We start from the raw sequence: 72,089 nt of genomic DNA, 5'->3' as shown, positions 1-72,089 counted from the left end.
TTAATTTTAGCGGAAAATTTGAAATTTTTGATTCTTTAATCATACTTGCTGAACATTCTTAACATTTCGTAATCGTTCATCATCAACCATCTAACATTTAAGAGATAAGCAACTGAAAGAAATAATTCATTAAGTATTAATTGTATATCGGCCAAAATAGCACCAATACAAAGTTTGAACCAAAACAGGAAAGAAACGCTAGTGGAACATGCCCCACTAGCTCAACTCTAAAACTACGCTAGAATGTAAAACAGTAGCATCCTCAAAAGCATGAGGACCTACCAAACTCCGGATGAATACTGATGTCCGGATAGCTGCGACAACGAACATGTAGCTCAAGCGTCCACCTGTGCCTGCACCTAAATGTAGATGTTCGTATGGAATTAGTACACACTTGTACTAAGTATGAGTATATGCAAGTACACACCAGGGACATGCATGAGAAAGAATAGCTCTTTCCTAACAACATGATTTTTGGAAGTCAAGTCAGTGGACTTGCCAAATTGAGATTGGGAAAGTGATGCCATGAGAGTGACGTGCATCATTATAATTATTGTATGGCACACAAAACATAACATATTCATATAACACATAACATATAACACATACTTTCTTTTATATTATTCATTCATATACCATGAGACCTTATTATCATAGACTTAACTTTAAGACTTTCCAAAATGAGGGCTCAACATATGGGACCTCAACTAGGGAGCCTTCTTTAGCAAACACAGAGTCTGCTTCACTCATTCATTCGTATTTCATTTCAATTCATTCATAGGCCAGTGCGAACACCAGCTATACCTATGTTGTAGTTTAAGACTTTCATCGGGTTTGCTGTGCAATGATCAGGAATGACCTAATGTCATTACCTGAATCTAGCTCACCTCTTGATTATCCTATCCTAACACTTTCGGTATCATTCATTTCTTTATATGATTCATTTAAGGCTGGCCTCATTCATTCATTGGGAACTTTAACTTTAACCGACATAGATCATGTGAGCATCATGAAATCCAGTGTCTTCTCCACACCGAAAAGAGGTGGAATCACCGGCCAAAGCGATTCAATAACATGCTAGCGTATATGAGAATTTAACCCCGCCAGATCCCTATAGTGGCAATATAGGTTCAAAGACTAGGAGATGTATGGAGACCCATACCCGGCAAGCCGGACAGTCTCATCTCATGAGAATTACGTGAACCTCCGCCCTTCCCGAAAGAAGGCATCACCACTCATAGCTAGCCTATCGGTGGTCGGTATAAAGTTCCATTACATTCAACTCATACATCATAGAAGTTTGCTTCTAGTATGAGGACATCATAGCTCAATAGATGATTTCTCATCTCATCATTAGTATTAAGTGTTTTAAACTCAATATTTTTATTAGAGTATTCATAGAGACTGGTCTCTTCATTATCTTACACTCTCATTGGTGAGTATGTATCGGTAACATTTACTTAGGCTCATTTGAGATTGCTCTCATCATATGCATTAACCTCACATCATGATTGTCACCACATTCTTCATTTCATTACTATATCTTAGGTTCACTTATTCTTGAACGTATGTTAAACTTATATATCTATACATACAAGCCATGAGGCTTCATTTATAGTTCGTTAAGTGAATTCTTGTTTTTCTAAGATTATGTATTACAAGACTTATGTATCTTGTATATATGCCAAGATCTTTGATTTTTGATCTAAGTAGATGATATTATTCTTGAATATTTCACTCACGTATGACTTATGTATCAATATGGAGGTTTGGACATGAGAACCCAAATCTTGAATTATTTGGATATCATTTATATTTTTCATTGACTTTAGTTCTAATATTCGTAAATTAGAACTCTAAATTAAATCTCAACATTTTCGTGACATAATGAATTTTCTATTTTAATTAGAATTCTAAATTAAATTTCAATCATTTACATGAAAGAATAATTTTATAATTTAATTAGAATTCTAATTTAAATCTCAATATTTACATAAAAGAATTAATATTTTATTTTTAATTAAAATTCTAAATTAAATCTCAATATTTACATGAGAGAATTAATTTCCAACTTTAATTAGAATTTTAATTTATTATTATTATTATCTTTAATTAAATCCGCTTGAATAGGGAGGTTGTGGGTTCGAACCCCCACATCCCCTTATTTTTCCTCTCTTTTTCGCTGAAGAGGAGGCTGTGAGGTGGTGGGTTCGAACCCCCACAGCCCCTCATATATATATATATATATATTTTTTTTTACGTTGCTACAGTCTTTGAGGTCGTGGGTTCGATTCCCACGCCTCACGCTTTATTTCTTCCCATTTTTCCCTCTCTCGCGCGCACTTGGAGGTCGTGGGTTCGAATCCCACGCCTCCCATTTAATTTACTGAATTAATTCCCTTCCCCTCTTTTCCCCAGGTCGCGTGTTCGATTCCCTTCAGTCCCATTTCTTTTCCTTTTTTCCCGAACTGGGGGTCGGGGGTTCGATTCCCGCCCCCAGCATCTCTTTTTTTTTCTTTTCTTCCTCTTCCTGTACCCGATTTCGAATCCCCCCAGCCCCCCGTTTTTTTTTTCTTTTTCTGCGAGCTACTGCAGCTTCACAGGTGAGGTCCCAGGTTCACTGGCGGCCTCATTCCTTTAAAATTTAATAAATTTCCAGGTTTCCTTCATTAAACTTTAGTCTAAATTAAAGTTGCATTGTTTCTGGAATTTTTGGTCATTTTTCAATTCGTTTTCATCAATATTTTCACTTGAATTCCTAAGAAAATTCGTAGACTATTATAACACATTTTAAGTGCATCTTTTATGGGTTTGTTTGGCTAAAAGATTGTTAATCAATTACTATATACTTCATCATAATGAACATCATCTTGTACATCCATTATACACATCAAATACACAATAAATACAATCATATTACATTAAACTTTTGGAGCATTACATAGAGAACCTCATTCACCGTAACATACTTAATTTCAAGAAAACATGATTGACATTCATACGATTCCAAGTACACAAACATAATCATATTCATCGCGAAAACACAATATACCTCTAAATCTACCAGCAATCATACCCAACCTAAAATTCATTGGGAGCTAGTGACAAGGACATACAAAAGGGAACAACCTTAGTTTTCGGAATGAATATCTTGAACCTTAAGGGGTCTCTTGGGAAAGGGACCGAGAGAGAAGAAAACTCATACCTTAATCGATGTTCAAACTTTGATGTTGTTGCCCGGAAAACTCCTCCAAAGCACTCCCAATTCACTTCAACGTACACCTCTCTCGACAAACCTCTCTTAGCCTTGACGTTTTGATTACTTTTTCTTTTGCTTAAAAAATTTTTGTTAGTTCTTCAAGCATGAAAACTGTTGATGTTTTGTCAGAAATAATGTGAGGAAGATGGAGGACGTGAGAGAGGGAGTTAAGAAGCGTGAGAGAGAGAGGACTATTTGGATTAGGAGACTAATTCAAGAATTAGTCAAATAACATTTAAAATAAATAAATACAAATCTATTTTATTTATTTACTTATTTATTTATTTATTCATTTAAAACGTGAAAGGACAATTATGCCCTTAAATACCTATTTATTCTTATTTATATAATTCTTTTTTTTTGAATCGTTACAGTGACCCTTTTATGCCTAGGGTAGGCCTATCGATTTGAAGGATGTATACGTCATTTGAATTATTTCGTTGCCCCAAAACTCAAATTTATACAGATTTTATGAATAAAACCTAATGTGAATACATAATAGGGAAAATGTATACAAAATAATCAGTCCCACGCAGGGGTACGACCCTAAACTATGCCTTCATGAAATATCCTTCTGCTTTCTTGATTTATCATCTTCGGGTGGCAATATCTTCAAGTAGGCTCGTAGCTGGTGAAGCTATTTCTTTAACCTAATCAAACTATAATCTAATTGTTACACTATGAGACAATAATTTTCCCAAACAACGTATACATCCTTCAAATTTAAACACATAAATATGAAAGTCCATTTAGGCCGTTGGCTGTTTTGGACTTAAGGTGGTCTTCTAATAGACCCAACACGCCTTGGGTATTGGTCATCTTAGTTCAAATGCGCTATTTTCGGGATTTGGCTTGGCTCTACACTAGTTGACTAAGAGTGCTTTTGAAAGACTGGAACCCAAGTGGACAACTTAGGCTGGAATTCACGACAACCATTAGACGCATGACGAACCAATAAATTGCCGATCATTCCAAAAAAGGATTGAGTATTTTAAAGTCCGATTGCGGTTCCGCAAACCATCCTTTAATATACTATGCATACATATTGGAAGATGCCATGAATGCAATGAAAAATATATACACAACAAGATAAATAATGAATAAATACAATAAACAAATAATCAGCAAAATATAAAATTACCAGATATAACATAATAATAAAACAAAAAATTTCCTCAATTTAAACAAAAAATTAAATTCATATTGGTTAAAACCTCTAAAACTCCCCAGTGGAGTCGTCATTCTGTTTACATCCCTACTCTTTCGAAATAGGGCGAAACGTCGCGGCAACTCAGAAAATAATTAATTGATTTAATTTTAACAAAGTTTTAAAAAATAATCGAGTTTTAAAAAAGAGTCGCCACCTAATTTTAGGAAAAAACAAGGATACCATTAAATGATTTACGAAACCAGTTCGATTCTAGGTAAGGGGTTCAAGTTATTCCAAAGGGAAGGGGTTAGACACCCTTCGGAATCCACAAATGTGATTCCCGACTGAATTCATTTTTTCTTTCAAATTGAGGAAGAATGTAAAAATAAACATATATAAAAAAACACACGATATACACAATAAAATAAAATAATAATTATCGGCCTAAAGTTTGCCTAACGTCAATATTCACAAAATAACGAATGAAATTATAATTCAAACTTTTTCGAATAATTTCAAGGAGAAGCACCTCCGGGTACCTGTAAAAACACTTAGTGAAAGATTTAGTACCAAATAAACATAAATCAAAATAAATAACTCAACTAATAACATAAAAATAAAAATCCGTCTTATTAACACGGGAGGCCTTGGAAATCGACGGTAATTTCTTCATCGGCCATTTCAACATATAAAATATATAAACTTGAATTAAAATTCCGTCTTTTTAAAATGGGAAGGCCTCCAAAACCGACGGAGAGTTTTCTCATTGGCCAATTTAACAATTTTAGAATATATAAGCTTGAATTAAAATTCCGTCTTTTAAAATGGGGAGGCCTCTAAACCCGACGGATAGATTTTTCATCGGCCCTTTAACACTTTATAATATAAACTTGATTAAATTTTCCGTCTTTCAAAATGGGAAGGCCTCCAAAACCGACGGAGAGTTTTCTCATTGGCCAGTTTCAACATATAAAATATATAAACTTAAATTGATTTCTTCTTATTATTGAGGTCATTTCAATGACCAAACAGAGAGCATTCAAGAATTAATTCACTTACAAGAAAAGTGAAACAGCTTTAACGCCTTACCTTTGCTCAAGCAGACGGAATCTGCTGTCCGTTTCTCATCAGCTGGGCTAGATTCGCTTCTCTGAGCTTCGATTCGCGATATGAGTGGTTGTCGGTGGTGTCTCCTCGCTGCTGTCCGTTGGAGCTGTTGTTTGTTGTTGCCGGATGGAGCTGCTGGAGCGGTGGTCGGAGCCTGTTGCCTGGTGGTTTCACTGCTCATCTTTGCCAGAGTCGTTGTCGCTAGTGGCTGCTGTCCGGAGTTGTTGGAAGCTGCTGGTTCTCGCTGGCATCGCTGCTGCCTGCAAAAAAAATATAGGTGAAAAGAAAGGGAGCGAGAGGGACGGAAGGGGGCTGTGATAAGGAGGAAGGGGTGAGAGAAGGGGAAAGGGCGACGGGAGGAAGAGGAAAGGGGGAAAGGGGTTGCTGGAAGGAGGGAAAAAAGAGAGGGAAGGAAGAGAAAAAGGGGAGAGGAAGAGGCGGCTGGAGGCGACGGGAGAGGGAAGAAGGGGAGGTGGCGGCTGTGAAGAGAGAGGAAGGGCTGTGAGGGAGAGGGGCTGACGGAAAAGAGGGAGGGGAAGGGTGAGAGGGGCTGACGGAAAGAGGGAGAGGAGGAAGGGGAAAGGGGAAGAAGGGAGGGGCTGGCGGCTAAGGGAGGAAGAGAGGAGAGGGGAAGGGAAGAGGATGAGAGGCGGCTGGCGGTTGTGGAGAAAAAGAGGGGAAGGGTTTGGGAGGAAGAGAGAAGAGGAGATGGATAGGGGGGAAGAAGGGTTCCCCCCCCCCCCCCCTTTTCTTTTCTTGAAAAATTACTTCCCCCTCTTTTTGACCTAAATAAAGACTCAAAATGGGCTCAAATGACGGACTTAGTATTGTGGCCCAAAATTACGAATTTTTTAAAAATGTTAAGCCAAAATTGGGTGTCAACAACGTTTTTAATGTAAACACATTTATCACATTCGTTAATCTTGAATCCATTTGTCAATATTATTTGATCAAATTTAGCATGACATTGTTTGGGTGTTTGCTTGAGTCCATAAAGTGACTTCACAAGTCTGCACACTTTCTTTTCTTTACCAGGAACTATAAACCCTTCAGGTTGTTCCATGTAAATTTCTTCCTCTAACTCTCCATTTAAGAAGGTTGACTTTACATCCATTTGGTGGATTTTAAGATCATGCACTGCTGCTAGTACTATTAACATCCTAATTGATGTTATCCTTGTTACTGGAGAGTATGTGTCAAAGTAGTCCAGACCTTCCTTTTGTCTGTACCCTTTGACTACCAGTCTAGCCTTATATTTGTCAATAGTCCCATCAGGTTTCATATTTCCTTTTAAAGATCCATTTTGATCCTAAAGGTTTATTTCCTGGAGGAAGATCAGTTAATTCCCAAGTGTGATTGCTTAAAATTGATTCAATCTCATTATTGACTGTTTCTTTCCAATAAGTTGACTCTGACGAAGACATGGCTGCTTTAAATGTTTGAGGCTCATTTTCAAGCAATAGTCCTACCAAATCTGGTCCGAAAGAAACAAATTTTCGTTGTCGAGTACTTCGCCTAGGTTCCTCACTAGTTAGAATATTTTCCATTGATTCTTCTCGTGGTCGTTTAGATCTTTCACTTGTTGACTCACTTTCAGTTTTATAAGGATAAATGTTTTCAAAAAACTCTGCATTATCTGATTCAATTATCGTATTAACATGAATCTCAGGATTATCAAATCTGTGAACCAAAAATTGACAGGCTTTACTATTCACAGCATACCCAATAAAGACACAATCTATTGTTTTGGGTCCAATTTTAACCCTCTTAGGTAAAGGAACCTCTACCTTGGCTAAACACCCCCACACTTTGAAATATTTCAAGTTGAGTTTTCTTCCTTTCCACAACTCATATGGAATTGATTGTGTTTTTCGATGGGGTACTCTATTGAGTATTTTATTAGCTGTAAGGATGGCTTCCCCCCAAAGATTTCGCGGTGAACCAGAATTGATCATTAAGGCATTCATCATTTCCTTTAATGTTCTGTTCTTCCGTTCTGCCAAACCATTTGACTGTGGTGTATAAGGTGCAGTAGTTTGATGAATAATACCATATTCCAAACATATCTCTGCAAAAGGAGATTCATATTCTCCACCCCTATCACTTCGAATCATTTTTATCTTTAGATTCAATTGGTTTTCCACTTCATTTTTTGTATTACTTAAATGCATCAATTGCTTCATCCTTACTATTAAGCAAATATACATAACAAAATCGAGTGCAGTCATCAATAAAAGTTATAAAATAATTTTTCCCACCACGAGATGGTGTTGACTTCATATCGCATATATCTGTGTGGATTAAGTCTAAAGTTTTAGAATTTCTTTCAACAGACTTGTAAGGATGTTTAACAAACTTACTTTCCACACAAATTTCACATTTCGACTTATCGCATTTAAAATCAGGCAATACTTCTAGATTAATCAATTTTCGCAAGGCTTTGTAATTTACATGTCCCAAACGGGCATGCCATAAATCACTTAACTCCAATAAGTAAACAGAAGCAGAATTTTTATTAATACTTTCAATAACCATTACATTTAGTTTGAAAAGACCCTCATTGAGGTAGCCCTTTCCTATGAACATTTCATTCTTACTTATTACAGCTTTATCACTAACTAGGACACACTTAAACCCGTTCTTAACGAGTAGTACAGCAGAAACTAAATTCTTCCTAATAGTAGGGACATGCAGAACATTGTTTAAAGTCAACACTTTGCTGCATGTCATTTTCAGCATTACTTTCCCAGTTCCGGCAATCCTTGCTGTTGCTGTGTTTCCCATGAATAAATCTTCATCGTACTCAGCAGGAGTGTACGTTGCAAAGGCTTCTTTTGCAGAGCAAATATGTCTAGTAGCACCTGAGTCGAGAAACCACTCCTTGGGATTTCCAACTAAGTTACACTCTGATATCATTGCACACAAGTCATCTGCATCTTCCATCTTTTCCACGAAGTTTGCTTGAATTTTTCCTTTCCCTTTGTTTTTGTCCTTTTTTGGAGCATGACAATCAGAAGATCTATGATCAGCCTTGCCACAATTATAAATGTTGCCTTTGAATTTCTTCTTGGCCTGTTCTGACTTTTGCCTGTTGGACTTCTTTCTCTTTTTGTCTTTGGTAGGAGCTTCTTCAACAATATTAACTCCAATGATTGTTGAACTCTTACGCGACTTCTTTTCGGCATTTCTGTTATCTTCCTCAATCTTGAGACGAATCACAAGATCTTCAAGCTTCATTTCTTTACGCTTGTGCTTTAGATAATTCTTGAAATCATTCCACGAAAGAGGCAACTTCTCGATCATTGCAGCCACTTGAAAAGCTTCATTTACTACCATATCTTCAGCAATCAGATCATGGAGAATATGTTGAAGTTCCTGCACTTGTGATCCAACAGTTACCATTTTATAGTCTAAAAACTTTGCGACCAAATTTTTTCAAGCATGCATCTTTTGTCTTATATTTCTTCTCAAGTGCATTCCACAACTCTTTTGAAGTTGTTATTGCACTATAGACATTATATAAGTCATCCTCTAAAGCACTCAAAATGTAACCTTTACATAGGAAGTCTGACTGTTTCCATGCTTCAACAATCATAAATTTTTTCCTGTCTGGCATATCATCAGCAGGTACTGGAGTATCTTCACTTGTAAATTTTTGCAGACCAAGAGTGGTAAGCCAGAAAATTACTCGTTGCTGCCATCCTTTGAAATTCACACCTGTGAATTTACCCGATTTCTCTGCTTGTGATACAAGAGTTCGGGTTGGTACAGCAACAGCCACTGTAACACCAATGTTTTCCATTTTTGATAAACAAAATTGATACAATATAAGTAAGCAATAAATTATAATTGCAGACTTAAAGGAGTATAAAATCACAAAGATTTTTGTCTCCGCCAGAAACACAGATTTAAATAATTTCCTTAAGATTGTTGCCAATATGTGTTAAGAAAATCAGAAATTACTGGTTGTAATAAATCATTCAAAAACACGAAGTAATTGAGATTTTTAGAACTAGTAAATAAGATGAACATAAATTTATTTGTAAAAAAAATAATTTAATCTGTAAAACTTACCAGAATCTTGAATACTCTTTTTGATAATTTAGGAAGAAAATCAAGTCCACTGAATTCACGGTGTCCCCTTAAGGAAATTATTGCCCTCTAGTATCCGAGGTTTGATTTGGAATATAACCTCCCAGGGTAAAATGATCTTAATCAGTAGAGTATAGATACCAAAAACTCTACTGTCAGCGAATCAATCCACAGCAGGAAAGTACACGAAGAAAAATATGTTTTTTTAAGAAGAAGGAAGATCAGAAAATTCGTTAGTAAATATTCTGAAGACTGAATGGTATTTATAGGCAAGAATAATATATTCTGAAAGGTTGCAACCCTTTCAAATGGTATTGACTGTTCCTGAAAGGTTGCAAACTTTCAGAACAGTGGCGGAAATTTTTAAATATAACAGAATTTAAAACGGGTCACGCGCGCGGATCCGAGTCGGGTCGGGTTAACCAAAAAGTTGAAAATATTTTGGTTAATTTCTGTTATCAACTGATTAATTGAAAATAATTTTTGGCCATTTAATTAAATAAATAAATAATTAAAATAAATATGTCCCCAAAGCTGAAGCCGAAGCGAGCGAGCGACGACGACGACGGCGCGAGGGGGGTCCCTCTTTCCAACCCTTTTAATAATTAATAGGAGTGCTTATTTATTTAAACTCTCCTATTTTCATTTCCATTACCGATGAGAGACTATTGTCTTTTTTATTAAAGCATTAGAGGACTTTTCAAGTTCCCAACCTTTCAAGTTCCTCTCCTTCCCTCTATTTCCCATCAATTCTTGCTACATACCCAACAATATTTACCTCAAATGAAGAATTATGACATTTTCTGGAGACTCACTTAAAAAATATAATACGTAAATTGAGACCAAAACAAATACCAAAGGCAATTTTAATATAATTTGTTGTGCATCTAATTTAATTAATAGGAGTGTAAGCAACTTGAAATAAACTAGTTTCTCCTTTGTTGCTTTATATATGTTTCTTGGTCGTTAAAAAGGGTTAGTCACTGAAGATGCATCATAGATATTTTATTTAATTGTAACAAATATATACAAAAGATAATTGAATATAATTTACATCAATTTTCTGCTCTCTTTCTTTGATGGAGAATCACTATTTTTCTTAATAATTAATCTTTTTCTGATTAATAGGCTTGAGTTGAATTGATTGACTGAAGTTACTATAAATATTGGGTAACAATTTGAAGAAAGTATAACTTATGTTGGAAAAGTTTGTATATTTGAACTTTATATAAATCAGGTGTCGTTTGGTAGAGTGTATAAAAATACTGTTAAATATTGTATTAGCAACACTTGCATTGGTAATCCTCGTATAAGTTATGCTTGTATTAGTTGTACATAATTATTTCTTATGCATTGTTTGATTTGGAGTATTAAAAACAACAAGAATTATACAAAAATATCCTTTACAATTATGATGAAAAAGATGTAAAAGTGCTTTTGAGAGGTATTTGTGTCTTTAGAATGTTAATGCATATGTTAAATCCCTTTGCACTACTAATGCCTAGAATTCCATGGCATTTGTAATGCACTTCAGAATATACAATAGAGTGTATAACTAATGCTTAGTTATACATAGCATAAAAAAAACTGTCAAACAAGATAATAATAATACACAAAACTAATACAAGTATTATTTATATTAATACACTCTACTCTACGAAATAACCTTTTAAGCTTAAAATGAAGACCCTTCAATGGGCTATACATGCACTTCACCCTTTTCAAGAGGCTGGAGCCCAATCATGGCCTTAGATCACAAAAGGGCTAGTAATGTAAGGGCCAACCCCAGAAGCCCAAACATAAATTAATGGGTGCCCCTTACACGACTATCTTTTTGGGGAAAATGATGCGGAATAGCAAATATTTAGCTATATTAGGTATTATAGTTATAGTTTAAGAAAATTATAATTCGATATTATAGCTTTTCTAATTCTTGTTATTTGCATCGTTTTTATTATTTATTTTTCTGGTATAAATTCAGAATTTGTATAATTCAGTTTTTGATTGTATAAATTCAAAATATTGTACATGCTCATTCTAGCTGTTTGTATACGATTCATGAAAAAATCATAAGAAACTACTCTGCTTGTATATTGGCAAGCAAAATATACAATGAAAATTCTGAAAAATTCCTATATGTATAAATACAAAATTTGAATATACTTACTTTATTTGTATATTTACAAGCAAAATTTACAAAAAGGCAAAAATATATAAAATTGTAGTCTCCATAACAAATAGAAATATGATTACCTATCTTATTTGAACAATATGTTAGCCAGAAGTTGAAAAATAAAAAACTATGTGACCTCAGTGGAAGTTAAAAGTTATGGTTTGTCAAGAATTACCTATAAAACGACTTTTGAGAAAGGAAAATTGTGAAAGCCAAATTTGCTGAAAAACTTCAATTGGCATATAATGCACAATTTAGGACTGCATGTTAATATTTCTATACAAATTTAAATAATATTTAATTTGAAATTCAAAATTAATGACCAAACTAGGGAAAAATATAAACTTTCTAGATGACAAGTATCCCAACAACTAAGGTTACTGAAATTTCATTTTAAACTGAATAAATGATAGTGTCCTCATCTATGTTTATCGGTAGCAATAATATTATTTTTATTCGATTATTTTTAATTTATTTATAATACAAGTTTAATTCATATTATAAAGAATAATTTTTTATTCACACATAATATAAATTATAATGATAAATAATTCATTTATCACACATTTTAATTCACTCATAATATAATATGTCAAATTTTTACCAAACAAACATGATATATTTTAAAAAATAATTATAATTCATATATATTATATCCATAATTCACTTTTAATACAAATGACAGATTTAATACAGTATTACTATAAATGGTAATAAACAAAAAATATTTCTAAAATCAGTAATTATTTATTCAAATGTATCAATTTATGTAATTTTTTCTGTTATATAATAAGAGTTAATCTTTCAAAAGGTGACTCAATTTTGAAAATTTATCTAGTAAAGTCATTAAATTTTATTTTGTATCAATAAAATCAGTCAACTTGAGCCTTTATATTAATAGAATCACTCACTGAAATTTATCACTAAAATAAATTGACATAACAAAATAAATTATTTTTATGTCATCTTCTTTATTAAACTTATAAATAAATAGCTCAAAATTACTTTTTTTATTAGAAAATAAAATGATAAAGACAGATGACAATTTTGAGATATTAAAATACAAATTTAACTTTCATATACTTGTTTTTTGTTTAACTTTGGATAAAAAATTTTAATAAAAGAAATTCTCTCCAATTACCTACTAATATTTCTCTGTAGGTATAAGAAATACTCGAACAAAAAACATTGTGTCACTATTATTATAAAAAAAATTCTCATTATCAAACGTCTCAACTTTTGTGTGTACTAATGGGAATGTGAATACACGAAAAAAAATTAAAATTGTTGTTTTCGTCTTATAGTGGGTGATTGACAATTAGTTTGGGGTTCTCTTAATCTCCACTTCAGAATTGACGATGATAATGAAGAAAAAATAAAAAATTATGAAAGAAAATATTATTATTTATTTTTATTATTTTATCCTATAACTAATTAGTAATTTTAAGATATTTATTTATTATTTTAATTATGATCATGATAATAATAATAATTTATTTTGTCATGTCAATTTTTTTACTTTTTTAATGAAAAAATCTAGTTAAATGATTTCATTGATACGAAAGTTTAAGTTGAGTGATTTTATTGATACAAAATAAAGTTTAATGACTAGATAAATTCACAGAATTGAATAACTTTTTGAGATATTTACTCTATATAATAATATTGTTTCAATTCAACATTATTGAGTTTGCATGTTAATCTTAATTAATGATTTATGTTGTGCACGGCACTTAAACGGACATAAATGATAATCATATTAATAAGACAACTTGCAAGTTGGTGCAATCAAGATATACATCAAGTATACCTGTTATACATCCTAGTAGATGCTAGCTAGGCTGGACTTGACACTGTCTTTTAATTTAATCAGCTAGCAAAAATTAAATATCACATATGAATATATACAACTACCCTATTTATGATTCGTCATATGGTAGACGTCATATATTATATGTCACTGCATGACTTCTCATCACCAACTAATCCTTAATATAATTTTAAATAGAGAAGTAATGATTCATATAAGTGATATTATTTTGACTAAAGATTGAGATACAGCTAGCATACAGCCTCGTTAAAAATGTTTATGGATTGGATTTAGATTGAAAAATTAGATCAAATTGAAAAAAAAAATTGATTTTAGTTGGGTTAAGATTTTACTTTAAATTTTTAAAAATTGATATCATTTGATTTTGATTTTGTTGAAAAACTCAAAGATATATATATATATATGCATGGTAATTTATATAATATTTTTAAATATTATATATGTTTTCATCATAATGTATTATACAAATTTTATAATATTACTCGTTCTAACTATTTTTTATTTTGAATAAATTGTTGTCTTCTTTCCCTTTTTTGAATGAATCACTGTTTTAATTTTTGTGTATGATTAACAAATGAATAATTGAATCAAATCGAATCGAAATTATAACTACCAAATCGATAAATTTATTATATTTGATTTGATTTTGATAATTAAAAATCAATTAAATTGATTTGACTCTAAATATTTTAATCAATAACCGATGCTAAATCAACCTTGAACACTCATACCTATAGCCTAAAGGCATTATACATTATACACGATATATTTTCATAGTAAATACCTATACCACTACATCCGTTTGTTTGAGGTATTTTCTTCTTAAAAAAAAGTATTTATCAAATAATAAGAAAATGTCTATTTTTCTTTTTTTTTTTGTATCCTTTTCTAGGAGCTCTCACCTCGATGACTTGAATTTACAATCTTAATACTAGAAATAAGTTGAGTTTATCATTCAAGCAACTCTCTTTTACGTTCAATTAGACACAATACTCACTTTAAGACAAATTAGAAGTCTAGTGACTAGTTGTATAATATTAATAAAAATTAATGTAAGGTAGTCTTCAATTGAAAATGAACCCCTTATAAGAATTAAGGTACAATAATTAGTTCCTAAATTCTAGTTCTAGTCTAAAAAAGACGATGTTGTTCAACTTTATGTAGTAGTTTTCATTGACAGAAATAATGTAGATTGATAAGTTATTGCTGCACTTAAAATTAAATTCCTCGTAAATCTAAATTAAATGTCTTTTTGTGGTAGGCTAATTAGTGACTATATATTGACTAATGACTAGCTAGAAAAATAAATTAACAAATGTGACCATCTTCCTCTTATGATGGCTCAAATATCCTTGAACTTCAACAAAATGCACCATTCAAAATTTGGGAGATATTTCTTTTCTTTTTACTTTTAATCTTCAATGATGAATCAAAACCTAAATACAAGACTATTTCAATATAGGCAGGCACAAGTTTGAAAATGAAGAAACCAACTTGTTTTTCGTGACAAACTATTCTTCTTCCTACCAAACACACACTAAATTATAATACTAATTTGGTTTAAAACTAAGTCGATCCTTAGCTTGTTATATCAAACTTAGATATATATAAGTAGATATTTAAACTTGTATAAAATTGAACAAATTGACACATTTATCCTACATAACAGCCTACACGGAAATTTTGTGTCCTACGTAACGTCCGACGTGTATCATGTCATGTGTATCTACTTGTTCAATTTTATACAAGTTTAAGTGTATACTTGTGCACATCCAAAATTAAGGATCATAGTTGTCGACTGACGCCAAGTTAAGAATTATATGTATGTATTATGCCTAAATAAAATTAAAAAATCACACTGATACGTTATGCATATACAATTAATTAATACATGTTTTTACCTTTTTTGTTTTGTTAAATAATGAAGTACTTTAGTATAATTTGATGTAAATGTCAAATACATTCAAAAATTTACTATGCGTGGGTATAAGAGTTAATGACTCGATAAGTTTTTAAGTAGGCGTTTGGCCATATGATATCTTGTCACTATGGTATCATAAGATGAAATCGGTGTTTGGACATGCGATTTTACGTTGATTCTATTTCATGATTATATACATGCGATGTGATATCATATTCAACAAAAACCATGATGTGGTATCATATGGAAATACCATGATTTGAGTTATTTTAATACAAAAATTGATACATAAGTTTATATTTTGTTAAAACAACCCCAAATTTATATCTACTAAACAATTTATTTCACATGTTAATAAAATTTATAATCATATCATTACTTTTTAAAATTTATTATTCTCAGCGACATAAAATTTATTATTTTCACCAACATATAATCACTTTAACTCACACTTCACAATTATTGAGTGATAAAATCTTGAATAACCCTTGAAAGGTGTTTCATTTTTACTCAAATATATTGATAAAACAATTGCTTAAGTGGAGAACAAATAACTTTCTAATAATTTATTATACGATTTTATAGTTTTTTAATTTATTTGATGATATTGAATAAACAATTGGGCTATTTTAATAATTTTAGAACTTATGAAATTTCTATGTTTATAATAAAATATACTAACATCAAAATTTTATATTCAAATAATTTTACCTCATGATCATATCGTAAATTCAAACGGGCCTAACTCTGTTTAGTCGAACTTTGTTTTAAAAAATTATTTCAATAGTTTCCAAAAGTAGCAATTTTATTTGACCAATTTAAGTTTTTTGTCAAAATTTGTTAACAAATTGTGTTTGACTACTTTTCTAAAAAAATACTCCATCTTAGAGTGATAATTCCAAAAAACAAAGCATCAAGTTTCATTCATAATAATATTGCCTCAATATGTATTATAAAAGAATTTAATTATCACTTTTTTACTTTTAGTTATATATATATAGTGTGGTTTCGTAGTTGTAAAAAGAAATAGAGTCCCCTCTTTCACTATCATAATTGGATCAATTAGATCAAATCATGAGTGAATAGAAAAAAAAATACATAACTAATATTAGTAATCAATATATATATCAAATATTAAATCAGTAAAAAAATGATTCAAATATTTAATCCTAAGACGAAAACAAATGTACTGTTTAACACGATAGCAACCATTGAACCAGGCATTCACAATTATTCCACCTCCCATATATCCATCAAGAGCGAAGAATGTGGCATGAAGTAATTTTTTTCGAAAATTATTTACAAAGGTTAGGTAAAAAATAAATAGAAATATTATTTACGGTTTGAATTGATTCGAGAGACATTCACACTATAATAAACAACTTAGGCATTTTATATAAAAATAAAAAAAGAGTTACTAAAACCAAAGTTATCAGAATTATATATAAATAATATCATGTGAGAAAAATATGAAAATTAACCAAGATCATAAAATAAAGAGCAACTTTGTATATAACAAATATAAAAATTATATTTATATGTTATAATCATACTTTACATAATTGTGTTCCATAACAAAAACAAATGTGTATTTGCTATATATATGCAAAAAAGAAATAGTTGTACAGTTCAGTATACATATACAAATAAATCACTTGTATAATTTGATATACAGATACAAAAGAAAGCAGTTGTATACAAAAGATCAATTATATAATTTGTTTATGTGTAAATCGAGAAAAGCGAGAAAGACAAAAGAAACTTGGGCAGAGGATTATTTATATTATATAATTATAAGTGTATATGCCGAATATATATATATGCATTTGCATGTAGAGTTGAAAAAAAAATATGTATTTGCATGTGTATATACAATTTTATCTCGTTTTATATAAACAGAAACACAATTTATACGTTCTCTTTTTGTTTGTATAAGCAAGAGAGGCGAGCAAAATCTGGGAGAAGAAAACGAAAATATATGTATACGTACAATTTTCTCTTGTTTATATTAAATATAAACACATTTTTTTTACATTTGTGTTTGTATAAAAGCGAGAAAGAGCGAGAGAGGGAAAATGGCGAGCGAAAATTTGAGAAAAAAAGCGACTGACAGACAATTTACTACATGACATAATTAAATCAAAATATAATTATAATATTTAATTTTAATTAAAAATTTATCACTATATACAATTTTCTCTAAAATAAATCAGTATAGGACATCATTTTCTTCAAAAATCATTACACAACCAAAGAATTAAAAGGTTATCTAACTCTTATTTCTCTATCACCATTAGATTCCATTTTGAGAGAGTTGAAAAAGCACTATCTCGTTGAAAGGTTCTATACGTCTGCACAAAGAATTAAAAGGTTATCTAACTCTTATTTCTCTATCACCATTTTGCTGTCGGACGGCGAAACCAAACAAAATAAAAATAGCATTTTTGAGCTTTTTGACTTCAATAAGAGGGAATTGGCTAATCATTACTATTACTCTATCCTTCTAATATATGAACCATATGTTTGGTGTGAAAAAAAAAAATTAAAAATATTCTTACTTTTTTAATAAAGGAAAAAAATATTAAATATATTTTAAATTATCGTAACTGATATGCAAATATATTTTTATAAAACTTTAATTATTTTAAAACTTAACTTTTTTTCTGAAAAGCATTTACATTCCTCACGTACACCCTATCTCAAAAAGTACATTATACATTTTTATTTAAAAGTTATTTTATTTTTGAATTTAAATTTTGTGCGTAATTAGTATATAAGATTTTTTACACTATCAAGTAATTTTTATAATAAACTTAATAAATAATTAATAAAAATATATTTTTAAATATAATTATAATTACAATAAAATATGGCAAAAGAAAGTTGAGTCATAGTCTTCTCTCGAACCAAAATTAGTTCATATTTATCTTTTTAACTAACAAGTTTATTTGATATATTGGTTCTATCTTTTTATTTTCTTGTTTTATTTTTTAGTATTTCTGTCTTCTTTTGTTGTACTAATTTTTCAATTATTTTCAATTAAATTATGTTTACAAGTTGTATGGAAATTTTCTAAGGTACAATAATTATATTTGTATTAGTGATTATATTATTATCAACCTTTTGTTCTTCAGAATATTTGAGATATTGTAATACTGCATATTAGAATAATAAATTACTACTTATTTTTTAAAAATCTTCTTCTTTGTGTTCACAGATCATGACTTTGCCAAAATTTTAAAAGAAAAAAACAACGAAAAACAAGAAAATATTTGTGATATTAAAGAATAACTTTCCTTGAAAACAAATCAGATATAGAAAAGCAAATAAACTTGGTTAATTAAGAATATAATTATAAAATTAATACTAGTCAGAGAAGAAAGAGGACTTACCTTTCCTTTTTTTTAACCATAATTATAATTATATTCAAAAGAATATTTAATTAATACTTAATTAAATTACCATATTTATCTTTAAAATTTATATAATGGTGTGAAAATTTTTGTTATATCAACATTGCACAAAACTTAAACTTTTTTATATTCTTTCATTTTATTAAAAAAAAAAATCTTAAATTTCGTACCTGATTAATTAAACACTGCTATATATAGCAATTGACAAAGTCAATATGACTTGGTCTCATTGTTTTCTTCTTCTTATATTTTCCAAAAAAGATGGCTCACTTAAATCCTTTTCTCTGCACTTCAATCCAAACAAGATGGCGGTGCACAGTGCCTTGTCCAAATCACTCTACTTTATTTCATCTCTCCAAATCTTTTAAGAAAATTCGAATCAAACAATATGGGAATTTCTTTTTCTTGGAATAATAATTTAATTATTATTATCTTATGTTTGATTCTAAGAAGAAAAATAATATTATTTTAAAAATATCTCAAGAAAATTAAAGTGCTACTTTCATCTATGGTAAATATTATTAAAATAATATTCGTATGTTATACCTATAGTTTGAATAATTATGTTTCATAGTAAAATTTGATTTGCTGTGGAGCTTTTGATTTTGTATAATTCGCTAGATACATTCAATTTTATATAAATTGTTTGATTTTGTATAAATTTATTTATACATTGTAATTCATAGCAAGCTGTTTGTCAGTCCTTCTCTTCCTCATATTCTCTCTCGCTCGCTTCCTGTCGCTCGTCTCTCTCTTATAAATTGTATAAATTATGTTTCTAATTGTATAAAGTGAGAGAAAATTGTATAAACACATGTAAATACATACATCTTCGTCCTATACACTTATAATTATACAATACAAATATTTTTCTGCCCAACTCTATTTTGTATTTCTCGTTTTATACAAATTCAAATTGTATATAATTTCTCTCTTTCTAATTTTATACTATTCGATTCAATTGTATATTCTCTGCACAAGTCTCTTTTTGTCTTTCTCTCTTTCTTGTTTTATACAGATTCAAATTCTATATAATTTCTCTCTTACTCGTTTTATATAATTCAATTCTTCCTTTCTCACTTTCTCGTTTTATACAATTCAAATTGTATATAATTTTTCTCTTTCTCGTTTTATACAATTCGCTTCAATTGTATATGTATGACGAATTGTACATATATAAATTTGTTATGGAGTGCAATTATGCAAACTTTGACATATCATACAAATTTAAAATTTATATTTATTATATAGGAAAGTTACCCTAAAAATATTATAAACAAAAATATTTTTCAAACACACCCTACCAAGATTGCTATAACTCGTCGACATCAAATAGTTAACACGCAAAACATGCAGTCCCCTCAAAAGTTGATTAGTTAAATTCTCAATCATATGATATAATGAAAGAGTCAAAACTGAGGTACATTGAATATGAAATTAATATATCCATATATCACAAAACATTTCAAATTATTTTAGATGTGAAAATTCATTGAAGTGCAAATTAGGCATATACTTATTGTCCTTTTAGAAAAAGCAAATGCATGCATTATTTCAATAGCGTGGCTAAAGGTTTAAAAAATTTCAAAATAATATCAAAAATAATTTTTCCACCTCATAATAGGCTATGATAACATTTTCTTTCTTTTTTCCTAGTAGTGGACATCAAGTGTTTGGATCCACAAAATAAGAGTAACATGTGATGCTGGTTGTCGACATCTCAATCTAATGGAACATCTTCAAAGGAGAAATAGAAATATTTGATAGGATTCGATTCATTTTAGTAATGAACAAAACTAATAGGATTGATTATGTATCAGAACTGAATTACTACACGAATCAGAACTGCTTGTGTTGTGGTTTTGAGTTCCTTGGCTTGTATTCTAATAGTAACCACAGGAAGAAAGCGGGGAGCATGGTCCCTAGTCTCGTTTTTGCCGAGCCTGAGAATTATTATATTGACTTGACATATTTTTTAAGAAATAATGTCACGTAAAATTAGATTTTGTATTTAATTTACACTCTAAAAATTAGCTCATAAAAAAAAAGATCTGTCAAAATTTAATAGAAAAAATCATCCATCTCATTAGACATTAATATAAAAGTTTTCCTTTTTAATACGCTGAAATTTTATGGAATTAAAAAAACCTTGAAAGTCAATTTCATGTTTAAATAATAAGTCACTTATCTATTGATCCCCAACATTAGTCACATGTCATGTTTGCACACTCTGCCTAATGAAAAAATGGGATTCCAGATTACAGTTACTTATAATTTGGATTCAATATTTAAAATTTTACTTTTTGAGATCTAATCATATTAATATTTTTTATTTAAAATTAAAATTATTAAATTCAATCAAATCCGTCCGCCAACTAATTAATAATAATAAGTTGTATTGTTTCTTGAAAATGACTCAATGGGACCATTCCTACTGCAATTTCTAAACCAATTTAGAAGTCCTGACTTTCCTTTTTGGGTACGACTGTTTCGTAAAACTCGAATAACATATTCTCATTTCAATTTATTTATCATATTTAAAAGCAAAATTTACTAAATAGGAATATAGTTTAAACTGGATGAGTCTAATGCATCTTGAATTTATTTATTTATTTATTTATTTATTTGAAGTGAACATGAAATTTATTGTGTCTTTGTATAACGTACTAACTGAACTAACTTGTCAAATATATTCACTAGTTGAAATAATTGTGCACATTTTGTTATTGTAGCAACAGTAAGATTTAAAATTATGGGGCCACGAGTAGCACTGATGTTGTGGTATATATTATCCATATAATGCTCACCAAAAAACACGTTTAATCCAATCTATACTTTTAGAAAAATAGGAGCCACATTTGTACCTTATTATTATCTTCTTTTTTTTTTTTTAATCAGAAATAAAGGATGGTAATTTCATCAGTCAGTTTCAGCATCTATGTTGTAATGATATATCTATAATCTATTGGAGTAAGCAATTAAAGGTCCTTGTTGTTTGTTTGTCTTTTTTCATCAATTAATTCGAATTCATATAAAAAATTTTTTAAAATAAACTATTATATATCAAATTTCTATTTTCAAGTCTGATTTAAATGTTGCACTCAGAGAGGTTGAGAGGTGAGATTCGAATTTCATTTATGTTTCTTTTGTCATTTTTATCTATGAAGCTGCTAGTTTCAAATACAACCTCATGATCATGCAAAGTAAAATTCAAAACTATCGCTTTACAAAGTAAATTTTACCTAGCAGAGTCATTTAAAAATTTATATTTATATGCTCATACATTAATTTCATATACTTATGTTTTATAAAATTATATTGATATTTGATTACATATATTTTAATTAATATGTGTTAAGCTATTGCGTCAGTTATAATGCATTCATCGTCTTTAAATTTTGAATCTGTGCTGATGTTGAAAGAGATGATATCATCCTAATACCTACCACAAATTTTGGTGGTTGGCTTTTGAGACATCACTTACACGCGGTGAGTTGAAAGAAAGGGCTGTAATTAAAGTCGAATTGTTCAACCACAGCCTAGAGTATTTACTTGGCTGTTAATGTTCAAGCTGCCTCATATTCACATAAAAAAATAGCATTGACTAATACTATATAACAATAATACATACATGTGTATAACTTCTCTAATTAATGAAAAACCAGAAACCAATTATAATTATAATACATGTGATTTTGTTATAACTTAGTTATTAATACAGGAAATAGAAGAAATATTCTTATTTATATTTTAAGTGATGCACCCTTTGGCCTTTGGGAATAGTTGACGTTGTGTCTAATCTTTTTTGTTTTATTTTATTTTGAATTAAAACGCACAGTTTTAGTGATAATTAATAAATAATTGTCGCTAAATATATATTTTTAACAGTAATTATTATTCTTTGTATTTGTCCCTGAAGACTTAAGCGATATTGAATCTAATGACACTTAATTAATACCGGTATAAAGACTTCAGTACTCTTTATTAATATATCTGTTTATTGCCGCTAAAAATTATTTTTATTGTAGTCACGCCAATGTTAGAATATTTACATCTCTAAATATTAATATTTGAATATTGATATCTACACTAATTCGAATATATAAGTTTGAATACACAAATTAATATCAAAACATTATATTATAAGATGCGAATACACAATAATTAGTAACTAAGACCCTTTTTTTCAACGTTTGAAGATATAAAATTTATCTTTTAGAAGAAATTTTTTTTAAAAAATTATATGGAATAATAAAATATTGTTTTTAAAAAAACATGTGGATTGATGATAACAATGACTAGTGATGGTGGTTTTGATGTAAATTGTGAATGATGTTAACTTATAATAGTGGTATTGTGAGTAATAACTAGTGGCGGTGATATACAATTATTAATAATGATTGATAGTGATAATTTTAAATGATGACTTGCGATAGCCAATCGACAACAACGCAACAACATGTTGTTGTGGCTGGTGAGATAAATATATATTCCAAAGTGGAAATTACATTCTATGAAGAAAAGTTTTATTCCCTTCATCCCTCACTAGGAGAGCATATCTTAATTTTCTCCATACATCTGGAATCACATTTTACTTTAATAATTGCCTTTTATATTATTTGTATTCCATTCACTTTTACTTTTTCTAAAAATGCTTCCACAAAAATTGCAGATTTTCTCAATTTTAGCATTATCAACTAGTCAAGACTCTTGAGTTTTGACCGTTATACACCACGTAACTCTGAATATATATTTATATATATCAGATTTTTTTGTCGAAGTATATATCTTATGCATCAAATATATTCGTTTACTATTTAGATCATCCCTACTTGTGGAAAAATCGTAAAGATGACAACGAAGTTAAATTTATATAAAGAGGATCAATAAGCATATGATGTTCGCTATGTGAGAAAGCTTGCTGACTTGTAGGACAAAAATTTAAGTCTACTTTATGGTATGAAAAAAAAAAAACAATTAAAGGGTTACTCTATGAACAATATATTGACTAGTTAAATGTAATCTTTGTAATTATCACTATAATAGTATATAGATTCTGACATTTTTTTTTTATCAAACTAAATATTGAGGTCTTATTTGTTTTCATTAAGATTAAAAGTTTTGATTTTGAATATATATCTGAATATTAATATTTGGGATGATTGTATATAATAACGAACTAATTACCTAAAATAAATGGAGTAGCTAGGGTTTGATTTAATTGTGCTCCATAGCAAACGTTTGTCAAAATTTGCCAGTCACCTCTCTCTCAAAAATCTCGCTCGCCACTCTTCCATTCTCGCTCCAATCTCTCGCTCGCTTCCTCACTTTTTATACGAACACAAGTGTATAAAAACTGTTTCTATTTGTATAAAGTAGAGAAAATTGTATAGATACATATATTTTTGTTCCCCTTTCTCTCCTCTTCCAGATCTCGCTCGCAACCCTCGCCTTTCTCACTTATACAAACAGAAGCGAAATGTATAAATTGCGTTTCTGTTTGTATAAAGCGTAAGAAAATAGTTTATACACATGCAAGTACATATATTTTCGTCCTACACACTTATAATTATACAATAAAAATACTCCCCTGCCCAGTTTCTTTTACCTTTCTCTCTTTCTCGTTTTATACAAATTCAAATTGTATCTAATTTATCTCTTTCTCATTTTATACAATTTGATTCAATTGTATATTCCCAGTCCAAGTCTCTTTTATCTTTCTCTTTCTCATTTTATACAAATTCAAATTGTATATAATCGTTCTATAAACTTATAACCATACAATTCGTTTTATACACTTCGTTTATACAATTCTCTGCCCAAGTGTCTTTCTCTTTCTCGTTTTATACAATCGCTTCAACTGTATATGTATAGCGAATTATACAATTTCTATGTTTGCGAGCGCAATTATGCATACTTTGCTATAGCATACAAATATGAATTTTTTATTTGGTATATGTGAAAGTTGCCCTTAAGATTTCCATTAAGATCTGGGTGTTTTGATCTGAATACATATCTGAATATTAAGATATGGTCTCTAAATATGAACACTAAATAATTTTTTTTCAATATCTGAATGTGCAAGTGAAATTTAACATTATATTAATAAAATATTATAAAATTTTTATTTCAACAAAATATATCACTTTTGATAAATAAAAATTAAAAAGTTTTAACAATCATGATTTGGAGTACTATTTTTCATTCAAAAATCTTGATAAACACCAAAAATGTTATTGCAATCGGTGTTCTTCACACACGTCAATAAAGAAAATTATTAATATCAAAACTAATTTTTTCATTCAAAAACCTTGATAAACAACGATAAACCAAAAATATTGTTGCAGCCAGTATTCTTTACACACGTCAATACAAGAAAATTATTAATATAAAAAAATACTTGAAAGGATTTATGAAAACTTACCAGTTCAAGAGGGAAAAAATGATGTTTGATTGAGAAAGAGAAAGAAAGTTTTTAGCCCAAAGCAGAGAAGTGATTATTTATTGTTTGATGCCAAAATTCTTTCTATTGACTCCCCCCCCCCCCCTCCCGGCTTTAGTTCGAAAATTCTTCATGGACAAAGAAATATATTCACCTCTTTCACATACAATACAGTGGTGGAACCCCGAATCAAATAGAACTTTGACTTTTATATTATGTAAAGAAATGAATAATGGATCTAACTCAACTCAAAAGTTAGTTTACAAATAAACTTTTGACTAAAATCTATATAAGAAGACTACACATCTTATTTTTATATAATGTATAATTCTCCAACCCTCAACCTCACGTCTAATATTAAACATACAATACATGAATAATTTAATTTAATCTAGATGCATCAACATCCATAAATAACTAATTGAAATGAGTCTTGGTCTGCAACCATATAAAGGAAATGAATATGATTCTGATTTCACAACAAAAGAAATCTCAATTACCAAAAAAAAAATATTCATTGGTAAATTAACCAAATTGGTTGGCAAATTGAGCTACCAATGCCAATTTATATTAATTCGTTGTTTACAAGTTCGTCGGTTAATATTACCAACCGATTTTAATTTATTGGTAAACTTATCAATCAAAAATTAGTCGATAAACACCCAACGACGTTGTTATAACATTTTGAAACATGACCCTGAAATTTTCGTTGGTAAATTCACCAACTAATACTTTGTTAGTACATCGTTAGTACCTTTACTATTACTAATTTAGTATTACTAATGAATTGAAAAGGAGATAGTAAATTATTTTCTTCATTATTCGATTCATACATTGATAATTGGACAATTTTAATTACAAAAAAATTTATGTTGGTAATTTACCAACAAATTTTAAATACTTTTTTATTTTTTTATTTTTATTTTTCACCCGACTAAATTCGAATTTACATCGAAAAATTTCACATTGGAGGTAAAGCGCCCTCTAACAATGGAGGCTCTTTAATCAAGGAAAATCGAACCTGAGACCTCTTGGTTAAGGATGAAGGAGTACTTACACTACACCACAACACTTGTTGGTAATAAATTTTAAATACGTTAGTATTGTTAGGATCGGAAATAAGCAGGTGTATATGCGGAAGTTAGCAAAACGAATCTCAAAAGACTACAAGTAAGAAGACAACGAGAAATATACCAAAAGACACAGAGATTTAACGTATCAAGCTTGTGACCTATAAATTCTCCCTCTAACCAAAACTCTCAAAGCCCTTATGACTACATTGTGAATGCTAATTAAGTTAGAAGGAATATGCCTCTATTTATAGAATCCTAAACCTTTCCCTACAAGAAAAGGATTAGTCAATCCAAAACTTTTTCCTACAAGGAAAACCTATTTATGGTAAGAAATTTAGGGCAAATAAAACCCAACAAATCTCCCCCTTGGCCTGAATTTCTGACAAAATAAATTTGTCCACCTTCTTGACTTAATCTTCAACAACTTTCTTCTCCTCTCCATAATCTCCTTTGCAAAATTTATGTCTCAACACAGAAAACCTCTCTGAAACAATTTCTCCAACAAAATCTTCATTACTGTTAAAAAAGTTGCGACTACAGCTACACCCGTCAAGATGAACACCTCTTTCTAACCTGGTTCAATCATCGATTATCGAACCACTGAACCTGACTCCATCATTGAATCTGGCTCTGATACCACTTGTTAGAACCAAAAATAAGCAGGTGTAAACGCGGAAGCTAGCAAAGCAAACCTCAAAAGACCACGAGTAAGAAGACAACGAGAAATATACCAAAAGACACAAAGATTTAATGTGGTTCGGTCAATCGACCTACGTCCATAAAGGAGATGAGCAATCCATTATAAATATGAGAGTACAAAATACAGAGAGAAATAACCTCAACCAATTCACTCGGAATACATGGGAAGCTCACACAAGTGATAACGTATCAAGCTTATAACCCACAAATTCTCCCTCTAATCAAAACTCTCAAAGCCCTTAAGACTACATTGTGAATGCTAATTAAGTTAGAAGGAATATGCCTGTATTTATAGAATCCTAAACCTTTCCCTACAAGAAAAGGATTAGTCAATCCAAAACTTTTTCCTACAAGGAAAACCTATTTATGGTAAGAAATTTAGGGCAAATAAAACCCAACAAGTATGACTATTTGTTTTTCTCATAAAATTACTAATTGATTGTTAGTTTGTTGGTAATATATCATTCAAGTTTAATGTTAGGTTAATATTGATTGACAATATGTTTAATATATTATTAACTGAATGATTATTCAATAGTAAAATATTTATTAATTTATTACATTAAAAAATCTAAGAGCATGAATATAAATTCAAAAATATTAATATCAATTTATAAATCATATTTGAATAAAACAATGTAATCTATGATAACATGTTAAATTAATCTCAATATGACACATATCGTTATGTCAAAAAATTTAATTTCAGAGTTTAGAAAAATTATTGACCAACTCTAAATTTTGGCCAAAAATTAAAAATTAAAACGTCTAACAGAACAAACTACAATAGAAGCCTCAAAACCTAAACCGGCCGTCCTATTAGATATAAAAATGACCTTTCGAAACTAATCGCCCTGGCATAATTCTCATCAGAGCACGTTTGCAAAAAATGTTAAGCGAAATCAAATTTTGGCCAAAAATTAAAAGTTAAAAGGCCTAACAATATAAACTGAATATGAAAACCTAAAAATGCAAACCAACCATCCTATAAGACGAAAAATGACATTCAAAAGATTACCGCGTTGTTGAAAGTCAAATTTGAGCATGTTTCCCAAAAGAATTGACTTGATACAATTTTTTGTCAAAAGTTAAAACGCTTAACGACACGAACTGAAAATAAAAGTCTTAAAATCTGAATCAACCATCCTATGAAACCAAAACTGAATTCATATGGCTAATTGTGGTGATAAAATTTCAATTCGAGCACGATTACCAAAACTATTGATTAAAGTAAAATTTAGGACAAAAGTTAAAATTCCTAACGGCACAGCAAAAAACGGAAGCCTCGTAACTCGAACTCTATCTTATTGCATAAAAATTAAACCTTCTACATCTAACAACACTAACAAAATTCTCATATGAGCACATTTATCAAATATAATGACCAAAGTTAAGTTTTGATCAAACTTTATCAGATAAAACACCTAACGACACACACTAAAACGAAAGTCTTAAAACCTGAATTAACCATCCTACTAGATAAAAATGAAAGCTTCAAAACTTGAACCAACCTTCCCATTAGATCAGAAATGACCTTTCGAAACTAATGACACTCTCAAAGTTTCAATTTGAGAACGTGTACCAAAAATATCGAATAAAGTCAAATTTTGGTTAAAATTTTAAAGTTAAAACGCTTAATGACACAAACTAAATATGAAAGCCTTAACACTAGACAGGAATTTACCCAAAAATATAACTTCATTGGTGAATTTACCAACTATTCAAAAATAAGTTAGTTATCAACAATTTACCAATATATTTTAGAGAGAATGCACAAGTGACCCCCTAGACTATTACTGAAATTTAAAAGACATACATTAACTAAACTAAGGTCCTATTACCCCCTAAAATATTATTTTTTGTAATTATATACATCTTTTGTCTAACGAGGCACACTCCAAGACCCCACGCAATTGAGGTGCGTGGGAGATATTTGAATGTCACGTAAGCCAAAAAGGTACACAAAATTATATAAAAAATAAATTCAGCGGGATAATAGGACCTTATTTTAATTAGTTAAGGTGTGTTTCTAGGATTTCGGACATTGTGTAGGAGAGTACTTGTGCATTTTCTCTAAATTTTATCATAGTTGGTAATAGTTACTATTCGACTAAACATGGATATGTAATATTACCAACTAATAATTAATATGTTGATAAATTTTAACGATGGATAAATGGTCGATTGGTATATTACCAACTAATTCAATGATGTTGATAATTACTAACTACAATATTTATTCGTCGATAAAATTTCCAACTAATTAAATATTAATTGACAAGTGAACCAATAAATTACATTTCGTTACTGTATAATTTACCAACACTTTTATATTTATTGGTAAATTTAGCACACAATCGTATTGTTAGTAAATGTTTGAAAAGGTAATATTTCAATAAATTGTATAAATATTTTTTTTGTCATATTACCAATCAATATATACTTCATTAGTAATAATATCAACAAAAGGTGTGCATTAGTAATATTTCATTTGGTAAAAATCCATTGATAGTAGATTTGGCTTCATTTTTCCTGTCGTATTTACCAACTAAAATACTTAGTCAACAAGAATTTAATTGATAATCTGTTAGAATTTCGTTGTTAAATTTTAAAATATAATTCAGTTCAAAATATATCGATAATTTGTTATTAAAATACTAACCAACTTAATTTGTTAGTGATATCTGTTGGCTATCTTGTTTTTTTTTTTTTTTTTTAGTGTTCGAAGTAAATATCCTCACATACTGACCATATATCGTATAGACAACTCCTCTTTTTTACGTGGAGAGTATATCTATCTCAAAGTCTTACCAAAATCTTGTAAAAAGTATTAACTATAATCATAAATTACATTATTTAACTTTTTATTATTTATTTATCATTTTTGTCCAAACATTTATTTTCTGAAAAGAAATAACTTTTGCTTTTCTCATTGACGTCGGCACATCGTATGAATCTGACCAGTCTAAAAAGACATGATCAAATCCATATCAGGCAGGTCGGTTATCATACTAGAAAAATATACGAGTATTCTCTCGATCTATGTCCAAAATTCAGAGACAAACTTATATTATATTAAGGTCTTATTATTCTTTTAAACTTATTTTTTAAATGACTTTTTACCTATTTTCAACCTATATGGCACTAGTTTGAAAAAAAATTAATCAGCATTCGATCTCAAGATAGTGCCACGAAAGTAAAAAAAATAAAAAATTATTAATAAAATAAATTTAGAATGATAATAGGACCTTAATATAGTATAAGTGTGTCTCTAAAATTCCGGACATATGTTTGAGGGGGATATTTGACATTATCCATAATATATTAACTATAAAGGAGATTAAAGTAGTTCGTAATTGGTTATCTACTGAATTATAAATTAATTGATTTAGTAAAGTATGTAGCTCTTATTTTAAATGTATTTTCATTTTAATATTTATTTTTTAAGTGAAAAAATATAATAATCTGATTTACTCTATTGGTTAAAAGTACAAAGAATCTGATGAACATGGTCAGATTTACGAATTAATATATAGTACTCTACTCACTTTAATTAACTGTGTTTTTTTATCTATTACAAGTTTCAAAAAATAAAGCAGAATCTTAAATTTTGTGATATGAATTAAGAGATATATAAAATGTATTAAAATATTTATAATTTTGTGATATTAAATATATCATGTATAAAAGATATTTTTGTGAAAATAGATTATATTGGAAAATAAACAAAAACTTTAAGTGGTGGGAGTAGAAAATAGTATTCTAGGACAACTATAATAGACTAATTACACTCAATATCTATAGTTTTATTTGCTATGAAGATAACGATTTTATTTATGAATTTACAAAAAGGTAAATATATACGCATTCTCTATTTATATATTTAGAATTTTTTCAAAACTTCATTTATCTATTTCGCTAACCAATATACAAATTTGATATTTTATTATAGCTTTTTTATAAATCATATAAAATTAATAAGGATAAGCATATATAAAATTCTAAATTTATATAATGAAGAATTGAATTACACAATTCATGACTATATACAAATAAGACAAATAGCTAATTTAGGCGAAACTATAGTTGCCAATTAGAATTTCACTAAACAATAATTATAACATTTAGGCCCTGTTTCGTCATAGATTTCTCAAGTAATATTTGGGGGGAAATTTGACAACTATTGTTTGTCCATACAATTTGTCATAATTTGGCAAATATTTTTGACAAATATCCCAATTTTCAAATACTAATATTTCATAGTATATGAATCAAATCTCATTATTTGGGATCTTTTAAAAATTAAAAATTTACACTAAACTTTTATCTTTTACAAAAATACCCCCTGTAGTAATTGTTTGTGTTGTATTACATAATTTTTTACGTAAACACCAAAATAGTGATGAAATATTTAGTGAATATGAAAGTGATGAAATGGGGTTATTGATAAAAATAATGAACAATTGGCTCAGGGTAATAAAGTTGTGTGTTTTGTCTACTTCACTGTGTATGGAATGATACTTGTTTGACTCACTCCAAAACTATCACAATTCTCATGGATACTACTTGTTATTTGTTGCAACGAAGATTCAATTAACTTAATACAAACTTATGGTTAGTTGTTATAGTTTTTTAAATTTATGTTATATTTTTATAAAAAAATAAAATATATTTTCCAAATACTATGGCTAAACACAAAGAGAAATTTCACACAAATTTTCAGTCATATCTAATTATTTTCTATCCGTGTTAAATCTCATTTACTTAATAAAAAATCATTAAAAAATATATTATTCTATTTAAAAATTTGTTTTATCTAAGAATAATTTTAGAAGAAGCCGTATACTAGTTATATACATTCATCTTAATTTCTTGTTTAGCTAAATAAGAGAAAATTCAAATGATATTTTTCTAATAATATTAAATAGGTGCGGTGATATGACACATGGGGATAACTAGCCCTGTGTACCTCTCTATATAATATGAACTTTCTCAGAAGGATGAATAAGAATATTGTGAGCAAATCTTCTTTCATTTGTAATTCAAAAATTATTACTCCTTCTTTACTTTTCCAATTTAATTATATTTATATGCAACTCCATATATATTATAAGCCATAGATTCCATGGAAACCAAAGTTATTTCTAGCGGAATCAACCACTCTACTCTTCCTCAAAGTTACATCCGACCCGAATCCGATAGACCACGTCTATCGGAAGTGGTCGATTGTGAAAATGTTCCAATAATTGACTTAAGTTGCGGAGATCAAGCTCAAATAATTCGTCAAATTGGAGAAGCTTGTCAAACTTATGGTTTCTTTCAGGTTCTTATCGTTGGATTCATGAATTAATAAATATTTTTCGATTATTAACGATAAAAATAATAATCGACTTTATGACTACTTTTTAGGTAATTAATCATGGTGTACCAAAGGAAGTTGCAGAGAAAATGCTAGGGGTAGCTGGGGAATTTTTCAATTTACCAGTAGAAGAGAAACTAAAATTATATTCAGATGATCCTTCAAAGACCATGAGATTATCAACAAGTTTTAATGTTAAAAAGGAGACAGTTCATAATTGGAGAGATTATCTCAGACTTCATTGTTATCCTCTAGAGAAGTATGCTCCTGAATGGCCTTCTAATCCATCATCTTTCAGGTAAACACCATTAATTAACTGTTTAATTACTTTCTTTATGTTAATATACATTGCTATCTGAGTCATACTTCAATTATTATTATCATTATATACGTCAACCACTTTGTCTGTATAGTAATGCATGGATTGGAAGTAACCTCAAATAATATGTCGTATGAGATGTTGTCAAGTATCTAAGTTGTTTACGCGTATAAGAGAAATACGAGGCTCAAACTGAGAAGTGTTGCATCCTTTAAAATAAGTGCATGTACATCACATATATTAAAAAATAGAACATGTGTCAGATGCGTGTCAGATGTTTGTCAATGTTATAGAATGTAAATATCCTCAATAAAATTTCGTTATAAAATTAAAGAACTACCTAATATATATATATAAAAAAAAAATAGTTCTTAATTAGGTAATAATTTATTTCTTTCTAAGAAGAGTCAACTCATTCAAAATATATATTTATAAAAACATAAAAATAAAAAAAGAAGAAGATGATTCTCTAATAATTAGAACTACCTAATCTACCTAGCTAACCTTTCAATTGATTTTTCTAGAATGCATGTTCCCTTTTAATGTCCCAACCATTTTTAATTTCTTGACCTTTTCTTTTCCTCCTTCTTTCATATTTCAACTTTGTGTTTAAGAAGTATTCCCTCAATTTTGTATTAATTAAACTTGTAAAATATTATATATTTATTAATAAAAATATTTAATCTAGATTTTTTTTAAAAATTCAATTTATACTATAAGAAAACTTAAAATTTAATTAAAATAAAATAGAGTTTAATATTAAATTTGATTTTGGTCACCTATATTTCCCACAAGTATGTTCAAATATTGGATGACGATTTTTTTTCATAGATGTGGCCTTGACCTAGTCAATAATTTTGTTGCGATTCCTCAACTTCCGATAACAAAAAATATAATAGCCACATAAATTAGAGTAACCATAAGGAAGAAAAATGTAGAATTTTGATTTTTGGAAAGAAAAAAAATAAAGTTTAATGTCAGAGATTGACAGAAATAAGCATGTGAAGCCATATTTGACTATTTCAAGATGTCATAGTAATCCTATTTTTCTTTTTCAAAAATAAAATATTGTCTCAAGATGTAGTACCATATAGAATATATTAATTAACTTATTATATATTACGTCATGGCTGACAAATTTGATGACGCCATCATAGTGCCTATATTTGTCCATTAATCGACACATAAGCAATGAGTGCGTCATCCTAGTGATGACGTCAATACAGTTACGTAAGCCGACAAAAGTGATAGGTGATGGGTGGCCTTAACTCATGATTCGGGTCGACTCAAAATCGGATTTCTTTATTAGAATAATTTTTATTTATTAATTACATCAATATTTAATATTTATTTTATATCACAAATTTAAAAAATTATTATACCTTACTAATATATTATGTTTAAGTAAAAAATGTTGCATAAATATGAAGAAATAGTATTAATTGCCTTTCTTTTTTTGGCAAGCTCTACTGTTTCTTTTTTTCCTTCCTATTTTTTTTTTTGGTTTAAAGCAAGTACTGTTTCTATTTGCTACACAAAAAGTACTTTTAACCTCTTTAAATATTCACTCGCTCGCTTTTTATCGATCCAATTATATGTTAATTATTATATTTTGATACGAATTTTTCTTTTATTATAAAAAGAGATACATAATAACCTTAAATCAAATAATTTATTAATAACTTTAAACGATAATAAATAAATATATTAATAAAAAATGCTTAAATATTTATCGACATTAGTTAAATATCGTTAAGTTTAATATTGTAAAGCCTTTAAATACATATTTGTCCTCTGAAATTTTTTGATATAGCAAATACATAATTTCCTTTAAAATTAAATTCATTTTAATCCATCCCAGCCCATAAATGACTTATACTGCTTTTGACAATTTCAGACCCATCATTTTCGTTCTTGTCGTACAATTTCCCCAGTTCTTTTCATTCCCAAGTGTCAATATCCAAAATTTTATGATTGGACTAATATATAGTTATATTGCATAAATTTATCAAATTTCCATATTATAAGGCTTGAATCTAGACTTTTGAATGTGGGCATAGATATTTTATACCTTCTATCTACCTCTTGCTCAAAAAGTAAATAAAAGAGTGCTCAATAAAGAAATTATATAAGTTTTTTTAATTGAAATTTGTAGATCTTTTCTTTAAAGTGAAGAATAGTCGAGAAACGAATTAATTTTCTAGTGTAACATGTTGCGCTATAATTAAGCCGAACAAGGACAAACAACATTAAATAAACAAGATAAATATAATATTATTAGTTTTATGTACCCCCATAACAAAGTGTCTCGACCCTTGAATTTTCCAATTTGTGTACCCAAAAAGTAACAGTGCCCTTTGACAATCTCGAATGTTGAAAAATACAATTAACACAGCAAATGACCATATTACCCTTGGTTACGAAGCAAACATGTCGGGGAAAACCTGCTTCTAGACTTCTCTATATAGGTTATTCGTCTAACAATTATTGTCCAATAAACAAGTAGTTTATGCTCTCTCCGTTTCATTTTAGATATCATCTTTTGAATTTGAAGAGTCAAATTAGTTTACGTTTGATCATAAAATTTTCATAGATCTTTTAAACATGTTAAATTATCAATTATTATGACTCATAGTACTTTTTACGTAGTTTACAAATATATAAATTTCATTCCAAAAAATTAAAGATTTTATGCGCAAATTTTTAATTAAAATTAAACTCAAAACGTATAGATGTCATAAATATTGGAACAAATTGTTTATTTTTACTCATTATAGACTCGGAGCGATATTTTACATAAGTATTTAATTTTTCTGTTTGTATACTAATGAGTAATGATGACAATTAAGTTATATTTTAAACAAAAAAAATGAAGGTGGGTAAGCAATGAGGATCTGTAACGTGAAAGATAAGAATATGCTGATTTTGTTGAGTTTCATGGCTAAAAAAACGCGTTTTTTCAGGATTAATTTAGCAAATGAAAGTGACTTGCAACATAAATTCAAATGGCATAACGTAAGCCAAGCCAATGAATAATGGGGCTTTTAGTTCAATTATAGAGCATTTGATAAAATAATAAAAAGTGAGTGGAGATGTTGAATTAGAAAGCCAGTAGTGCCTTTTTTGGATCCCAACTGATTACGCCCAAAACACTCGTACATAATAAAATGCATTAATATTCGAAGAATTAATGTAAATAGTCGTTGTTACAGGGAAATCGTGAGCAGATATTGCAGGGAAATTCGTCAACTCGGATTTAGATTAGAAGAAGCCATAGCAGAAAGCCTGGGGTTAGATAAAGAGTGTATAAAAGATGTATTGGGTGAACAAGGACAACATATGGCTATCAATTATTATCCTCCTTGTCCACAACCAGAACTTACTTATGGGCTTCCGGCCCATACTGATCCAAATTCACTTACAATTCTTCTTCAAGACTTGCAAGTTGCGGGTCTTCAAGTTCTTAAAGATGGCAAATGGTTAGCTGTAAAACCTCAACCTGACGCCTTTGTCATTAATCTTGGGGATCAATTGCAGGTAAACCACAACTCCTTCAAATCGTTATAAGTTAATAATAATAATCTTTATGCAACTCATTGGAGATATTAGGTAGTCGTTGGATTATTGTATGAAATTCGAATCTAATAGAAAATTGTGATTGTGCAGGCAGTAAGTAACGGTAAGTACAGAAGTGTATGGCATCGAGCTATTGTGAATTCAGATCAAGCTAGGATGTCAGTGGCTTCGTTTCTATGTCCGTGTGATAGCGCGAAAATCAGTGCACCAAAGCTGCTGACAGAAGATGGATCTCCAGTGATTTATCAAGACTTTACGTATGCTGAGTATTACAACAAGTTCTGGAGCAGGAATTTGGACCAGCAACATTGTTTGGAACTTTTCAAGAACTAAGTCGTTTGGTTCATAGGGATGTCCCGGAAGTAAGTTTAGAATTAAATTTATACTTTGTTTGGTTGAGGGTGAGATAAATCTAGACGTTCAATCAAACAGAATATAAATTTAATCTCAAACTTAATCCTGAATATCCCATCCAATGCCAATATAATTTAGTCAGCAAACCAAATGACGCGAAATCATAAGTAGTACCACTTTCAGTACTTTTTTTTTTTTTTTAGATTCGAGTTATAGTTCTGGGGTGGGAATTAAACTAGGTTGAAATAAGAAAAATGGAGACACCAATTACCTTGTTGATTTACCCAAATTACATGACTGCTCCAATGTTTTGTTACTGTCAAGTAGTGTTAGCAATTGGGCTGGAGAAATGGACTACGTTGGAATAATAATAATTTGTAGCAGTAATTTCATTGTTTACTGTATTTACTTCACTGTATGAGTTATTGAAGGCTATGATAATATATTAAAACATCGATGTTCGTGTGGGGTCATGTTTACTCATCTTAGTTTTGTGAGGCCATCTTCACAATTTTGGTGTTAAATTCCCTCTACTTTTCTATATCCTGCTTCTTCATTCTATTTGTTAAACAAATTAAGAAGATCCTGGAAAGTACCATATTAATAAAACTTGCCACTAGAGAGATTTATATATTTTAAATGGTGCATGTGATTTCGTGATTTCTATGCAAAATTAGATTTTTATGTATATGTTATCTATATTGACACGCTTCTTGTTAATAGTACATTTGGTTATGTGTTACGATTATTTACCTTGATAACTAGGAATCATAATCCACTCAATATATTTTTTTCTGTTTTTTAGTGGTGCACTTATGTTCAAGAAATTGTTGATCCATTTAGGCGCCTCTCTGGGGGTGAGCATTCGTTAATTCGATTTCGGTTTTTTTTTCTTTATTTTTTCGATTTTTGATTCTTGTACAATGTGTACCGAATACCAAATCAAAAATATTTCTGTTCGATTTGATTTTTATTATTTCGGTTCGGTTTTGTTATTTTGATTTTTTTAATAGGCCTGTTTAGTGGGCTTTTTAAAATTTATAAATTTTTTATAGTAAAAATTTAAGGAATCTCATAGTATAATTCAATAATTACACTCTGTCCCGATAAATTTAGTATTTACTAAAATTTCCTTAAAATTGTTGTGCCGTGATACTTTAGACTGTAGTGATACATGGTAAATGATACATGGTAACTTAAAAAGTGTTAAGAATAAAACGGGGAAAAAACGAAACAATTAAACTTGTTAACAAAAACATCTTAATTTACGGTAACAGATCATTAATCAGCATTAATTCAGCACGTAATTGGTGTGATACATATCTAATACATGTATCAGTGCATCGACTAAACACTATACACACTGATTCTATATGTATCATCAAGCACAGTTGATGGCGCAGTTATTAAACTTATTGAATGATACATTATAACAATTTTCAAAACCTCATGATACATAGAAAATATTATGATACACAACAAATTCATGTATCAATGCATCGTCTTAAACACTATACACACTAATTCAAAATGTATCAGCAAGCACACTTGATGGCGCAGTTATTGAAATTAATCACTGATACATGATAAAAAATTTCAAAAACCCTTGATACATAGGAAATCATATGATACACATCTAATTTCATGTATCAAAGCATAGACTAAACATTATAATCCACTTAGTACTTATGTATTAAATCTATTATATGATACATGATAATAATTTTCATAATTTTTTGATACATATTGGATTCCTTAAAATTTTTACTAATTTCAACAACAATTTTAAAATAAGTATAAAAAATACAAACCCGAAACAATGTAGGCCTGACAATAATGGTTGCTGCTTCTTTTTACTTTTTTTTTTGTTGTATTTTGACAACCTTTGATTTTGATGTTTCGCCAGAATCTTTGTTTGAATCCTTCTGAAGATTCATAGGATCATGCAAATTTTTTTTTCTATTTTCTTTCCAATTTTCATCGTCGGAATCATATATCTTTCTATTAATTAACGGATCCATTACTATGATGTAAGAACAATTAACCAAAACAAAAAAAAGGAAGAAAAGAACAACTGATGATGGAGTAATAAGAAAAGGAAAAAACCAATAACAGATGCTGAGTTAAGAAGAACAAAGACGATGATGGAGTAAGAAGAACTGAAGACGTCATGGAGTAAGAAGAACAATAAAAACGGGAGAGCAATTATCCAGTTTTTTGAAATTTCAAATTTTCTGAATTTTGAAATTCAATATTTCAAAATTGGGTGTTTTAATTAAAATTAATAATTAAAAATCCAAAAACTGATTTAGAAGATTGAGTGTTTTAGTAGAAAAAATAGGCATTATATTGGGGAATTGTGTATTATAGGAGAGAGAATGTTATGTATCTATATACTTTTACTAAAATTAAAAAAAAGGAAATTATGTAATATTTAAAAAAAGAAGGGAAAATTAGAGAATACAAAACTTATTGTTGTGTATTTAAGTTATTTTTCCTTTTTTGTATTTGATTTTTCAGCTTAATGGGCTAAAAATAGTTATATCAAAGAAGTGTCTTTACTTTTTATTTTTTTATATTAAATTATAATATTTATTATTTAACATTAAAAATTAATATAATATATTTTAGTGAACCAAAATATTGAATAACACAAAATTATATACCGAAAATCAAATCGAAATATCAAAAAATACAAAAACGTATATCGAATATCAAATCAATAACCAAAAAATCAAAAATAAAAAAAATTTAGTTTAAAACAACAAACATTTTTTTGTGAGAAACTCACTTGAAACAACAAAGCCATAAACAATACTACTATTTTACTAAGAAATTATTTAAAATATTAATATTTTAGCATATGATAGAATTCCTTAGCCATATTTTTAATATTTATAAAAAATGTCAAACATTTGAATTTGTTATAAATCTATTTTTTTTAATTTGAAAGAATACAATTATTCAATATTAGCTATTAAAGGTCCATTCTTTCAAACTTTGGAATAATGTAGTGCTACTGTTTTATGCTTAATTTATTGTTTTGGGTAAATAATTGAGGTGTGATTGGGGACAACAAGCGTGCTGTTTTCTAAAATTTATTCTCACACGGAAAATAAATTGTATATAAAATTAGTGGTGACACATGTGAGAGTATATTTTTGAAATTGAATTTAGATACAAATTTATTGATGTGATATTGTACGTTGAATAATCAAAATATAAATTAGTTTGGAATACAAACTCGATGATATTATATATTGAATGATTTAAAATATAATTTTGATGATGAGATTTTAATTTTATATTAAATTGTGATTTTATATATTAAATCATTGGAATACAAATTTGTTCAACAGTAGAAAATAACTTTTAGAATACAGTTTTTGAAATACACAAAAATTTGGAATATTAATCAGTTTAAAATATAACTATAGTTTAAATTAGAAGTTAAAAATAAAAGTGAATAATGAATTTGCCGAACAATTATATTAGGGAACGACTTTTAGAGTACATTTTTGAAATGCAACTTTCGAAATACAAAATTCAGTTTAGAACATAATTTTTTAACTTTGTTTAATCAAAAGTTCAATATAAAATTACACGAGTACAAATAAATGATATACAACATACAAAATACATTTATTTTAAAATACAAATATAATTGATAATTGAATTAAAACATACAAAATAAATTATTTGAATACACATAGATATGCTCTAATAAATTCTTGATGAATACAATTAAAGTATAAAAACTAAACATACATAGTAGTATGGATACAAATTTAAATAAGAATATATATAATTTAATTTGCTTATATTTTCTTTTAAATAAATACAATGTTCTGAAATTATAATTGACATGAAAATATAAAATTGGATTAAATAGTACTGAGATTAATAATAATATAAATTCAAAAAAAAATGACTTTAAAAATAAAACACAAAAATACATAAAAGACCTAATTAAATACAAATCAAAACTAAAAAATGATGATGAATAGAGAGAGAAAGTGGATTAGAGGGAGTGAAAATAGGATATATTTTATAAACACTTGACACCTCTGCCTGGTTCAATATTTGTTATTTTTTGTTCTATTTTTTGTGATATAAATAAAATTTAAAGTTATTAATTTTTGTAATTTATAGTATTTTTACTTAATTTTAAATAATATGTGTTATTTTCTTTGTCCCAATATATGTGGCACAAATAAAATTTCAAAAGTCAATATGTTGTTAATTATAGCGTGAAACCATACATGTGAAGCAAACATGTTTGCTGTCTCGTGTGTTGTTGAATTGAATAACTAAAATATGAATAAGAAATATATTTACGTATATGAAATGTCAAAAGTCTTGAATCAATAAGTAAGTTGAAATGAACTAAAGACCTCCACTAATTAAAACACAAATTTTCAAGAAGAAAATCTCGTAAATCAATTAGTAGATGTAGAGGTCTTTAATTATCAAAAATAATACTCTCTCTGTCCACTATTAATTGTTATACTTTTCATTTTTAAAGTCAAGTTATAAAAACTTTGACTAACATTTTGCAATATAGTTTTTGAGTATCTAAATTTTTTGTTTAAAATATCAAATTAATATAATATAATTTAACTTTGAAAATTAATCAAATTGATTTTCGAAAAATGTAATATAACAAATAGAAAAGCTGAAATTAAAATAAAAAATAAAAAATGATGTTAACGAGGTTTTTGATAACCCTAGACCTTCGGGTTGAAATACCAAGCCTAATCCAGTAGGCCAAATAGCTGGTTATATATAACTAAGCACACAGTTGAACTACATATGTTGACCATTAGTTGTGTGCTTATTGCCTTTTATAAATAGATAGTAGATATGTTTTACAACAGATGAGAAAGATAACTGAATATGAGAAATAATGATAGAAAAACTTGAAATGTGGGTTTAATGTGAGATAAATTAGAAACTAGTCTAAGGTACATTACATTTGTTAAATAGTGAGACATTTTTAATAATTATTTTAAAATATATATAATTTTTTAATATTTATATTTGAAATTTTGATCAATTAGCTAATTTTTCCTATTTTATTGTTAAAAAGGCTAATGTTATGTAGAGTACCAAATTAACAAAACAAATATGTTCAGTAACATATTTGCAATTGGCACAGCCCACAATTACATGTGCCTAAGGCCTAGAAATGAGCAAGTTGGACCATCCGATGAAAGACTGCGAAGCCCCTGCATCTTCAAAGTACATGACCCATTGCCAATGATCATAATTTATAGGAAAAATAACTTAAATACACAACTATAAATTTTATATTCTCTAATTTTCTCCCTTTTTTAAAAAAAAATATTACATAATTCCCTTTTTTTTTTAATTTTAGTATAAGTTTATAGATATATAACATTCTCTCTCCTATAATACACAATTACCCATTTTAATGCCTATTTTTTCTCCATTAAAACACTCAACCTTTTAAATCAGTTTTTGAATTTTGAATTTTCTCCATTAAAACACTCAACCTTTTAAATCAGTTTTTGGATTTTGAATTATTAATTTTAATTAAAATACCCAATTTTGAAATTTTGAATTTCAAAATTCAAAATATTTGAAATTTCAAAAATTTGGACAATTTCTCTCCCATTCAGTTCTTACTCCATTACGTTCTTCTTTCTCCATAATCGTCTTTCTTCTTCTTAACCCAGCATATTTTATTAGTTTCTTCTTTTTCTTCTTAATCCATCATCGTTTTAACCCAACATCTTTTTCTTCTTAATCCATCATCAGTTCTTCTTTTCTTTCCTTTTTTGTTTTTGTTAATTGTTCTATTACATCATAGTAATGGATCCGTTAATTAATAGAAAGATATATGATTCCGACGATGAAAATTGAAAAGAAAATAGAAAAAAGTCTTTGCATGATCCTATGAATCTTCAGAAGGATTCAAACAAAGACTCTGGCGAAACATCAAAATCAAAGGTTGTCAAAATACAACAACAACAAAAAAAAGCAGCAAACATTGTTGTTAGGCCTACATTGTCTCGGGTTAGTATTTTGATACTTAAAACTGTTGTTGAAATTAGTAAAAATTTTAAGGAATCCAATATGTATCAAAAAATCATGAAAATTATTATCATGTATCATGAAGTTCTGAAAATTGTTATAATGTATCATTCAATAAGTTTAATAACTGCGTTATCAACTATGCTTGATGATACATATAGAATCGGTGTGTATAGTGTTTAGTCGATGTACTGATAGATGTATCAGATATGTACCACATGTTATAATGTTTAGTCAATGCACTGATACATGTAGTAGATATGTATCACATGTTTTTTCATGTAGTATGAATTTTCTGAAAACTGATATCATGTATCAGGGTATTAGTTGTTTAGTTGATGTACTGATACATGCTTGATGATACATGTATTAGATATGTATCACAATGTATCAATCAGTACATCAACTAAACAACTAATACCTTCTACAATTTATCGAATTTCAATTTCTTTCCTTGATACATCAATATCCAACTCGGCTGCAATTGCTGCTTTGAGATTAGAAAACGAAATTGAATCTCCAACAACGATTCTGTCGATTTTGTAACTTTCATAATGCAATTCGTTCACCCAAATTTCGGAATGTCTCATCAAAATTGAAGTATTCATCTTCAAAAATCCACAGTAACAACAATAAAATTACCGTAGTTCGAAATTTAACAGTTTGTTCATAAAAAATGTATTCAAAATAGATGATATAATCTTTGATTTTCAAAATTTGAGATTAATATCCAATTACGTGCTGAATTTATGCTGATTAATGATCTGTTACCGTAAATTAAGCTGTTTTAGTAACAACATTAAATGTAACATTTTTTTCCCATTTTTTTCTCAACAGTTTAAACTTACCATGTATCATTTACCATGTATCACTAGAGTCTAAAGTATCACGGCACAACAAATTTAAGGGATTTTTTGTAAATACTAAATTTATCGGGATAGAGTATAATTATTGAATTACACTATGGGATTCCTTAAATTTTTACTAATTTATAAGGAAAATTATATATAATGACAAATTAATAAATTAAATTAATTATTATAATTATTTTTTAATTTAATTGTGCCCTGTAGCTAAACTGTTTGTCAGTCATCTCTCTCTTAAGCTCTAGCTTGCCACTCTCCTCTCACTCCATCTCTCGCTCGCTTCCTCTCATTTTTATACAAATACAAGTGTATAAAATCTGTTTCTATTTAAATAAAGCGAGAGGAAATTGTATAAATATATATATTTTTGTTCCCCTCTCTCCCCTTTCCCAGATCACGCTCGCCACTCTCCCTAGTCTAGCTCGTCACCCGCGCCTCTCTCGTTTATACAAACAAAAATGAAATGTATAAATTGTGTTTCTGTTTGTATAAAGCGAGAGAAAATTATATATACACATGCAAATATCTATATATATTCGTCCTATACACTTATAATTATACAATAAAAATATTTCCTTGCGTAGTTTCTTTTGTTTTCTTTCTTTCTCGTTTTATACAAATTCAAATTGTATATAATTTATCTCTTTCTCGTGATTCAATTGTATATTTCTTTTCCAAGTCTCTTTTGCCTCTCTCTTTCTCATTTTATACAAATTCAAATTGTATATAATCGTTCTATACACTTATTATTATACAATTCGTTTTATATAATCTCTGCCCAAGTCTCTTTCTCTTTCTCGTTTTATACACTTCATTTTATACAATTCGCTTCAATTGTATATATATAGCGAATTATACATATATATGTTTCTATGAAGTGCAATTATGCAAACTTTGCTATAACATACATATATTTATTTTATATTTGTTATATATGTGAAAGTTTCCCTAATTTCTACTATACTCTTGTTCGCTTCAATTTGTTTCTTTGGAACAATTCTTTAGTTTTGACTTTTCACACTACATATATATAAATTACAACATTAAAATATATTTTTATTTATTCTATGTATCTTTAAAATATTTATGATAGTTCAAGAAACTATATGATTGAAATTAGCATTCCTTGAATACATATGCATTACAGAAAATAGTACATGTTAAAAAACCAGCCAAAAGGCTTCATATTAAACACATCCCTTTCCCTCCCTGAGAACAATTATTTAATCTTCCTTTATAACATCAATCTCTTCCATGTAAAACCTAGTTCTCTTTTATTTCACAGTGATTACTAAATCATATGCCAATCCACTCAGACAAAGTAGAATCCCAATTACAAAATGACCATTATATATATATATATATAGGGGTAAACAGTTTCACTTTTTTGGTCCTTAGGAGTTGAATAAATCACTTGGTGAATTCCATAATCCAAGTGTTGTAAGCACAAGAAGCCTTGGTGAATCCATTAAATCCAGCCCCTTTAGCCAAAGCCTCAAATTCTTTCTCAGTCCTTTCTTTGCCTCCTGGATTATGTGCTAACATTATTACATCAACATGTACTGTATTCTTTGTGGAACTTGATGTATCTGGCACCTCTGGAAGTAAGCATTCTGCAATTATCACTTTCCCATTTGCAGGAACCGCTTCGTAGCAATTCTTCAAAAACTTTAAACAATGCTCATCGCTCCAATCATGACATATCCACTGCATCGCATGCATATATTCAATATTTTACTATCTTACAAGTTTTTCAAAAGCACAAACTCAAATCTGTATCCATTACCTTCATGAAAATAGCATCCGCTTTCGGCACACTAACAAACATGTCACCACCAATGTGTTCAACGCCTAAATAAAATTTAGGAAAAGTTAATTTCTCTGTGTATTTATAATCAACGATAAATGTGGAAACAAACAACTAATTAAATCATAATTAAGTTACCAGGGTAAGCTGGGGCATCTTCAATAACATGTGGTAAATCAAAGTTAATGCCCTTAATAGAGGGATACTTAGAGACAATCATGCTTACAGTAGCCCCTGTTCCACCACCAACATCAACAATGGAGTTGAGTCCTTCAAATCCTTTATAGTCTTCCAGAATCTTCTTGATGGATAAGGTGGTGTGATCGGACATTCCACGGTTGAAAACTTTGTTGAATCTTGGATCTGTTCCATGGTACTCGAATGCTGTCATTCCATATGCCTTGTTGAATGGGATTCCACCATCAAGTACTGCATCTTTTAAGTGGTACCTGTAATAGAAAAAAAATTATACTACTCCATTCAAGTAATAACTGATTAATCCAATTAACTCTAATATCTAGGGCTCCAACTGTTGAAGAAAAACGAAGCTAACTATTGAAAATGTAAAAGGAATAGGTCAAACTGACGTATCTGTAGCAATTGCTGATAAAGAAGAAAACTGATGATTGAAACAGTTCAAAGAAACAAGTCCAATGAAGCTGACCGACGAGTTCACATCACTGCTGCTAATGCGACTCTAATTCTATAGCGGTGATGTAAATTCGTCTGCTTCGTTGGACCTGTTCCTTTGACATGTTTCAATCATCAGCTTCCTTCCTCATCAACACTTGCTACAGACACGTCAGTCAACTGCGTTGGACATGTTCTTTTAACATGCTGTAATTGTCAGTTTTCTTTTTCTTCTAACACAAACAATCGTAGCACAACTATATAATAATAAAATTTAGTGACCATACCTGAAATTCAAACTCAGAAGACTAATGGTTGTAGTTAGAGGAGTAGGTGACTTAACTTCTGTTGTTTCCATTACATCAACAAATTGTAGAAAAATAAGTAATTTAAAACGTTTTTTTTAGTTTATTATTAAAAAAATGAAAATTTTCTTTTTTTGGAATAACTTTTCAAATGTCAGACCACAAAATTAAAGAGCAATTTTATACATTTGACATAACTTTAATTTAGGATCACATGATTAAAAATATTTTTTACTTTTTTAAATTTCGTGCCAAACAATCATTACTGGACTACTTTTAAAGCAGAGATATAGGTGGTTCCATATGATTTCTTTTACTTTTTATGTTTGGTGGCCTATCTTATCTCAAAGAGACACCAAAATTCACAATACCTTCTTTTTCCAATTTCCACACATACAATAAAAAAAGAAAAAATTTACACATAATACACTATTTCTCATCAATTGTTTGTTGTTATGTCAATGGGTAGAATAGAATCAATCTGTTGAATTACACGATAAAGTTCCAATAAGGGGTTGGTCATACGTGTCAACATGATAAAGACTCAAAACCTACTTTAATTCACATCTAAAAAAGGTTTAGCTATGGGACAAACCACAGTTATTGTTTCAATGTTTGAATTTTTTTCATTTAACTTTATATGAAGCATCAAAAGTAGACTTATTACTGAATTTTTTAAATTTCAAACTAACGAATGTATCTAAATATATTTTAATTTTATCATTTTAAAATAGTTATAAAAAACTACAATTAAAAAAAGACTAGAAAGATGAGAAACAAAAAAAAATAGGTGTGTGTGGAAATTAAGTTCACAATATTGAAAACACTCCTAATGACGATAAATTATAAATTTAATCATCTAATTATTAACAGTCTCGAATAAACCCCTATACTTAGTTGAGTAATTTAAAAACACGCCTCTCATGCTACCATGTCATCCACTATACGCATATGTGAAATTTTATGCTAATATAATATTCACATAGATATATATAGTAAAAAGAAGATACAAATAAATTAAATGCGTAAAGAAGACTGTTTTTAAAAAAATTCAATTTTTTCCCTTACCTCACCCAATCCCCAACCCCACCCACGCACCCCTCATCCACCAAATTTTTAAAAATCTTTTGTTAAATTTTTTTTTATCCAACGTCATTATGTTTGGATTATTATTATCCATTATATTATATTTTATCATTATTATGTTTATTATGACTATTACTTAAAGTGTATATTGTTGTATTTTTAAATTTTATTGTTACGTAATAATGAAACTCCTATTTAATAGAATAATCAATTTGATGTGTTTCTATTGTTACTTAATTTCTATTTTCAATTATATATTATATAATATTTCAAAATATTATTTTACCCTTTTACATTAATTATTTAAATTTAGTAAACCTTCTACACTAAAACAATTAAGGATAAATTTATAAATTAAAATATAATATGATATAATTTACCATACAATACAGTAAAATATATTATAAAATAATAGATAACAATGATAAAAATAAAATATATTTTCTTTCCCTATCCTACCCCCTATCTCCTCCACTAGCGGCAAAGAGTTTATTTTTTTTAGTTTGTGAGGTGTGAGGTTGAGGTATTGGGTCAAGAAAAATAAATGTAAAAAATAAGTTAGTTGATAAGAATATATTAAGCTTTTAAGAAATGAATGATAAAAAGGGAATTTACCAGCTCTGCATGAGTACTTTATCTTGATTCATAAGCAAAAGTGGGGCAACGGAAACACCATCGGCATTCTTAGTCAAGAACTTACAAACCGGAGCAAGACTATAAAGCCGCTCTACACGTCCATCAGGGAGTGTCCTGAGTGTACAATTCAGAACAGAGTAAGTAGCAAGAAGCCTAAGCATTCGATCCAGCATTACCGGTGCATCTGGGTTCTTACAAGGGAGTTGAGACGCTAGCTCAGCAGGCGAAATGGATGCACCTGGACCAGCCTTAGCCATAAGTTCCAGAAGCTCAAGTTCTACAGCTGATTTTAAGACCATGGGTAGTACAGAGGCACTCGCCAGTTGCATAGCGAACAAGAAAGCTTCATCCTCTGTTTGAGTTAGGCTTGTTGAACCCATCTTTTTGAAATTGAATTGAACAAATACAAGAAAAATGATGTGCAGAATAAGAGGAATCTGTGTTGCATTTTATATCGTTATATTTTGTTCACCAAACCCCAAATTTGGTGGAGGTGTTGGCCTACAATTTGACCCCACACCGCACCACTAAGAATTAGTCATCCGTTGTGAGTTGAGATACCAATTTGACGTAGAAATGAAGTGAGCAACCACTCACTCAATTCACCTTACACGTTCACGATTCCATCGCCAATTTAAATTTTATGATTTTTTATTAAGTTTTTTTTTAAAAAAAATAAAGTTCATATTTAATATTACATAAGAAAATGAAATATTTATTTTTTTTAAGGCAACTTTCACGTATAGCAAACAAAAAATTTATGTTTGTATGTTATAGCAAAGTTTGCATAATTGTGCTCCATAACAAACATAAAACTGTATAATTCGCTATACATATACAATTGTATAATTCGCTTGCCTAAATTGTATATTTCGCTGCAATTGTATAATTCGCTATCCTATTTCACTGCGATTGTATAATGCACAATTCTATAATTCGCTGCAATATTTTTATAAAAATTGCTTTGCATACAGTTGAATCGAATTAAAATGTATGTATATTGCATAATTATAAGTGTATAGCAAGAAGATATATGTTTTTCTCTCGCTTTATACAAAAACAGAAACACAATATATACACTTCTGTTGTATAAAGCTAGAGAAAATTATATTTCACTGCAATTATATAATTCACAATTGTATAATTCGTTGGCCTTTTTCTCTGCAATATTTGAAGTAAAATGTTTGTAAATTGTATAATTAAGTGTATAACACGTAGATATATATTTTTACATGTGTATATACAATTTTCTCTCGCTTTATACAAAACAGAAACAGAATTTATACACTTCTGTGTATAAAGCGAGAGAGGCGAGCGAGAATGAAGAGTGGCGAGCGAGATTTTTGGGAGAGAGACGCCTGACAAACTTTAGCTAACGTTTGCTATGGAGCACAATTAAATCAAACCCTAGCTACTCCATTTATTTTAGATTATTAGTTTGCTATTATATACAATTTTCCCTTCTTTTAACAAAACTCTATATGGGCTATAAAAGTTAAAATCGTCATTTTAACGGTTACGCGTTCAATATTGAAAAGGCTTTTTAGACTTTAGTAACATGTGGTCCTTCCTAATTTACTCCTTTTTTTTTTCTTAAGTTTTTTTCTAGATAATTATTTTAGATAAATTATAATTTTTTAAGCACGAGTGCATGTATCTAAAAATATTTTAATAAAAAATACGGACTATGATAATTTACCTGCCTATTAAATCAAAATTGCTTTCAAGATAGTATTTTATCAGTAAAGGGGCATTGCAGACGTAATTATTAATTTAATAAAAGTGTATTCTGTTTAACATATGAAACAGTTTGATAATTTTTAATATTATTTTAAACGAAGGTATAGGATAAGGGAAAAAAAAGTTATTAAACATGAACATTAGAATTTTCTACTTTTGTGTTTTTGCTATTAGGATGAAATTGTTAGATTTCTATAGTTGAAGTCTTCCTGAGTTCTCAAACCAAGGAAGAAGCAGAATGTAGGAAGAAAAAGAAAACTGAAATGTTATTCTCTTATCTGTGATGCTCACAAGATACATGATATGAGAAATATATATACACGTTTTTTACATCACACTTTCTAGAAGATTCTCTAACAATATATGTAACTGCATAACTAACTTTTAACTACTTTTTAACAAACTTAGTTAAGCCTAACTCAACTACAATTACATCAGCTTGCTCCTTTAGTTCAACAGAAATTATTAGCTACATATTTAAATTATATAAAAGTTTTATTATATTTTTGGACTTAATCTGTTTGTATATTTGAGAGTTTGATTACCATCCTAAAAATTCATAAATTATATTACATAAAAATCAATAAATTTTAATTTTTTCTACTTTATAATTCGTTTGAACTTAGATATGCATCCATTTGGTCATCGAGGCCATACTCAAACCTCCTAGTTCGTGATATATTCCTATACCAATCCCATTTTAAATTAAAAAATTGGGGACAGGGAGCTGTCTCACCTCTTCACCTCTCAATAAGAGAGCTTTATAAAATAAATTAAATGGAATCAAAACTGAACAACAGAAGTGTCAAAGGCTAGAAACAGAAAAATTGCTTTCTCCGTCTAAGAATAATCATTTACTGCGTAAGAAATAATTATTCAATAATATTTGTTCAATTCAAATTTTTTTATTATCTTTTATATTTATTTTATTTTGTTATTAAATACTATTTATCATCTTAACACATTTCTCAAAATATTAAACTGAATAAATTTTAAGAAAATATAATAATATTATTCTTAGTATCTATTATTTTTTAAAAGACGTCCTCAATAACGACAAAATAAAAAAAGGAGGTGATCTATTGTTTCATTATTATTACTTTAGAATAAAGAATAGAGATAGCAATATAATGAGTCGAGGCTGATGCGGGACGGGTGGATATAAGGCTATGTGGGGCGAGCATGATGCGAGGCGGGTTGAAGGGAGTTTTTTTTAAAAATTTAATGCAAGGCAGGATGGATTGCAGGTCTATGCAATTTTATGTGGGTTCAAACTTAATTTTAAATTTTTACATGTGTTATAAAAGTGATAGAACATTATTTATTAAGATAAATTTCTATAAAACTACTAAAATACTCTAGATAGCAAATGAAAACGAATCAATAAAAATTAATATAATTTCTTACGTGTTTTCCAATTGACCTCTAAAAAATAAAATTGCAAGTCATTATCATACTAAATTAATACAATTTAATGAAAAAAATATTTTATTAGTATCAAATTTAACTAGAAGAAAAAAATATTTATAAAATTATGCGGGCGAGTTCAAAATGAAAAAAATTATTATACACAACAAGACAAATTAAATTTTTTACCTTTCTTCGTTTATAGTAAAATATGATAATTGCGTGAGGATTTTAAAGATCATATTTTATCAAAAAAGTCGAGAATTAAGCAAACCCAAGTCAAGATAGTTAATGGAAAATGGAGAATTTTCAATTGGTCCACAATGACTAATTATCCAACTAAACATATAATCGTGTTACCTACTTTGATTTAACTTGTACATAGAAAATGATCTTGATTTATTTTTTAGAGTTATAGTCAAAATATTATCATGCATAAGTCATAGCATAACAATAAAATTGATTCCCCAAAAAATAAAAAATCAATTGTTATAATAAAATATCCTTATAAAAAATTATTGATAAAGAGAAATCTAATGATACTAGTCCAATTTTCAAGTTTCCCTCACCCTTTCATCCTAAAAGATCGATTAAAATTTTTTTGTAATCTATCTTTCTCCGAATCTTAAATAGAACAATAAAGCCTATTGAGACTTCATTCAAGATTCAAGATTTAACATTATTTATATTAGTATTGACTAGTGATTACTTAATTAATCAAGATTAGCTCCCATAAGTAACACTCATATCCAATTATTCCTAAAAGTACGCTTAAGTTTTCAATTCCCACCCAATAACGTTGCTATTTTCTCAATTATAATAACATGACTTCCCGTGATAGTTATGGTATATTGCATATTTAAAGTTGCAATATTTAACATATATAATGGATAATATAATAACGGTATAAAATGGACTATAAGTCCAAATTATTTTTTTTAAAAAAATAATGATGGAATATACTATATACTACCGGTATAATGTAAATGTGTATGTGTTTATTAAAAAACAATTCCTGGGAGAATAAGTTTAAAAAATTATACATATGAAAATATCGGTGCTTAGCAACATATGTATGTGATCAAAATTTATCGTAATATATAGTTTACCCTCTGAGTTAGACGTGAAATCCCTTTGACATACTTCTCCAATGTAAACAACTTCTTACTCGCCAGACTCCTTTTTACAAGTAGATTTGAATGTATGTACTCAAATCAAATCGTGGTCGCTTTACTCTTATCTCGCTTCTGTATTTGATAATTCAGATACATGAATGCAGTGTGAATCTAGTGTGATTCACATATATCTGACTTGTTATTTTGTATGGAGTTATTAGATAGTGAGATAAAGTATAATCATTTTAAACTATAACGAGAATTAGTAAATACGATAGAAAAATTTGTGTAATCGAATAGTTTCGATTTTTTGAAAAAGGAAATTCCCCTATGTTGAAACGAGGCCCAAATGCACCCCTCGCCTAACGTTTAAGCCGATTTACTCCTCTAAGAAAGGCCTCTTTGGGGGAAGAAAAGCCTTTTACGGCCCATTGTGTGTGTGGGGAATTAAAAGGTTTACTACGGCTACTCCTCTTCTCCAAAAGAAATTCGAATTTTGGGAGAAACGATCGCTTCTCCGGCTACCATCGGAACCGAGAAAATGGTTAAGAAGCTTGAAAGGTCGGATTGTGTTACTCCATTGGTAGTAGATTTATCTGATTCATCCACCGATGAAGGAACTCCATTAAGACCTGTATTCTGCCTCAAAAAGAGAGAGCAATTGAAAGAATTTGAAGAGAAAGAGGAGTGCTTTATCCTCGATTTTGATCCTTATGAATCTGTAGATATCTCAAAATTATCTGTTTCCAACAGTCGTGATGCTTCTGACCTTTCTGTTCTCGCCGAAAAAGGAGAGGTACATTTAATCTCTACGGGTTCTTTTGTTTTATTGTTTTAACCATTATTTGCCTTCAATTTCGACTTAAATTGACGGAATTGGGATTTCCCCATTAGGGCTTGGGAGAATGCTGGTTGTATTTTCTTGAATTGATCAGAATGTTTTTATTTGAATCTCTATTATATACAATTGTAGACTAGTGACTTTCTGCTAGTTTAATTTTGTCTTATCTCATATATGCAATGTAGCTGCACTTACATTTAAATGTGATTTGACGACAAGATGAACTATTTACCTCTAAATTGAACACAACATTCCCTTAGCATGAAATGAGATTGATAATCTCCTGTCAGAATTAGGGGTGAAGTGGTACAAAAGCGAACTTAATTAGTTCTTAAATGTCACAACTTGAACAGCATTATCATTAGTCTCATTTCAATAGTCTGTCCAGTGGAGTTTTTTCTTGCTACTTATTTGGGGCACAACTACCGAGTATTGTATTGATCGTGGATGATGTTCCTTAATTTTTCATCCCATGGAACAATTAAAAGGATGGATTATTATATTTTGATCTTCCTCCGTGGGCGATTCCTTATCTCTGTGTACTTATTATTTTACGTATGTATCCTTGATTCTGCTTGTAGTTGCTGAAAAGTGCTGGGAAGTTAATTTACTAGTTTTTTCCGAGAAAGGCTCCTCATTTTTCTTATATCAACCATCATTTGGCCACCAGTTTTTATTATGTGCCACTGTATAGAATTTCTTGGCCTTCAATAATCCTTTTATTCTTAATGGATTCTATGGCTGAATGATTATTGATCTTGATGGTGAAAAGGTGGCATGTCGGGACTTTCCACATCCAAGGCATGACTGCGCGAAACATCCTTTTTGGAAGACACCTCACCAGGATTACTGTGACATGGTAATATTTGTTACGTTTATTAATTATGTGAATTTTTAAATCATTAGATTAATCATTTTGGGATTCATTAGATTGGGATTGACAGATAGTTGTTGTAGTATTAAATTTTATCATCTTGTGTGCCTCTTGGATAAGAACAATTTTGTGCATCCAATTCTAGTATAATGTTCTTGCTTCAGGTATTTTAGTAGTAAGCTTCTGTTATTACTTAATCCTTTTAGCTTCTTCTATTTTAAAAGAATTGGGTAAGAGACATCTGCTGGTATATAGAAGATACTCCTGAATAACCGAATAGGGAAAACTGTTTCTTTCTAGTAATTTAAGTTGTGAGACGAGCGCTGCCAGTTATTCATTGGAACACTGTATTGGCAGAACATACAATGCTTTTTGCAAGACAAGTTTGTGGTACTAATTTCTCTGGGTTGTCTCTACCTTTATATATTTAGTATTGCCATGAAAACTTTCTGGTTTAGTTGAGAGCTAACCTGTGTTCGGTTGATGTCTGACTATTTATATGTTCAATAATTGGACTTGTTTGAAAAGAAAAAAATGTTTATCCAATCCATTTTTATATCCAAAAATGGGACAGCTGTGAATTGAAACTTCGATGAGTGTCTCTACAAACACGAAACACTCTACTGTTGTAATACAATCCTTTTTATTGTTACTCTAGTTTTACGCATGTAATACATTCTAATTCTTTATAGCTTTGTCTTAAATAGTTGTTGTAGTCTTAAATCAATCATCTTGTGTGCCTTTGGATTTGGTGCAGTGTTATTGCTATGTCTGTGATGTGGCTGCTCCTTGCAAATCCTGGATTGGGAATTCAGCCCATTGCCATGCCATGAATAATGAGGCTTGGAAAGCTCTGAGGAATGCCCCTAAAAAGTAATTGAAGAAAAAGTATTCACAACATTGCAACTTTGCTAGACTTGTAAATTTTGTGTAGTGATGGCTCGGTCGCTGCAGTATGGTTACGTACCTAGTTATGATTTGGGATATTAAGTTGGATATGATATCTGCATCTCAAAATTAAGCTAGATTTTTGTTGATATTTTGCTCAAGGTTTCTTTTGTTGCTAAAGTTCTTTTTAGCTGTAGTTATATATTGATATAGTATTTGTAGGAATTGATATAGGAGTTGTAGGAAATACTACTACATTTCTTGGGTTTCTATGAGTCCCCTTCTTTCTCAAGAACAATTTTTTTTTTTAAATCTTGAATCAATATTTTCAGGTTTAGTTAAATGAAATCAGACCAAGTAGGGCTACTTCAACCCATTTTGATACGTCCAACTCCAATCCTTACATTGCAAGCTTTATACCATCATAGGGTAATCCCAGACTACTTTGAAAAAAGAGTTTTCAATTTTCTACCTATATTTTATTTTATTCAGAAGTGATGCTAGTCTAATTCATTAGTTCATACTTGATCATTATTCATACGAAAATGCTTAGATTTATTATTTTGTCTACCTCTTAAAGATTTTATTTACATCCAAGTCGAAACGGACCAATTCACAGAACAGAATAAATAAAATCGTATTGAATTTAGTTAGGTATGATACTAGTATATCATATTATGAAACATAATATTGAAAATATAGAATCGAAATATCTAAAAAGAAACAAATAGCTGTATCAAAGAACGAGTGATTTATATTTGTCAGGCGAAATCGATTAAAGACTAACACACACATGAAATTGATGAATAAAATATAACAAATCTTTGCAATATTATTATTTGTATTCATATTATAATGGTCATGGTAGAATTTCAGAAAGCTTAAAAAAACTGACTTTAACATCGTTACTACAAAAATAAAAAGAAAATTAATTTAATTCACAGTCCTTGAAACATTGGAATTATGATTTTTTTAATCCTAAAGATGAAGAGGAGGGATTTGAATTTCATAATACTCATTTTCTTATGCAATATATTATTGAAAGATATGAAAGACAAGGTATAAATGGGCTGATGATGATATTGGGCTTTAATTACGGAAGCCCATAGGAGAGGAACCCTAGGATAAAACCTCACCATTTGTTACACTACTTCCTGCTTACGAATTTTATCCTCATCCCTCCCCTTCCATCACACACAAGTAGCCATGCCAGGTCCCGTCATCGAAGAACTCGAAGCCGAGAAGAAGATTCAGGAGGATGAGCCCATCGTGGAGGACGTCAAAGAGGAAGACGACCACGATGATGACGCCGACGATTCTGACGACGACGAAGATGATGACAAGGAGGATGGTGCCCAAGGTATTATTTTCCTGCTCCTAATCCCTTTTTTAATCAGTTGTTACCTTTCGTATAATTGTGCTTGCTGATTTATATATGGTTTGTTAGTACATTCTATTTCGACGGCATTCATTTTACCGAGTGTTTTGAAGGTTATTTGATTGGATGAGCTATTTTCCTTATGCATTGCTTTGCAATTTGTGGATAATATAACGCTTAGGGTTTGTTTGGTTAGTAGTAATAAGTTAAATGCTTAAAGCCACTGTTTTCAAAAGCTTGTTAGAAGGAGAAAATGATTCCGATATAGTATACTGACTTGTTCGAGTGTGCATTTCTAATTGTGGAATGATTAAATTGTATGATTGATTTTATTCATCCTTTTGTAGCTTGTAGTACTTCTTGCGTTGTAATTTGTTTATCTTAGAAGTTACCTGCAAGTTGAACTTTTCGTGGATAATTCAGTGCATTGAAACTATTTGGGGTTTGTTTTGGTAGTAGTAAGTTAAGTGCTTCATGCGACTGTTTTCAAAAGCTAGTTGTACAACATTTTTGTAATTCGTGATAAATGTTATGGGATTGCCAGTTTTTTGACATTGGATGATGTTATGCTAATCCATTTCTCTCTGAGTAGTCATTGGATCGCCATGATTTTGAGTATTGCATGACAGTATGTTATGTCTTTTGGTTTGGTGTATAGCTTATTAGCTATTTATGCAATACTATACTTTTCCCGGTGTGCAGTCTTGACCAGTATTGATGTTTCAAGACTCCCTGCTTATGATCCATTTTGTTTTGTTTTTCGCACAAAATTGTACATGATCTGTTTAACTTCCTTACATGGTAGTATGACATGTGAGATAACATGCCACACTGTATTATTCGTGGCAATGTAATTCTTAGAAGAATATGTGTGGAAAATGATGCAGGTGGCAATTCTAAGCAAAGCAGAAGTGAGAAGAAGAGTCGAAAAGCCATGTTGAAGCTTGGCATGAAACCTGTTACAGGGGTTAGCAGGGTCACTATTAAGAGGACCAAAAATGTAAATTACCTTGATCATTCCTTATTTCATCTTCATTGAACTTGATATATTTTTTAAAAGAATATGAATTTATGCGGATCATTTTGAATCACAATACTGCAGGTTTTATTCTTCATCTCAAAGCCAGATGTCTTCAAAAGCCCAAATTCTGAGACTTATGTCATATTTGGAGAAGCTAAGATTGAGGATTTGAGCTCTCAGTTGCAGACACAAGCAGCTCAGCAGTTTAGGATGCCAGACATGGGATCTGTCATGGCTAAGCCAGATGTGTCTGGCTCTAATGCTGCTGCGGAGGCAGATGAGGAAGAAGAGGTCGATGAGACTGGTGTTGAACCTCGGGACATTGATTTGGTCTTGACACAAGCAGGAGTGTCTAGGACCAAGGCAGTCAAGGCTCTGAAGGCCCACAATGGAGACATAGTCAGTGCCATCATGGAGCTGACCACTTAAGTATTTTTTTTAGAAAGTTTCACTTTTCAATTCGTGCTCTATGATGAATTTTGGAAGAAGTTGTGCTTTCATTCTATTTTTGTTGCCCTAGTTAATTGGTGAACCAGCTATTGAGTAGTAGTTGCATTGTAGAACCTCAATGACCAATATCAAGAAATGAAGGGCTTTCTTTATTATTTAGATTGTTTTTGAACTTTTATTTTGAACGACAATTCCATTTTGCCTGAACACAATAGCTTAAACATCACATGGTTGAAGGTATTTGCAATTACAATTTTCTGAAAGTGAAGGACATAATAATAGGGCAGCGGAGCAATACATAGTCTATTTCCCAGTACTAACTGGTTGAAAAAGATAGTGCAGAAAGTTCCAGCTTGATAGGAGCAATCCCTCTATCACCATATATATACATATATATTGTTCAGCTATTGATGACTCTACAGTTAGCTCGGATCTCTCCAGCTGTGCCTGTCAAGACACCTATTTGGCCCATCTTCGCCATTGCACTAGCAAATTTACTTTTCCAGAGGAATGGAAACCTAGCATTTTGTAGTACTTGGATAGCTGTAGTTGGATCTGTGAGAAGAGTTTGGTCGGATGTAAACAAGCCCCTGTTGGCCAGAATATCGGTGTAGTAATATTCATCAGTGGTACCGGGGCTTACAGGGTTCATTGGCACCACCAAACTTGCATCCGTGCTGCCTTCTGGACATTGCTGTTTCAACTGGGCTGCATAGGAAGGATCAAGACTGGGATCCTGGCTTCTTGTTGAGTTGAAGCTGTATAATCTGTTCCTGAAGGCCAGGCAATGAGATCGACCAATGGTGTGAGCTCCTAGACAGACATCAGAGATCAAAGACTCAGTAAAATGTCAGTGCATAAAACTTAAAACAAAGTGCTACACTGCTGCTTACCTGATAGAGTAACCATTTCTTCTTGGGTGAGTCCCATACTTCTGAAGTTTTGGGTGAGCTGGTCAACATCCAATGTAGGAGGGGGCAAACTTCTTGTCTCAGAAGCTAGTGAGATTCTGCCATCTCTTCTACCAGCTGGAACTTCATAGCCAAGTCCTCCAGTCTACAGTAATTTCAAGTGTGCAAGTAAGTAGTCCGTGAAATTCCATTAATGGGCTCTGGAGATGATAGAGTGTATGCAGGCCTTACCCTTATCCTCGTGAAGGTAAAGAGACTAGTACTTAAGATGGTAATAATACTTAATAAATCTTAATTACTAGTATACTTACTATCACTACACTATCCCTAGCTGCAAAAGCGACTATATCAGCACAAGAAACAACTCCTTCACAAACAGATTCCAACCTAGCCTTTGCACTGTCAATGACTTTGAAACCTCTAAGGCTCGGGTTATTTGCTGGTGAGTCCTTCTCAGCTGAGTTTGTTGCAGTCGAGTCAATCAGCACTGATCCATCACAACCCTATCCATAATACCAACAAGGTTATCCATTACAACAGATAAAATACATAGATTATGCAAAAATGATACGACTTACTCTAACGAAACAATCATGGAAATGCATGCGAACAAGGCCTGCAGCCACTCCCTTATTTCTAAGGAAAGCATTTGTAACCTCTTGCCTCACAATGAACTCAGCCATACTACATGAATTATCATAAAATCCCACTTGAAGTTGTGCTTCTAACATCATACACTCACATAAAACCAAGAATATTAATGCATTAATCAACATTCTTACACTCATTTTTCTTGGTAAGCTTGACTAGCTTGATCATTAATAATAGATGTCAATATATAGGCCAGCCTGTGGCTATAAACTATCAAGTGCATCCAAAGTTAACTTGTCTTGATACAATAGCTAATCTATAATATTTTAGTGCATGGTTGGAACGCAATAAGCTGTAAAATTATACTTCCACCCTCCACTTTTACTTACTCATATTTGACCTGAGGTTCTTCTTATGAAGTAATAAATATAATTAGAATGACAATTTTATTATATCGCCCTTTAAATTTAATAAATTCATTGCTTTGGAAAATGACTATAGTTAATTATAATGAGCATCTAAATTGTACAAAGTAATATTGAACATCTATTTTTAGTATCGTGGACTAAAGTTGAACGGAGATAGTAAATAATAAAATAGTATGTTTACTATATTATCCTTTGAATATAATAAATTCAATGGTTTGAAAGTGATAATTATTATAAAAAAATTCAAGTTTTTTTTTTAAAGAAATAAATAGTTAATTTTTTAATATATTGCACGAATAAAAATGGACTGAGGGAGGGAGTATATAGGTAAGCAAAGATTCCCCAATGTTTTGGAAGGTTAAGGACAACTGGAGTTGGTCAGTGATTGACTATAATTGTACGTAAAATACATTTTATTAGCTTTTTTTTCTTTTGGTTAATGTAGGAACATAATAAGCTTGACTCATCCAATCTATTTTGTTGACTTTTTTTGCATGAAAATACAAAGTGTAGTGGTTAGACATTGATTTAACCCTACATTTATGCTAATTATAGTGGATTATGCTTGCAAGTGGGTCTTTTTCTTTTACTTTACTTCTTAATTATATTTCTTTAATCAAATGTTTATTCATTGAGTTACGTTAACTACAAAAGACCTACTCCCAGTTTTAAAAAATGTACCAAAGGGTTTTTTACAAATAAGAGTATGATTTTTATGCATTAACTATGTAAAAAATATATTTACACGGTTTTATTTTATAAATATTAGTTGATAATTTGATAAAAATAATAATCTTACTTATTAGAGCTGTCAATATGTGCTATCCCTTATCCGGGCTAATTCATACAGACTTTAATATTTTACGGATCAGACCGGGCTAGCCCATTTTTGGTGTGGGCCAAAAAATGGTCGGCCACACCAAAAATGGGCTAGCCCAAGCCACAAGTACATGGGCTATTGACTTGTCGGGCCAATTCACTTTTTTTAAAATTATATTATTTTTAGAATTATTAAATTAAATTATATATTATAATTTTATAATATTGTCATAAATATCTACAAAGCAATATTACATGATGTTAACGTTACTACTTTTTAATCAAATCCACAAATAAAATTATTTTTATAATATTTATTAAGTTTTTTTTAAAGTAAAAGTATAAATATCTAAATAGAAATAATAATGTAATTGTTTTGAGTTTGGACTCTCTTTAATTTTAAATTTTAATATTATATTATATTTTTTAGTTAATTTTTATTGGCACACAGACCGGCTCTACCGATATTTCTCAAGCCTCACAAATCAGCAGACTTATTCAGGCTGGGCTAAAAAGCCCTTTTCTCAAATGGGTTAGATCAGGCCGGTCCTGCCTACTCCATATTGACAGGTCTATTACTTACCATCACAATTCACAAGTTAATATCATTGCTAATATAAAAGAAAATTCTTTACACCGTCTATGCATATATAACTTAAATCCAAGAATGAATATTATATCTTGGACCCGTGACTTGAGATTTTGCAGATATATTGGAGTTAAAACAGTATTCACTAATTAATGTTTAATGTCGGCATTTGATGGTTGAAATAAAATTTTAAACAAGGTAATATCACATGCAACCAGAAAATAAAGAATTAACGAAATTCATATTAATCTCATTTAAGTATAAATTAGCAATGGAACATAAAAAAGTTTCAAATCCGCTATGTAAATAATAAGATAGTAATTTAATTCAATTAGGATTCAGCTTGCACATTATGTGAGGTGTCCTTATCAAGTCATAAACAAAAATTATACATATTGCGTAGTAATTAACACATACAAGTAATCAGACACTTATATGGAACAAAATACATCCAGCTTATTATATGTATTATGTATATTATTAATCTTTTTATGACTCTCCCACTCCCTGTTATAGTTCCTTAAAAGAAAAACTAATGTATATATATTACTGTTCAATCACATATAACTTATAAATTGATAATCATGACAATGTTTTCTAGTGTTTATATAAGGTTGCAGGTAATCAAAACAGGTAAAATGTAATTTTCCTACATTAAAAAATATTTGCCCCCGTGTATAAAATATTTCATGCAAATTGTTTGAAATCAATTTCAGATACAAAAAAATGAATCATGCATACAGGATCCTGAACTTAAGTGAGTGTTTTCTGCATTAGCTGAAATATGTTCTCTACAAGTAGGAGCAGAATTTTAAGTACTATAGTAATGACTGCACAGGTAAGCTAGAAATAAAACGATGTGCACAACCGAGTAGCGATATAGCAGTATCAGCAAGCAGAGAATAGGAATACGTAGTGTTCTGTCTACTCTACAATATATACAGTGTATTCAGATATCGACTAGAAAGAGTAACATCAACATATCTTCGATGCGACATCTCATGAGATGTCAAACATACTCATCCTTGGCAACATGCTCCCAATCGGATGAAGAATTATCATACAAACCTGATGAGTGGTGATTTCCCAGTCTGGCCTTCCTATTTGAATGGACAATGGGATCATCCGCGACAGAGAGAAGAAACTGTTTCATGGAGTCATATCCAGAACCATCCGTGTAAGACCCAAAGGAGTTATATCCTTCACTGGAATTAATACTGTGATGATAAAAGTAAGGATCGATGACCACATTTGCTCTCTGATCGTTTGATACTTCTCCATTTATCATTCCGTGATTCTCCATATCTGCAGAACCAGCAGCAACCATGTTCAGATCTTTTTTAACCTCCATAAACGGTGAATTCAGGTTGTCCCCCCGGCGTGTTAATACATTGAATCTTGCCATAACAGAATCCTCGGCATCATTAGTGACCATATCTGGATCCTTTGTCTCCTCCATGAAAGATGAATTCAAGTTGTCTTCCCGCTGTCTTAAGATGTTGAGTCTCACCTTAACAGAATCCTCAGCATCATTGGCAATCACATCCTGATCCTTTTTCTCTCCCATGAAAGATGATTTCAAGTTCTCTTCCCGTCGTCTTAGGATGTTGAATCTTTCCATAACAGAATCCTCAGTGTCACTGGAAACTATATCAGAGGCTTTTTTCTCTTGCATGAATGATGAACTGAAGTTGTTTCCCTGTTTCCTTAGGATATTTAGTTTCATTGTAACAGAATCCTCAGAATCACTGCCAACCTTAACAGAATCATTTTCCTCTTTCATAAAAAATGATGAATTCAGCTTCTCTTCCCTTCTGTTTAAAATATTGAATCTCTCCATTAAAGAATAGTCAACGTGGACATTTTTGCTTGAAGTAGAGGGACTCTGAGAGGTAATCTTTGACGCTGAGTCATTTTTAGCTTCAGGTGCCACCGAGGAATTCAAGTTTAAGTCTGGAGAAAATTTGAAGTAAAAAACCTTATTGGCGACAGCCACATCTACTGAAACGTCTGAAACAGAATAAAGACCACAAATGCGACAGAATCACAGCACAGATACCAAACTAAACAGCTTTTAACTTTACCTTGGCTGAATCTATGCTTCTCCATTTCAATCTTCATACGGTCAAAACGAGATTTATAGCTTAAAGAACATAACTTTGCTTCAGCTTCAAGCCATAAGTTCTTGAAAAGAAGGGCTTGGGGCTGCATTCCTTCATCAGAGAGAAAGTTCTCATTGAGGACTTTCTTTATAGCCTGCAAGCCTGCCATATTAGTAGGCCAATAACATAGAACTCTGGATGGTTGGAACTCCTTCAAAGTCTCATTTTCAACATTGAATTTACAAGACCAAAATTTAAATAATAGATTCACAACTTACACATAGAGCATACCTGGACCACTTGTTCTTCATTTGAATCTCCCAAGTCATCTGCAGAAGTTAGAAGGGGTGAATTCTCAGTTTTCTTACCATTGTTCTTGCTCTTATCTTCAGGCATGGGCTGATTATCGAGGCCACAAGAATCCCGAGCAACTTCTTCCATAAACTGAGGGTTGCCTGTCTCAGTGCCCTAGAGGAGAAAATTACAGTTATCTACAAAATTAGGCTAACAAACAGGGCCTGTAAAGTCTATGCACAAATAAAGAACTTAAAACTTAGATCCAATCATTCGCACATAAAACAGAAGGGCACATAATGAAAATACCCAAAGTTCAATAAGATAAACAGTACTGACCCAGTCAAAGGCCAAAGATACACAACAATCAAAAGTCAGAAGCTGACACAAATCCTGTAAATTCGATAAGAATAATGACATACTAAAACTTAGATTCATATTCTTGCATACGAAACAGAAATGCATGATAAAAGTATTCAGAGGTCCGACAAAAAACGGACTGACCCAGTTAATAGTCAAAAGGGTACCCTACCTAATGATTGAGGTTCTCTTATTTAAACAACATTACTTCATGGACATAAGACATCCCATTCTAGTATTAAGGTCTGGAAGGAGAAATTTAATTCCACACTGGTAATGGCAATACTGCAAGTGCTTCCACAATTTGAACACATTCGACACACCTAAAAAACAAAATTAACTAGTTTGCTCTTCCTGAAAACGTACCATATAAGAGCGGTGAGATTCTTTGAGCCTTTCAAAAGTGTCATGCTCGGTAACCATTGTATCTTTTGTTTCAATCTTCTTAACAGTACATGCACCCAGATTGGTAATTGCACTCTTAAGGGTGTCATAGTCTTGACCCTCCAGTAGACATGCATTAGGCAAGCATTGAGATTTAAGTAGTTCCGAAAGGTTATGAATTGCATGCACAAGTGTTTGAACATCCAGCTTTGGACTTGATCCCATTTGATATGGTTGGGCCTGCTTGGCATCTTCTTGAGAAGCTGGCGAGCGTAAAACATTTTCTGCAGCATCTAGTGCAACTACTCCACCTTCTAATGTGTCATTGAGGTTCAAACCAGTGTGCATATAACCTTCAGGCAAATTATGCTTTTTGGGTCCATATTGGTGGCAATCAACACTAAGGTGCTCGCCCCAGGAATATTGTTTTTGACAATCATTTTCAGAGTACTGAGGTAGACTATATCCTTTGCTAGGCTTGTTCAGATCTTCAGAAAATTTAAGTATCACACCATTGCTGGACAGATCCACAGGCACAAATGTTCCTTTTGTGACATCAATGGTCCTGAGTTCTTCGGTGGTGTAGTTATTAGTAACAGTGCCTACTGAAGGAACAGAAAGACCATTTCCAGCATATACATTATGGTTATGCAGATTTTCCTCACCGAGTTTCTTTAAGGAAGTTTTCCCTGAATATTCTGCTGGAGGAAATAAATGATTGCTTTGACCAAAATCAGAGAATTCTACTTTGCTTGTTAAGATGCACGGGCTTGGAGCTTCAACAGAGTCGCTGAGAGAAACACGAAAAGCAGGAGCACCTTTCCAGCAGGGTGAATCTACATTTGGGTTATGAAGATCTAGAGCATCTGAACATTTCTCAGCAGAAGTCACAGGTGGTGCACTAGCGCAAGGAGCTTGAGATCCAGATCTTTCTTTAACTGCAATCTCTATGCTATTGCTGCTACAAGGACGGGTCGAGCACAGATTGTTAACTGACGACGATGCAAAAAAATTGTTTTTGATCTTGTCAAAGTCCGACGGTGTGCTTGAGCCCAAGGAAAACTCTTTGATCGGAGAATCTATTGGTAACCGAGTTTCCTGACTCTTTAACACGTTACAGACATCTGATTTCTCAGTGTTTGTAGCTCCAGTTTTGCAAATATCCACATTTTTGTGCAAGTCTATCTTAGGTGCGAAGAAACGGCTTCCAGAAGGTGCTGGTCTGAAAACCAATACAGGAGAAGATTTTGATGTGGATGTAGTATCACGGGGACAAGAATCAAGGGGTTGGAAGAATTTCCCATGTGGAGTAAAAGGGTTTTTATAGTTCAAGTAATTACTAGAAGACCCTAAAGAAAGACCCACTTGGCAAGACACGGGGCTAAATGAACCCATAGCTGTTTCTGAAGTAAGAGACTGGTAGATTGGTTCTTGAGTGAGATACGATTTGGCATCCATATGTCCTATACTTGATGGCCCAGTATATACTCCATCAATAAAATTTGCAGCACCAGAATTTTCTCTAGGTATGTTCGCACCTTCAAGGGAATTACCTACAAAATGACAGACATCAAAAGCCTCAATCTGATAGTGTTATTGCAACAAGTTTAGACAATTAGAAATTGCATGAATCAGACACGTAGAAGTAAAAGACATTTAACTCCGTGATATGAATAATTCGTCATTGACATAAGAAGTTGAAATGGATTTCGTAATCGATGAAAATTTTTAGGTCAGGAATAGTACAATAATACTCATCGACTGAATTAGATTTCTTTCTTTTTTTGGAAGAAAAAAAAACTACAACAGTACTTCGGTAGTGAAAAGCAATTAAAAGATTATTACAATAACAAGCACGAGACATTGAATGGTTAAAACCCATACAAGTCAAAATTGACATTCTAAATGCAAATATAACAAAAGTTAGATACACTCAGAAAGCAAATTCACACAGATAAACCAAAGACCTGTACAGCTTAGTAATATATTCAAAACAATAAAAATGCTGAAATTATAAAGCTGCACTATGCCAGAAGATATACATTCACATCAATGTTCAATTGTATAAGGAATACATTGTAATTTGGAACAATGAGACTACAGATAAGAACAAAAGGAAATTACCTTTAGACATGCAATTCCTGTAACCATATGAAGCACCAACATTAACATTCCCCGAGGAAAAACTCCCATCAACTCCTTTCTTCTCTTCTTGCTTCCCATCAGCCACTTTACTAAAAAAACTCCAATGCGGGTATTCCAAACCAGACAAGGTCTGGGTATAATCAACTTGCGAGGAGGATGCATCCACATGAATATTACCAGAATTAGGCAAAACATCAAGCGAAGGTTCATTGAAAGCCGATGAGGGGTGTTCATTGCTCACTAAGGAAGGCACATAAGCGGCATAATATCCCTCACGGCCAAACGAATAGGTTTCAGTCGAAGCATTAACAGTTGGGTTTGGAGTTGACCAAAAGTGACTACCTGGTTCCACTGAATCAGCAGGGGTAAACTCAGGTGATAAAGGCATATTACAAGTTGTGGGCACAGAATCAGTAACTGAAGGGAAAAAATTGTATCCAGTGGGTGATGGGTCAGCAGCAGCATACTGCCATGACTGTCCAAATGGTACTGTACCGGTATAGGATGAATCACTGAAATTCAACAATTGGGTTGAAACCGTTTTGGAATTGGACCGATCAACAGTAAAAGGTGGAGCTAAAGGTGATAAATTGGAGAAGGATGATGAGGAACCCCCATTACCGAAAGACCCTAAACCCATCATCTTTTGAATGAGTCAAAACAATATTTCAATCCACTGATCAAAACCCAAAAAGCTTTAATTAGTCTAAACAATTCTGAAAAACAAACAATAGTATCAAGAACAGGTAAAAATTCAATCTTTTTGACCAGAAAAACAGGAATTAGAAATCGAAAACTCAGATATTATAGAATGAAATTGAAGAGAAAATACCAGAGTAGAAATAGTAAGGCATAAGGAGTTTGAGAGAGACTCTTCACTTTGGGTCTTGTGCCTCTTTCGTCTTCCCAAACTATAGTGCTGAAATTTGGCTTATTCTGTTTTCGGTATACATCTTTTCTTGGTTTCCTTTACTTTCAAAATTACCATCTTGCCCTAAACATCTATTCCACACCCGGCGAAGAAGCCGAAGTTAATGTAATCAGCTATCATAATACTTTCCTCTGTTTATCTTTATTCGTTCATATTTATACGTTAAATAATAATTAAATTTACGGCAATACATTATAAGAAATCAAGGATACATTTATAATATTAGATTTTAAAAAATAAGTAAAAATGAATGAAATTTTAAAATAAATATTATTTTAGACAAAAGGCAATAGAATTGACTTAGTAAATTATATTTTATATTTATTATTTTTCCTACTAAACGTTAAATGAACTAAAGTAACACTTATTATGATATATGAATTTTTTTTACACTTTTTAGTGCCTTAATTAATTGAAATGTGGAATTTTACTGAATAATACTTTCCTCTGTTTATCTTTATTTGTTCATATTTATACGTTAAATAATAATTAAATTTACGGCAATACATTATAAGAAATCAAGGATACATTTATAATATTAGATTTTAAAAAATAAGTAAAAATGAATGAAATTTTAAAATAAATATTATTTTAGACAAAAGGCAATAGAATTGACTTAGTAAATTATATTTTATATTTATTATTTTTCCTACTAAACGTTAAATGAACTAAAGTAACACTTATTATGATATATGAATTTTTTTTTACACTTTTTAGTGCCTTAATTAATTGAAATGTGGAATTTTACTGAATATTCACAAATTTAGGATGGTTAATAGCTATTTGACTGATTATTAATTATTCATATATTATGATAACTTTGTGTTATTATTTTACATATTTCACGTTCATATAACTTCAAAACTAATTCAAACATAATATACTTTCTATATAAAAGGGATCAAAATCTGTTAAAAATGGAACGTACTTAATTAACTATCAAAAGGACCAAAATAAAAATCAATATATATATATATATAAATGAGGATCATAGAGGAGTTGATGTGGCATCTCTTTATGGCCTCCATTTCAATTTCTTTTTTTCCTCCTTTTTTTTTATTTTTTTCATTTCTTTTCATTAAATAATTTGTTTATTAATTAAAAAATCATTCATATTTATTATTCTAATTATACCTAATAAGTTACAACAAAACCTCCATCTATTTACATTTCCTACTTAAATAATATGTCTTTTCAACTTATTTTTAATTATTCTTATGGTTACACAAACTATAAATAACAACTATCTATGTTCAATGATCATCCTCATTTTCTCATTCTTTCTTTTTATTAGTATAGTTTTTTCCTTTCTTACATTTTTTTCTTCATCTTTTTCATCAATCATGTACTTAATAAGTTCACCATATGATCTTCATATTGATAAAGATCATAGATATATTCTTCAAGATTCATCAAATTGATGTTTGCATTAGTTTTGTACAAGTTTATGAAAATGAAGAAGGAATCATAATTATTTCAAGATTTCATCAAGAAGATGGTCATATTAGTAAAAAAGTTTGAATGATTTCCAAATATTTTGAAGATTAATTCATTCATGTATTGTTTTGATTATATTTTCTAGTTAGATATATAATTTCATGTTATTCAACTAAAATTAAATTATGAAACTCTACTAATTAACACATTAGAAAGCTCAATTAACATTATTTTCTTCATTTTACTTTGCTCTTTTTCTTCTTCTTCTTATTATTATTATTATTATTATTATTATTGTTACTATTATTATTATTATTATTATTGTTACTATTATTATTATTATTATTATTATTATTATTATGTGAATGAATGAAGATGAAAAGTTATATAGTTTTATTTTTATGTAATTTTTTCGTCAAGTTCTAGTTAATATTTTAATTTTTGTCTGTCACGACCCAAAATCGAGCCGCGACTGGCACCCACACTTACCCTCCTATGTGAGCGAACCAATCACTCTAAACCTTAACATTCAATGTAATATCAACATAAAGTAATGCGGAAGACTTAAACTCATTAATAAAAACCAATTCAATAACTTCTAAAAACTCAACAACTATTATTATTATCCCCAAAATCTGGAAGTCATCACCACAAGAACATCTATGATCAAATTACTAAACTAAGAGTATTCTAAAAAGCTAAAACAAGTAAAAGCTAGTCCATGCCGGAACTTCAAGGCATCAAGACATGAAGAGGAAGACCCAGTCCAAGCTAGAAACATTAGCTCACCCTGATATCCGGAGTAATGAAGACTGGCTAGAGTTACTATTGAGTCGAAGATGACGGCACGTTTGCTGCACTCCACAAATAAACAAGAAGAAAACATAAATGTAGGGGTCAGTACAAAACACGGGTACTGAGTAGATATCATCGGCCAACTCAAAATAGAAATCAATATATACCAAGTAATATCATAAAATCAACTATGATACTCAACATGTAGCAACAGCAAGTACTATATCATTAACAATTACCGTCAAGTTCACACATGAGGACTCGAGCCTCAATACCATACTCATTTGGGAATTATGTTCATTAGATTGAGTATATTACCATCTTTCAAGATTCATTATCTTTATTTCTCTTGTGTCGGTACGTGACACTCCGCTCCCTCATATTCATTAATCCTCTTGTGTCGGTACGTGACTCTCCGCTCCCTCATATTCATTAATCCTCTTGTGTCGGTACGTGACACTCCGATCCCCTAAATCTACGTGTCGGTTCGTGACACCCGATCCCCTAAGTCTAAGTGTCGATTCGTGACACCCGATCTCCTAAATCTACGTGTCGGTTCGTGACACCCGATCCCCTAAATCTACGTGTCGGTTCGTGACACCGATCCTCTAAATCTACGTGTCGGTTCGTGACACCCGATCCCCTAAATCTACGTGTCGGTTCGTGACACCCGATCCCCTAAATCTACGTGTCGGTTCGTGACACCCGATCCCCTAAATCTACGTGTCGGTTCGTGACACCCGATCCCCTAATCTTCTTCTATCAATTCATCAAGCCTTCTTTCTTACCAAGGCATCATCAATCTCATTATTTTAGTTCATCACGCCTTCTTTTATACCAAGGCCTCATCATTAACAAAGAGATTAGGGTTTTGCAAGATTTGGGATTCAATAACTTCATCATGCTTATATAATCACAATTATATAATTACATTCATGCAAGCATACAATTAAGCACATAGCAGGGTTTACAATATTATCAATACATATCATTCGCTATTAAGAGTTTACTACGAATATCGTAAGAGAAACCATAACCTACCTCCACCGAAGATTAGAAATCAAGCAAGCAAGTTCCCAAAGCTTTGTTCTTCTTCTCGTTTCTCCTCTTTCTCGTTCGTTTCTCCCTCTCTTTCTGTTCTTTTCTTTTTCTTATTCAAACCTTCTCTCTTTTACCCTAATTAGCATATAATTAAGAATAAAAGATGGCAATAATAACCCACTAATTAACTTAAGGTTACCTCTTTTAACCCCCAAGTAATTAGACTTATTAACATTAACCCACTAGCTATATAATTAAAGCAGGAATAGTCAAAAACGTCCCTTAAAACGTATAAAGAAATGCGACCCAGACTGGGATTACGCAACCTGCGACGGCCCGTCGTGCCTGCGACGGTCCGTCCTGCAGGTCGTCGTAAGATTCAGAGACTCAATTTCCACCAGAGTCTGTGACGGTCCGTCACACCTGTGACGGTCCGTCCTGCCATTCCGTTACGAAGTTCAGAGAGTCGATTTTCAGTAACCAATTTCAAATTTTCTAAGTGTTTTTAAACGAGACCCTGCAACGGTCCGTCGTGCCCATGACGGTCCGTCGTGGGGTCCGTCGCCTCAGCCTGTTTTTCCAGAAATAAAATCTACTGTTCAAAATGACTAAACAGGTCGTTACAATAGATACCAATTTACCCATCGTTCGTCCCCAAACGATCACAAGAAGGAAAACAAGGGCGAAAAGGAGTACCTGAATTTGTAAACAGATGTGGGTATCTTTCTCGCATATTTGCCTCCTTCTCCCAAGTGGCTTCTTCAACGGGTCGATTCTTCCATTGAACTTTGATGGATGCAATCTCCCTTGATCTCAACTTGCGAATTTCTCTATCTAGAATGGCAACAGGTTCCTCCTCATAAGACAAGTTCTCATCAAGCAAAACTGAATCCCAACGGATAATGTAGTTTCCATCCCCATGGTATCTTTTCAACATCGACACATGGAATACTGGATGCACTCTGGACAGCCCTGGAGGCAAGGCTAACTCATAAGCCACCTCCCCTACTTGCTTAAGTACTTCAAATGAACCAATATACCTTGGGCTAAGTTTACCTCGCTTACCAAACCGCATCACCCCTTTCATTGGCGAAACCTTCAACAAGACTTGTTCACCCTCCATAAACTCTAAGTCTCTAACCTTCCGATCTGCATACTCCTTCTGTCTACTTTGCGCCGCTAGAAGCTTTTCTTGAATAGATTTCACTTTATCTAACGATTCCCTCAGAAGGTCAGTACCCCAAGGTCTAACTTCAAATGCATCAAACCACCCAATGGGAGACCTACATTTTCTCCCATATAGTGCCTCAAATGGGGCCATATCAATGCTTGAGTGATAGCTATTGTTGTAGGAGAACTCCGCTAAGGGTAAGAAGTTATCCCAATGGCCACC

At 30.6% G+C, this 72,089-nt stretch overlaps 6 protein-coding genes and 1 long non-coding RNA gene across 8 annotated transcripts; 3 read left to right on the top strand and 4 right to left on the bottom strand.

Moving 5' to 3' along the window:
• Window positions 1–113: 113 nt before the first annotated feature.
• Window positions 114–6,252, bottom strand: LOC138347236 (uncharacterized). The gene is made up of 2 exons (XR_011220014.1): window positions 5,499–6,252; window positions 114–359 (listed from the first exon to the last, which is right to left on the bottom strand). It is a non-coding gene; the product is annotated as an uncharacterized lncRNA (long non-coding RNA).
• Window positions 6,253–32,167: 25,915 nt separating this feature from the next.
• DMR6-1 (protein DMR6-like oxygenase) lies at window positions 32,168–37,219 on the top strand. The gene is given in 4 exon segments (NM_001246911.3): window positions 32,168–32,483; window positions 32,570–32,817; window positions 36,051–36,375; window positions 36,505–37,219. Coding segments are annotated over 4 exon segments (1,014 nt in total). The 5' UTR covers window positions 32,168–32,285; the 3' UTR covers window positions 36,748–37,219.
• A 7,575-nt stretch (window positions 37,220–44,794) lies between these two features.
• On the bottom strand, window positions 44,795–48,727 carry LOC101251452 (caffeic acid 3-O-methyltransferase). Its single transcript, XM_004234980.4, has 4 exons — window positions 48,135–48,727; window positions 45,637–45,947; window positions 45,478–45,542; window positions 44,795–45,398 (listed from the first exon to the last, which is right to left on the bottom strand). The coding sequence occupies exons 1-4, from the start codon at window positions 48,533–48,535 to the stop codon at window positions 45,102–45,104; spliced, it is 1,074 nt and encodes a 357-aa protein (XP_004235028.2). The 5' UTR covers window positions 48,536–48,727; the 3' UTR covers window positions 44,795–45,101.
• A 4,099-nt stretch (window positions 48,728–52,826) lies between these two features.
• Window positions 52,827–55,332, top strand: LOC101251758 (RPM1 interacting protein 13). The gene is made up of 3 exons (XM_004234981.5): window positions 52,827–53,213; window positions 54,031–54,117; window positions 54,890–55,332. The coding sequence occupies exons 1-3, from the start codon at window positions 52,959–52,961 to the stop codon at window positions 55,007–55,009; spliced, it is 462 nt and encodes a 153-aa protein (XP_004235029.1). The 5' UTR covers window positions 52,827–52,958; the 3' UTR covers window positions 55,010–55,332.
• A 779-nt stretch (window positions 55,333–56,111) lies between these two features.
• Window positions 56,112–58,028, top strand: LOC101252667 (nascent polypeptide-associated complex subunit alpha-like protein 2). Its single transcript, XM_004234984.4, has 3 exons — window positions 56,112–56,380; window positions 57,286–57,398; window positions 57,501–58,028. The coding sequence occupies exons 1-3, from the start codon at window positions 56,227–56,229 to the stop codon at window positions 57,846–57,848; spliced, it is 615 nt and encodes a 204-aa protein (XP_004235032.1). The 5' UTR covers window positions 56,112–56,226; the 3' UTR covers window positions 57,849–58,028.
• LOC101252368 (peroxidase 5) lies at window positions 57,993–59,813 on the bottom strand. Its single transcript, XM_004234983.5, has 4 exons — window positions 59,359–59,813; window positions 59,092–59,283; window positions 58,763–58,925; window positions 57,993–58,682 (listed from the first exon to the last, which is right to left on the bottom strand). Exons 1-4 carry the CDS (start codon window positions 59,566–59,568, stop codon window positions 58,270–58,272), a joined length of 978 nt encoding a protein of 325 aa, XP_004235031.2. The 5' UTR covers window positions 59,569–59,813; the 3' UTR covers window positions 57,993–58,269.
• A 2,142-nt stretch (window positions 59,814–61,955) lies between these two features.
• Window positions 61,956–67,558, bottom strand: LOC101252062 (uncharacterized). Of its 2 annotated transcripts, none has more exons than XM_004234982.5 (6): window positions 67,325–67,558; window positions 66,472–67,168; window positions 64,330–65,900; window positions 63,601–63,777; window positions 63,292–63,463; window positions 61,956–63,160 (listed from the first exon to the last, which is right to left on the bottom strand). In XM_004234982.5, exons 2-6 carry the CDS (start codon window positions 67,133–67,135, stop codon window positions 62,217–62,219), a joined length of 3,528 nt encoding a protein of 1,175 aa, XP_004235030.2. In that variant the 5' UTR covers window positions 67,136–67,168; window positions 67,325–67,558; the 3' UTR covers window positions 61,956–62,216. The 2 variants fall into 2 exon arrangements, with proteins under 2 accessions (XP_004235030.2, XP_069151093.1); XM_069294992.1 differs by having other exon boundaries at window positions 66,472–67,208; window positions 67,325–67,534.
• Window positions 67,559–72,089: the final 4,531 nt, after the last annotated feature.

The sequence above is a fragment of the Solanum lycopersicum genome, chromosome 3 (genome assembly GCF_036512215.1).
Source record: "Solanum lycopersicum chromosome 3, SLM_r2.1".
In the NCBI taxonomy this organism is placed as follows: domain Eukaryota; kingdom Viridiplantae; phylum Streptophyta; class Magnoliopsida; order Solanales; family Solanaceae; genus Solanum; species Solanum lycopersicum.
The sequence above is the reverse complement of the archived record's forward strand: the minus strand, read 5'-3'. Positions and strand labels throughout refer to the sequence as shown.

Bases quoted from the DNA above. Each gene is read 5' to 3' on its own strand.
- LOC101251452 (XM_004234980.4), bottom strand. From the start codon at position 48,535: ATGGGTTCAACAAGCCTAACTCAAACAGAGGATGAAGCTTTCTTGTTC. The intron at 45,543-45,636 runs GTAACTTAATTA...AATTTTATTTAG, and splicing joins AGATGCCCCAGCTTACCCTG to GCGTTGAACACATTGGTGGT. The intron at 45,399-45,477 runs GTAATGGATACA...CATGCGATGCAG, and splicing joins CGGATGCTATTTTCATGAAG to TGGATATGTCATGATTGGAG.
- LOC101251758 (XM_004234981.5), top strand. From the start codon at position 52,959: ATGGTTAAGAAGCTTGAAAGGTCGGATTGTGTTACTCCATTGGTAGTA. The intron at 53,214-54,030 runs GTACATTTAATC...GATGGTGAAAAG, and splicing joins TTCTCGCCGAAAAAGGAGAG to GTGGCATGTCGGGACTTTCC. The intron at 54,118-54,889 runs GTAATATTTGTT...GATTTGGTGCAG, and splicing joins ACCAGGATTACTGTGACATG to TGTTATTGCTATGTCTGTGA.
- LOC101252667 (XM_004234984.4), top strand. From the start codon at position 56,227: ATGCCAGGTCCCGTCATCGAAGAACTCGAAGCCGAGAAGAAGATTCAG. The intron at 56,381-57,285 runs GTATTATTTTCC...AAAATGATGCAG, and splicing joins CAAGGAGGATGGTGCCCAAG to GTGGCAATTCTAAGCAAAGC. The intron at 57,399-57,500 runs GTAAATTACCTT...ACAATACTGCAG, and splicing joins CTATTAAGAGGACCAAAAAT to GTTTTATTCTTCATCTCAAA.
- LOC101252368 (XM_004234983.5), bottom strand. From the start codon at position 59,568: ATGAGTGTAAGAATGTTGATTAATGCATTAATATTCTTGGTTTTATGT. The intron at 59,284-59,358 runs GTAAGTCGTATC...TATTATGGATAG, and splicing joins TCCATGATTGTTTCGTTAGA to GGTTGTGATGGATCAGTGCT. The intron at 58,683-58,762 runs GTAAGCAGCAGT...ATGTCTGTCTAG, and splicing joins AGAAATGGTTACTCTATCAG to GAGCTCACACCATTGGTCGA.
- LOC101252062 (XM_004234982.5), bottom strand. From the start codon at position 67,135: ATGATGGGTTTAGGGTCTTTCGGTAATGGGGGTTCCTCATCATCCTTC. The intron at 63,778-64,329 runs GTACGTTTTCAG...TTTCTCCTCTAG, and splicing joins AATCTCACCGCTCTTATATG to GGCACTGAGACAGGCAACCC. The intron at 63,161-63,291 runs GTAAAGTTAAAA...AATTTTCTCCAG, and splicing joins GAAGCATAGATTCAGCCAAG to ACTTAAACTTGAATTCCTCG.